Source organism: Pelecanus crispus, chromosome 6, assembly GCF_030463565.1.
Source record: "Pelecanus crispus isolate bPelCri1 chromosome 6, bPelCri1.pri, whole genome shotgun sequence".
Taxonomy (NCBI): domain Eukaryota; kingdom Metazoa; phylum Chordata; class Aves; order Pelecaniformes; family Pelecanidae; genus Pelecanus; species Pelecanus crispus.
This window is the reverse complement of record NC_134648.1, coordinates 34,578,396-34,650,484: the sequence shown is the minus strand read 5'-3', so window position 1 is coordinate 34,650,484 and position 72,089 is coordinate 34,578,396. Positions and strand designations below refer to the sequence as shown.

At 43.4% G+C, this 72,089-nt stretch overlaps 3 protein-coding genes across 3 annotated transcripts; all 3 read right to left on the bottom strand.

Moving 5' to 3' along the window:
* Positions 1-26,161: 26,161 nt before the first annotated feature.
* SYNJ2BP (synaptojanin 2 binding protein) lies at positions 26,162-33,363 on the bottom strand. Its single transcript, XM_075712501.1, has 4 exons — positions 33,297-33,363; positions 29,135-29,271; positions 27,496-27,591; positions 26,162-26,460 (listed from the first exon to the last, which is right to left on the bottom strand). Exons 1-4 carry the CDS (start codon positions 33,361-33,363, stop codon positions 26,320-26,322), a joined length of 441 nt encoding a protein of 146 aa, XP_075568616.1. The 3' UTR covers positions 26,162-26,319.
* Positions 33,364-38,654: 5,291 nt separating this feature from the next.
* On the bottom strand, positions 38,655-40,820 carry LOC104039060 (disintegrin and metalloproteinase domain-containing protein 20-like). The gene has a single exon (XM_009493627.2). The coding sequence runs from the start codon at positions 40,818-40,820 to the stop codon at positions 38,655-38,657; it is 2,166 nt and encodes a 721-aa protein (XP_009491902.2).
* Positions 40,821-46,411: 5,591 nt separating this feature from the next.
* On the bottom strand, positions 46,412-58,317 carry MED6 (mediator complex subunit 6). The gene is made up of 8 exons (XM_075712554.1): positions 58,290-58,317; positions 54,243-54,402; positions 53,118-53,209; positions 50,415-50,497; positions 49,603-49,711; positions 48,716-48,831; positions 47,915-47,942; positions 46,412-47,327 (listed from the first exon to the last, which is right to left on the bottom strand). The coding sequence occupies exons 1-8, from the start codon at positions 58,309-58,311 to the stop codon at positions 47,197-47,199; spliced, it is 741 nt and encodes a 246-aa protein (XP_075568669.1). The 5' UTR covers positions 58,312-58,317; the 3' UTR covers positions 46,412-47,196.
* Between the last annotated feature and the right edge of the window lie 13,772 nt (positions 58,318-72,089).

Sequence of the window (72,089 nt, the reverse complement as noted above, 5' to 3'; positions counted from 1 at the left end):
ATGTCGGCAGCTGAAGAGACAATCCAGAAGAAAAGGCCAAGCTCCTTCAAAAACACACTGCTGGGGCCATTGACTGCTTTTTGTATAATCACCTGTTATGTTAGTTAGATTACAGGGAACTGGAAACCTGGGCTCTCTTAGACCTGCAGATTTAAAGCTCACCCTATCAAGGAAAGCACCCAAATCTTCAGATTACAGAGCTGGTGTAGGCACCTGACATCCTTCTTGCTCACCACACAGCCAAGGATGCAAGATCCCTGGGCTCCATTCCCAAATGCGTTTAACATTGGGTGAAGACAATCCACAGAAAAGGAGATGGGAGCTCCGGCACTTGCTCCTAGACATATTCCCTAGCTACTAAGTTACACTGTTGCAGCACCCTCAAGCTGCCTATTGATTAGTGTCCAGGCATTAGATGCCCAAGTATTATGTCGTCTTTTCAGTCAGGCTGAGTATCATATTCTGCAGCTGCATCATAGCTGCAGTCCAGTCATTCTAGAAAGGTTATCAAAGCTAGTGGTGCAGGACATTCATTAAAAAGATGCATATAAACATCACAAGCTGTTCACAGAATTTAGGTATTCCTTATTCTATACCTAAGCCTCTGTGCAGTCCTTTCATAGAACCTGAACATAAAGGAAATTAAGAAATCACAAAAATATCAAAAGGTGTCTCAACACTAGTCCTAATTTTTAACTTTTCCATTGAGGTTTTTTTTATTTTATGTGCAAAGTACAGTAAAATACAACTTGCAAGCCAGTCTTACAGCTTGGTACTAACAGTGGTTAGTAACTACAAGTGCTCCACGGTCTTTACCATGATTGTATTCATTTCTTTACAAATCACTGTGGTTGGTTGGTTGGGGTTTTTTTCAGAATACAAAAACTTAATTTCCTTTTCTTAGTTTACTTGCCATAGCCTCATGTTGGATGATTAGTCAGCCGATACAATAGTATGCTGCAACTCTCAGGGGCTATTATAGCATCCAGACAACATAAGCAACCTTTTAGCTTCTAGAATAACACACCAAAACCCGTATCTGACGGCAAGTGCATCCACAAGTGCCTTCTGATAGGTTCAAGACTACTATGCTCAACTGACCAGCACCACCTATAGGTACTTCCATGCCAGCTTTAGTTGGTTCTTTTTGGGACTAGTTTTAACCCCTGCCACTCAAAAACGTCTGTTAATTTTAAAGAGTGAAATATCAATCTGTACCTGAGCAAAGATGGTAGCTCTCTAATCCCCCTGGAGTACCTCGTCCCTTGTTTGGTTAGATACAGAGAGTGGGCAGCTCATTCCCTCAAAACAACAGGAGGGTGTGGCTTCAGTGTTAGACCCTTAAGTCAGTTCATTGGATCTCTGAATTTGGACAGCATTTTACAGCTTTACAAGGCTTAGTGATGGGTTTTGTTTAACCTGATATACTCTGTAAGGCATACCCGGGGGGCTCTAACGGGCCCTTGCACATAATCGGTATGAGCAAACAGGCTGTGGCTAAATATTAGGCATGTGTACGCTACTCTAGCCAATTCTTTATCTAGTTGAGCCAAAAACCCACCTCAGTACCATCTCAAAGAAAATTGTTCATATATAAAAAGATCATCAAACCATGAAGGAATGTCTGTTGATAAAGAGGAAAATCTAGCAGGATTTGGAGATGGAACTCAATAGATGTTTTTTTCCCCTCCTTCCTACCACCCCCAAATTTGCATAAGCCTGCTGTGGTACACATAACATAATCTGGCTACCAATGTTTTCGAATACTGCTATAATGTAAGTTGAAATCCATATCAAACAAAACCAGTAATAGTGTCCCATCCCACCCACATTCATTGAGCTTAGTTCTTAAGGTCTTACTCGGCAATGACAAAGTAATTCAAAGAGCCCACTGCACAAAGGCAGCCTGTGGCAGCGCACGTTTTCCATTTTCTGCCTATTTTTGTTCACACCATGAGAGTGGCCTCAGGTTTAGTCACCATCTGCAGTCTTTCACAAAGGACCTATGTGCTAAACTCTAAAAGCAGGAAGATTCTGGTTAGTGGTGCCAAAACAAAAAGCTCTGTGTGTGTTTCTACAGAGCTACAGAAAACCAAAGCTTCAGATTAAATATATTTGTTATTTAGGAAGGCAGAAGCTATCACAGATGTCTTGGAAGTGTATTGGTCAGAAATGGATTATTTGAATTTATTTTCCCCATCACTTATTCACAGTCCTGTAACACAGAAGTCAGCTCAACATCTGAACAGCAAGCAATAAATGGGAACCTAGCCAGCCAAAGGGTGAGGAAAAAAAAAATTCTGTCTTGCAACAGTGATGGAGAAGATTCAACTGACAGGTAGGGCACAGAGGCTGGGAGAGGCACAGAGGCCTCTTGCAAAGTTGGTGCAGTTCATGGATGTAAGGACATGTTTCTTACCCTTCATTAACCTCCAGCATCCAACCTGATTTTGGGATGCTGTTCCCACCCTGTGTCCTTGCTAATGGCTCAATCTCTTCCTCCAGTTCCGGGAGCATGAAACACAGCCAAACAGCTATCCTGTGGCAGATAGTCTCCAAACCCAAGTACATCAACTTCCTCTCACCCAGTGAAGAATCAGGGAAGAAAGAACAAGACAGCAGCAGCCCTGGCTCCCCAAGGCATGCGTTGGCAGGGTAGGCAGCAGAGCCATGGTTCCCCTTTCCCAGGGCCATTTTTCCCCTCAGCAGTCTGCCCTGGGACCTGCCCATGGATGGAAGCCAATTCTACATGACTTCTTCAGGTAGCAGAGATGTTTATATCAGTGTCCCAGCAGAACTCCATTTGCTGCCTTAATTTCCCTGCATACTTTTAACTCATGAATGCTATGAAATGCCACAAAGCACTACTGGTATGTCACTAACCGCTCCAACTTCACCACAGAGATGGCAACTCCTGACAGGACTACTATCAATAGTCTCTGAATCACTTTGAGATGAATCAGACTGTTAAAATATTTAATAGTCATGCACCAGCTTGGCTGCTTCCTTACCGAGCTCAGACCTTACAAATTATAAGTAATACTTGTATTGAACAAGGAACTAACATTTTAAAGAAAAATAATCTCTATTTCTCCCCTGTTTTTTTCCCCCACTGGCTAATAGGAGACCAACGATTTTCAGAGTGCTGATGAAAATCTTTTGATGAGATTGAGTTATTGTATCTCTAAACAAAGGGGAAAAAACCATCATTACATGAATGTTTTCCAAGTTGTTTTTATCTTTCTAAATATTCACGCCATACTTCCTGCTTTCCAAAGGATGAGGAGGCTAGGTGGCACTGCAGGCTAATGGACTAGCTTATTATTATAGGAATTAATTAAGTGACTTTGGTGATCTTATCAACAAGCTCCATGGCTAATATGGATTTCTTCAACCCTCAGCCACTGAAAAATTGAAGGCAACAGGCCTAAGTATATAATTTTGCAAGATTGCTCCTGGAATGAATAGCCAATAGGAGCCCACTTTTCCTGAAGTACTGCTCATCCTTACAACTTTGCTTGAAGGAATGGAGTAAGTATATAAAAATGTCAATAGTGCTTCAGACTTGTATCAGAGTTTGCCTGATCTGCCAGTTCCTCACTGTAGGTGTCATGAACACTAAAGCACACACATTCCCACCTACAGCCATAACCTAGCCTAACAGAGACAGTGATATCTGCTTCCTTCTGGTTAAAGCCCTGACATAAAATTAAAAATAAAAGAATAAAATTTAATAAAATAATAAAATAGCATCATTCTTCCTGTGTTGCCTACTTGCCTAAGCAGTATGCCAGTATCAGAGGCCTATCTATATTCCTGTTAGGAAAAAATTATATCAGTAAAGGTGTTACACAGGTACAGTCCTGCTGGCTCACAAAAATACACGTAAGGTCCTACTTCTGTCAACAAAACAAAAACCCATAGCAGGCTTATTCCTCCCAGTGAACTCTGTGCCTTGCTCCATCAGCATCATTCCTGACACTTTCTCTCTCGGTCTCATACCCACCCATGCACACAGGCACGTGCCTCTTTGGTTCTCTGCATTTTCAAATGCTCCCAGACCACGTTTTAGCCTTGCTCAGGCCCCACCTTAGACTGTACTGCCTGTTGATCACTCCCACTGTCTCCAGTTATTTTATTCCACAAAGAAATTTCATTTATTTTTCTGTGTGTCTTGAAAAAAATACATAGTGCCTGCCTTGCCCTTACTTGCATCTTTGCACAGCAGTAATCACAGTCACCTTCTACAACAACAATTCTCATGTATAAAATAACTGCAAGGAAGGATCTCCAGCTCTGAATTAGGGTGAAGATGTTAGTTTGAAGGACAGGTGTGTCTAGAATAAAAGCTCCTGTGTGATTATTACTTAGAAAATGACTCCTTATTGAAAAGCAAAATACAACCTTGGCAGTATTCTAACAGAGGCAGGGTAAGTACAAGACACAGCACTTGGGAGGACAACAATAGATTGAGACAGCAAATCTTCCAGCTTCTCAAATTTGACACTCCTACTTGTATAGTGTAATTTTTCTTCCATGCTTTATGACTTACATTTTGATTGTCATGTGTTAAATCTAAGATTATGACATGCCTTACAATGATATGAGGATTGTACCTTTCAATCTCCAATAGATCTTGTCTAAAGAACCTGGGGACTTAAATTAGGCCATCTGCTCTTTCATCTGCTACAATACGATAACCCTGTGATCCTTAAAGCACATCACACCTGCTACCTTGATTTCACATGCACTTTTGTTGCAGTTACACCAGCACTCCAGAATATATAGCAAAACTGCAGCATTGTTGCACTTAACTGAAGAGACAAAATGGTTATCCTCACACTAAGGCTCCAAAGATACAGGTTATACCCAGACTATACTTGTGTACTTCATATGGCTGTGGATTTACTGGAGCAGAAGGGTCTTAACCCCTCCTCAGCCCTCTCCCTTTCTCCTACCAGGGGGCTGTGAATTCCCAGACCAGCAACTCCCTTCCTTTCTCACTCCTCATCTCACCCACCAGATGTGGGGAATGGCAGAAAAAGGTGACAGTGCTGTGGCAGGAGAAAAGGAGATGAGCCCTCTTCTTGGGCAGAATTTGCTGAGTAGGAGAGAGGCTGTTTGTGGCTCCCACAGGGTCTGTAACAGAGTCCTGGCGTGAGAAGTATGCAGGAAGAAATAGCCCCTACATATCACCAGGAGATACCAGGCTTAGCACTGCAGCAACACCACCTGTATTCTTTGTGACAATAAAGCCTTACAGGATACATAGACCCAAATGGTGAGTCCTATGTAATTTCCTGCTCACCTCTAAATAAGACAGAGGAAAATGGCTGGCAGGCAGTAACAGATCAACACAAACCCTTTGTTGGCTAAGATGTGCCAAGGTGACAGATGAGAACTATGCCGCCTTAGCACTACTAGCAGGGAGCCCTGGCTTGCAGACACAGCAGCCTGCTAGTGCCTGGGACACACCTCTTTAAGTGGGAAACAATGAAGACTGCAATTAATGTAGTTATACCAAGGGGAAATGTTGCTACCTGGGTGAGAAAGCAGAAACAGTTCTCCCAGTCCCAAACCTGCTGAGCTCAGCCATGCAAGGCTCTGCTGTAACACAAGGGCATGCTCCTGACATTGAAAGCACTACAGAGTGACTAAGCCAAGGGTACAGTTTAAATAGGCAGGAAAAAAAAACAAAGAAAAGAAAAATAATTTAAAATGATACAATGGGAAATTCTGCTGTGTTGAACTGGGTGGGTGGAGGGTAAGGAAGGAGAAGCAGATTATTTCAATTCATGAGGCTTCCCCATTCTGCCCCGGAATGACCATCTGTAATGCTCTGGAAGCCCCTCTGGGATTCAGGAGACGGTACCAATTTTAGCACATGAGGATGCAGAGGCTATAGGCGCAACACATCATTAGAGAATGAGGGAGAGGGGGGCAAGACAATGAACAGGCCTTGATCCAACACAGGGTTTGAAGCCAACTGAAGGGTGAAGTCACAGGTGCAGATTTTGACCATCCTTAAAGGAACCAGGATTATTAGAACTGAAAGGGAAAGTCTGATGAAACTGAAACTACTGGCATGGACATTTTTGCTCAAAGGTGTTCAGGGTTTCATTAAATATATATGCACGTGGGTGTATATTCATATGTACATATAGAGTCACATACATATAAAAAAATTCAACTTTCAGCAAGAGTTCAGTGCATTGTTCTTCTCACTTTGCTAAAATCCCCTTACCCACTCCTAGAGTCTCTCCATGGACAACAGAGAAGAAGGGAATTTGCTTCTTTTGGTAAATCTCACTGAGACTGAGTGGGAAATCAATGTTTCCTGAATTAAAACAACCTAGGCTTTTGGATGAAAAAGCCAGTTTTTACTAAAAACACATTGCAGCAGAACAACTCCTGTCATTATAAAGAAAGGAACTGCTTGCAAAATGGAATCCCAGCAGGCGCTCAACCTTTCTCCTTCCCCAGCTTAAAAGCCATCCCAGCCTCATCAAGCATCAAGGCCTCAACAAATTCATCCTTACAAATTTAAGCAGCACAATTCCACCCTTAGCCACCATGTCACATGCACACACATCCTCTCTCTCCCACTCAGAGAGCTGTCATGCTAATAAATGCAAGCGGGTTAGCTGGATTTTGTATTCCGGGCATACTCCAAAGGAGCTCTTGAGATCTTACTATGCTGATGGAATTCAGCTTGGCCTCATTTGCAGCTGTTACTGAGATCCCAAACGGAATCAGATACAGATCAGGTGTTTTCCATTACATTGAACTGCATTGCTTTTGAAATCTCTCTGCTAATCACATCTCTCCTACATGGTATGAGAGGAGAGATTCAGATGCCAGATTCTGAAAAATGTTGGTTTAAAGGAAATTTCTTAAAATCTGCTTAGTGGCATCCCTTGTCCCTGCCACTCAGTTAAACTCATCCAACCTGGAATCGTATCCTGACCCCAGCAGTTAAGGAACAGTCAACAATATCCTTTGCACCAGTTCAGCTATGTTTCTGCCAAGATACACCTGTAACAACTCAGAACAATTCAGAACACCTGAATTTTGCATCTATGAAACTCACTGCTAGCACTAAGGTGACTTTCACAGATAAGGTCTTTTTAGATATGCATAAGGTGCGTAAGCACAGGAATAATCCTACCTTCCATTCCAACAAGGTTTTAATCAGGGCTACATACCCATCTCCCTTGTATCCACCCCATTACTCATCACTGGCCAAAGATGAGCTTACCTCCCCTGGGACTACAATGAGAGAGGGGATCAATCATTCCTATAGGAACTAAAGAATCCACAACAGAATATAATCTGAAGAGTTCCCTATGAACTGCCCTGTGTTGTCTCATCACAGCTGTAGGAATCTGTGAGGGAGGCAGCATCCAGAAAGAAGAAAGTAGGATAGTTCGAAAACACCATCCAGCAGGGTGCCTGAGGTCACAGAGATTGGCTCAGCACTGCAGCTTTGTTGTGGTACACAGCAGCAGTGCAGTGGCAGTCAATGGCTGTAGGTAAAACAGATAGGCAGGAGGCGAGGCTTTTGAAGGAAAGAGACAGAATATGGAGCTACAGGAATGAAGGTGCAGCCACCAGAGGCATGTTTCACGCGTGCATGAAGATCAGCGCTATGCACTGTGCTGTGCACAGTGGCACCTCTGTCCACTCTGGACTACTAGGGACACATCTTTGTACAGATGCTTGCCACATCTTTAAGCTCCAATTTTCCTTGATGTTCTGCTGGAAGAGTTACAGAGCCAAAATACTTTGGTAATCTAATCTTTAGATATACTCAACAAGGGTCATACCCTGTCCAATGTCTACCTTGCTGAGGCCAAGCTACAAAGAAACCAGTACCTTCACTCTCATTCATACCAATCCCATCCTCTGTTGTGTCTGGCCCAAAGCATACTTTGTTCTTTCATACATAGTCAGTGAGACACCAGCGATACACAGGTCTTAGATGGTTCATGTACCTGGGGTCTCCCAATCTTACTGAGCTACACTGGTTTCTCAGGTGAAGGGAGAAAATGCATAGGCTCAGCAGGAAAAATTCTGTGCTGCGTTTCTGGTGGATACAGCATATTCTCTGGAAGGTGCTCCACTAGCAGTGCTGCAAGCATGATGCCATTTTCCATCTTCTTCCCACCTCCCATTTGATCAGCCCGCAGTCACACAGACCCTGCCTGACAAGAACAGCACTCACTTTTGAGCAAAGTTTGCTGACTGCAGCCGTCCCTGCCCAAAAGTGGGGGGGCATGCTTCTCTCTGCTCCTCTCCTAAGTCAGCACCAGGGCTGTTGGATTTATCCCCGCACTAAGCTCTGTATTGATAACAGTGAGAGGCTAAAAGGAGCTGTGAAAACTCTCTAGGGAATCATTTCAGAGCCAGGTCCTCTAGGAAAGCTTTCACCTCTCTCAGAGAAGCCCTGGAAGGTCAGGAGATGAAAGCTTTGCATCAGATATCCTCTGCTCAGCCTGAACGTCTGAAACTTCCATTTGCTGGAAAAAGAACAGGCCAGAGCTCTGAGCAGGAGAAACCCGCTCCCACTCAGGTAGGAAGTCAAAGTCAGCAAAAGCAGAGGACACAGCCACAAATGTTTTGCCTTCTGGCAACTCAGTTCTAACCCAGCTCACGTTGTGCCTCCGAACTGCCCAGGTGACAGATGTGTTCTGCTTATTGCTTACTAGAAGAGCGCCAAAGAGAAAAGATTCACTGATCTCTCTCCCTTCTGCACTACCAAAGAAAATGCTCTTTACCTAAATGAGGAGGAGGTATTCAACCACACAAGACAGCTACAGGATGGGTGTTCAAGGAACTGATACACTCAATTGAGCAGTGTAGAGTGTGTATGTATAAAATAGAAGCCTATTTCCTGAATAAGCCATACCTGCCAAGCAAAATATCTTGTTCTAACACATGGTGTCTTTGACATTTACCTTCAGTCGTGAGGAGACTTACAATTCACAAGCGCCATAACCATGTATGATTCATCAGCTGTCTCCACAGGACTGAAAAATAAATCAGATTGAAACCATCATCTATTTTATAGATGCTTATTAACACATTTAATGTGTCAAATTTGTTTTGCTTTGCGTAGTTGAAGGATTTTTTTTAGGATTTTTGTTTATTTTATATACAGCTTGAAAGCACTTTGCCATAAAATGAATTACACCTTAAAGTCCTTTCCTGCTCAGAATTCATGTTGTCACTTTGCTTTTTAAAAACAATGTCCTTCTGCCAGTACATTGAAACTATGGTCAGAAACCCCACTGAATTCAGAAGCAAAAGCAGACCCAAAAGACACAGGGAGCAGATCAGATTTTAGTGCTAAGAAACAGCAGCAATATCATGGGTCTGGCGATCATGGCATGGGGGAAAGAGGAAGCGTCCTACCACACTCAGAGGGCAACACAAGGTGTAGGGAAAGAAGGAAGAGCCCATGTGCCAGTCTAATGTGGGTGATGAGGCGCAGTCCAATTCTGCAAGGTGGTGAGGGCCTCTCGGACAGCGATGAGAACAATTTGTGGTGCTGTCCCGGTTTCAGCTGGAATAGAGTTAATTTTCTTCCTAGTAGCAGCCATAGTGCTGCGTTTTGGACTTAGGATGAGAATAATGTTAATAACAGACTTATGTTTTAGTTGTTGCTAAGTACTGCTTATGCTAGTCAAGGACTTTTCAGCTTCCCATGCTCTGCCAGGTGCACAAGAAACTGGGAGGGGGCACAGCCAGAATAGTTGATCCAAACTGACCAAAGGGCTATTCCATACCATATGACGTCATGCTCAGTATATAAACTGGGGGGGGGTTGGCTGGGGAGCAGCGGTCGCTGCTCGGGAACTGTCTGGGTATTGTTTGGCAGGTGGTGAGCAATTGCATTGTGCATCACTTGCTTTGTATATCATTATTATTATTATCATTATTATACTGTTACTATTAGCATTACTATTTTACTTTATTTCAATCATGAAGCTGTTCTTATCTCAACCCAGGAGTGTTTCTCACTCTTACTCCTCCGATTCTCTCCCCCATCCCACCAGGGCAGGGGGAGTGAGCGAGCGGCTGCGTGGTGCTTAGTTGCTGGCTGGGGCCAAGTCTCTGGTCACTGAAGTCTAAATGCCCCTGTAATATAACGGTCTTAAAAAGGAATTGCAAATGATTCCCCCCAGAAAAGAAGAAAGAATGCCCCTGTTCTCCCTGCTACTGGGCTGATGCTCACTTAGCCCAGCTGAACTCACCATGCTGTTTACAGCCCGTAGCACAGGCTGGATGTGGCCATGATTCTGGGGGGCAGGACAGAATAGGCCCGGGGCAGCAGCCCCTCTGTCATGCAACACAGACTGCATCACCGTGCAAACGCTGCTACATAGAGGTGATCCCCGTCAGTGCCTCTACTGATCTCCAAACTGCAAACATGCTTCCTGTGAGGCTTTGACTCACAAGCTGTAAGTGAGCAGCACTACTACACTTTTTAGATGAGCTTGTAAAGACTGTAATTCCTTTCCATGTCCTGAAAACCTGGAGCAGAGTGACAGGTTGCTCTGAGCACTGCAGAAAGTCCATTCAGCAGAATTTCCCTGGCACAAGGGTTCAGACAGCCCCAGTCTCCGCTTCCTCTGCCCTTCCAACCCCAGAGTGCTGTAAAGGTTCCAATTCCTTCTGCTCTGCTTCTACATGGCTGGGTACCAAAACCCAGGGGCGCTAGGTGTCATCTGCAGGATTAGGCATTGCATGGCCACTCCATCACAGGGGATGAATAAGAGATCCCAGGAGCAGAAGCTAACAGGGGCCAAAGTAGAGCCCTTAGCATCTCAGTGCAGCCAGCAGCAGCTGCAGTATTCTGGGATGCCCCAGCACTAAAAGTAGTTGTGACTGTAGAAGAGCTGTTTTGTTGACACATGCCACCATATAACTTGACACATGCTGAGCTGGCCTTACCCACTACTGCTTACAACAGTCATGTTTATTAGCTGCAGCCTGGGAGGTATTTTAGGATTAAATCCACAGTCTGTCACCAAACACAGACATGGACACACACTCTCATACCTTGCACATCTAAACATTGACTTTTGAATAGTACTCAGACAAATGGATTTTGTAGGTAGTCCATACGTAGTACAGGCATGCAGAAGTCCACGTATTTAAGCCGTACCTTTGCAGGGGGATGCTTATAAACATAAAGCTGAGTGCACAAAAACGGAGATGAAGTAGTTGTCAGCCAGAAGTGACAGCCTTCAAATACTATCACTCCTGGTTTAACTTTCATTAAGAATGACAGGATAAAATGGCTCTCATACAGCTGTGGTGCTATGAAAAGGAACCACTTCTAGTGCAGGTATTTCCTAATAGACAGCAATATTCTAAAGAGGAACTCAGATTATCAAACTCATGTAGCTCTATTCCACTTAATTAAAACATTACTAGTAATTAGGGAACCCCACTGGCTTCCCGCCTCCCTCCCTCCTGATCCTCCCCATCCTTGAAATTCAAATTTGAACTGCCCTGAAGCGTGGAGGGTGTTTCAACTCTGGATTCATTTCAAACCAGTAGGCAGATAAAGCCAAGCAATTGAAACTCCAGTCAAAACTGAGATCTGAAATTTGGAGTATTCACCTCCATTCACAGGTAATTAAGGACATATTCAGCCTTTCAATGACATCAAGAACGAATCTGTCCCATTAGACCTGATAAATCTGCACAATTTAAATCTGGGGCCAAATAAAGGTAACAGTTACCAAACCTTTTCACCTTATTGGCATATTGATTGTAAAATACCTTTTTTTATCCTATAACTAGGAACAGTCTGAGCTAAGGAAACTCAGCAGACAAAAAAAGATTGAAGCGAAAAACAGTCTGCAGAGAGAAGGTCCAAAAGACACCAACAGCAGGAGGGTATCTAACTCCGTAATTGTCAAACCTATTCCCCCCCCCCCTCTCATTTGTGGAAAACTTGCTAGGCTAAAAACGGGCATTGCATTAAAGCCAGATAAGAGAGGCAACCACAATGTCCCTCTTTTTTTCTTCTTGAAGCAGTTCTTTCAGCCCTAGTTTTGCAACCCAGACCATCTTTTACCATTTTGTTCTGGAAAATCAATCAATCAATCAGGAAAGCCATTTTAAAACCTTAGACCACATTTTCTGCATTTGTACGCATCACGTCATTCAGCTCTGGTAGAAGGTTTAGCATGAGCAATATCTCACCTCATTAAATCCAGCTACCCTACAAGCTCAAAATGCACTCTGTGCCACTGTTAGCAATGCTACTGCGATTGTACCACTCTGCTGTTGAATTCAGGAGACTCCAGCCTGTGCTTCTGCCCATTAGGAAGACTGCCAGCTGCATATTTGCCTCCAACTTTCCTGTTGCCGTAACTGTTGATGTTTGAAAGAGGGAAAGATAAAGGCAAGGAAAGGAGGGCATTTTGTGAATAAAAGAACCTTATCTGCCAGTATTCTTAAGTGATCTCCAGTTCAGAACAAGATATAAGAGTGGAACAACCTGGAAATGGAAAGGAGCTGTTGGAACACCACTAATTACCTGGTTCGCCACAGAAATAAGATAACTACCTCTAGGGGATGCATGTATTACTCCCCCAACACTACAGGGTCACTATAGCTTTATTAAATTGCCCCAGAAGACAAAGCACTACCTGTTGGGAGCTCTTCCATGTGCTTCACTGCAGTATTATTAGATCACTCCTTCCTGAATCTTTCTGAGTGCTGCCATCTCTAAAGGGTTGGCTTTGACTGCTGTACAATTTCAGAGCTTGTCGGAGTCACAAAAACCCAGTCAGTGACTTTTCAATGAGCTGACCAGCAACAGCTGCCCAGAAGAGTCCCTTAAAAAGAAACACAGTGTCTTCCAGAGAGAGTCTTTTGGGTTGGCACTCTTCTGACGGGCAAAACATCAGCAAAACCACTAGTGAGTTAGTGCAGCTTTCCTTTGGCATCTCAACCAAAAATCATACTATCTCTTAAGATCAGCTTCTGTTCCGGAGGACAGGAGCATAGAAAACACTGTATGGTGTTCCAAAAAGCCACAGGAAGGAATCTGGAGAACTGTAAGCAGAAAGAGTCTTACTTTTCCTCCTGGGAAATTTGAGTGGTGAGAGAAGAGGAAAAACTGAAGTTCATGGAAGAGTGAAGCAACTAAGAGTCTCTCCCCAGAGCTCACCTCTCTCTTTGGAACCACGTTTGCATTCAATGACACATTGCCAGACACATCAGCACCCTGAAGAATATCCCCATGTGTGGAAGTTCAGCTGACTTGAAACTTGATAATAAAGGTAAGAACCTATCATAACCAACATCATACATACTGAAACTAGTAGAAAAACTAGGACCTATTATTTAAGATGCTACCTGAAAGAGTTTAGCAGTCTCCACTCCAAACATGAGCATACATCACTGCCCAAAACAAAGGCATTTCTGGGGCTGCCCAGGGACTCTAGAAAAGGGTTGAAGGTGTACATTGCTTTTCTTAGAGGGCTGCACATACACAGTTCCAGGAGAGTGAGAGAGCAGTCCAGAGAAACACCACAGGAACCAGCACAGCATAGGAGAAGAAAGCAAAAAACCTGACAGAACAAGCAGAAACATGGCTTGGAGAACAATTCAGCAAAGGGGAGTTTGGGGGTAAGATCTGGGTATCTCCTTGAAAGAGATAAGGAGAGAGCACAGACACTACCTGCTGTAGTAGATGAGAAAAGGACCTTGAATATTTTTGTAAATTAGAAGGTAACATCAAAGATTCCTAATTCTACCATCAATGTCTTTAGTATAAACAACCCAAAGGGATTTGGACTGTGAGCAGCAAAGGATGAGGCCTAGATGTTGAACTTCCAAGTGACTAGATACACAACAAAAACATGCAGCCTTATTAAGACCAGCAGCTCTTCCAGAGAACTGGAAAACAAGTTTGTTTTACCTAATTTTAAAAGGCTCAGATAATAACCTGGGCAAGTTAGACCTTGCTCTCCTTCTTAATAAATCAGCTGAATAGCTCCTACAAAGCACAATCCTAAAGACACCCTGCAGGATTACAGTGCAAAGAAAAAGCATCCTCTATTGTAATTCTTTGATTGTATCAATAAAAAAGTTAGCAGGAGATAACTAGTGACCAACTATTTTTGGAAGGCATCTAGCACAGCTCCTCATGGTGCAGTAATGAATAATTATTGTTTGAGCTGCAAGAAGTACAATTTGACCATTCTGATCTATGATTGAGGGCAGAAAAATGGAAATAAATGAACAGTTTTCCTCAATGACAGAAGGTCAACATCAGGATCCATCAACTTTCAACATTTAGATGTATTTTGTTTAAAATACGTGCTAGCGAACTGGAAGAGAAGACAAGCAATATGGTAAGAGTATTTCAAGTGATGCCATTACATACAAAAGTAAATTTTATACAGGGAGGTGATACCTTTTATTTGACTAACGGATCCAGCTGGTAGAAAACAGCCAGCATCTAGGCATGCTAACTCTCCTCCAACCTGCTTGTCTGTTTTCAATTCTATTAGCTGATCAAATAAAAGGATAACATCTCCCCACGAAACTTGCCATACTTGTACCTGTAGATAAAGATGTTTATAACAGTACCAGCAACAGTATTTAGGAGGAAGATTTTCAGAGGGATCTTGATGCTTCAAAACATAAGGTAATGACTAATTACAGATGTTTATAAAAAAGACCATCTCTTCAATGCCTCCTGTGGGGTCCATTCCATCTTCATCTGAAACAGCCAATACAGGTCCCAGACACAGACTGGAACTAGAATCAGGCCCGAACTGGAAGGATCTCTGAATTGTTCCAGAGCAGCGTTTCTTCCATCCCTATTACTTTCATGATATGCACTCTACTTAGATCCTCACTGACTCTTCTAACAGAGGCTTTTTTAATGTCACCTTATAAAAAGATCATTTTACCCACGTGCCTCCACTACTTCATTTCTTTTGCCAGTAACAGAAGTAGTACTCAGGGCTCAAAACAGGCATCCACCCCTTAGTAGAAAAGCACATTATATGCTGACATACTTCACCTGCAAGATGAATTCCCACAGCTCAGAAATTCAGTTCATTTATTTATTAAGCAACCAGTTAACTTTAAATTCAGCACTGGTAAAAGCACAGCAAGAAGTGATAATCAGGACTTAAAAGTATACTCAGCTCACACTGAATACAAGCTTAAAATATAAAAATCACTTAGCAGGTTTTCTAGTCAATGGCTTTATTTTCCCTTCTGCTAACCATCTAGTCTAGTTGAAAGTACCACTTAGCAAGTTCAACCACTAGCTCTCCCTGTTGCGAAATTGTTGTTCAAATATCCAAGAGGTTTAATCAAGCTTTCTCATTAACTTCCAGAAAGCACAAAGCAGCTTTGTATTGTTAATAACAAGGGTTGTAACCAAGAACTATTTGGGAAGCCAAATATACTTCTTCCTGCAAGGTAGGATTTTGTAGAAATTTTGTAGAAATTGTAGAAATAGAAATTTCCTACCAATTTCCCTGGTAGGAAAGCTAGTAGCCAAATTTTGTTTCCATTCCAGACAAAAATTTACTCCTCTATGGCCAGAAAAGCAGCTTCATGAAAGAGGTACTAAGATAGAGTTTGTCTTGTCTTCTAGGCAAGAATTTGGCTTCAGAAGACATCAAAAGCTGTAGATCTTCATGGTGTGTTTTTATAGCTTGTGTTACTAATGGGCAAAACAGCACCTAAACATACTTCATGTTGATGACTCTTCCATGAATTCAGTATTCTAGGCATACTATTGTAGCAGGATTTGTGGTCAGATGCATATGCTATGGGACATAGCCAAATCTCTTTGCACTTGAGAGCAGATCTTCATTGCTGCAGGGCAGTTATGCCTTTCCCTGAGCTCCTATAAGCATGTAATGCACCTTTTGCAACAGCTGACCAGAATTATCTGTCTGAAGGTCCCTTCCATTCAGAGACAGGGCAGGACTTTAACAGAAGCTCTGCAAATCAAAAAAATAGCAGGGATTTGGATAAAGGGCAGAGACCTAGAATATAGTCGGTGTCTATGAACTATTGCTTAGAGAGCTGTGGCACTATCCACTTAGATAAGCTTTTCAAAGTCTCCACTCTGAACCAACACTTGGTCCAGCTATATCTATTTGAATTTGTATAATGTTTGGACCCAGTTCCCAAGTTTGGAGTTGCCCCTCCTATGGAAAAGTTCATTATTATCAGCCAAAAAGAAGCACAATCAATGCAGCTTCTTCTAAAAGAGGGGAATTGCAGTTTAAACAGTGAAAGAAGTGAAAGGCAAGAAGAACACCCCCTCACTTCAACACAGATAACTCCACTGATGGGCAGATTTTCCTCCTGGTGTGTTTAACTAGCCACTTCTGATGTGCCACTTATTCTGGTTTGCAAAGCTGAAGATGTGCTGGGTAAAATATTAAAGCTCTCCATTCTTCTGCCCTCTTCCTGCTCTTTTGAGGTTATTTCAATAATCGACACGTATCCTCTTAGCCAAGGGAAAACAATACAGCCAGTCACCAGTTCTGGCATAGATCATCTTGGTGGAGATCCTGTTCATGTGTGCAAGCAGCTGTGAAAAAGTGGCTATGAGTGTCAGCTCTTGAACAGTCTGTGTTGTTAAAGCCTAGGGATAAATACACAGGCCCCCAAATGATAAGCTTAAACCATACTAACAACTGTTTGAGAAAGAGTTCCTTCATCAATTACAGCTATCAGCACATCCAAGTCTGACTCATCTCTTTCACCATCTGTGACAACATGTCATTTGCATTAATCCCTCATTTTCCTTGCTCCACATTCTTCCTAGCATTCATGCTTCCCAACTTGCAGGAACATTTGTCTGACCCTTCCCCTTAAAACAACAACCATCAACACATGTATTTAGATGAGCCACTGATCTTAACCAAGAACACTGCACTGATTTGATATTGTCATCTTGGGAACCAATGAACTGAGAATTGCTAATGAATCACTAATGCTCAGTGATTATATCTTCAACAGGCAGTGATTGTATAGATGGGTCATTTCTGTGTGTACACAGTATTACTTCTTTTTTTAAAATCCCTACTCTACTACACACTTAAAAATATGTTCAGATAGAGAAAGTGTATCAAGTGCTCTCCTGAAAAGTATGGGGGCTAAACCACACAAATATTATGCATCAGAAAGAATTTACCAGGGCAACTGTTAAATGACAGAAATATGCCATTACTGCTGGTTTCACAAAACAAGCATCCTACTTTCAACACTTCAGATTTAATCCATACTGGAGATGTACAGAGTACCTTTAAAAGGCAAGTCAAGCAATTTGAATTCATTTCTGAATCAGATTCTCAAGACAACAGCTTTGGGGCATGCTAGGATTTCCCTCCTGCTAACCCATTCCTGTCCCACAGGTGATAATTACCTCTCTGCCTTTCAGTAAGGACAAACAGAGTTCTCTTCTCCACAGGGAAAAAAAACACTTTTCTCTCTCAGGTTGCCTATCTGATTAACATAATAAAGTTAAATTCAGAGAAAATGCATCAGCCTGTATTTAGGCTGCAGTTTGTGGTTTCCACCTCAGGCCTGAAAAAGTTCTAATGTCCCTCCAGTGCATGGAGGAGCTGGTAACAGGCAGAAAACTTTCAGAATTACGTGGAAAAAGGTCACATATGTTTTGCTGACGGTGCAGCAAAAAAGCAATGTATTTCAGACATTGAAAAAATCACTAGAAGGCTACAGCAAAGCAAAGTTTTAGAGAACAGTTTCCAGTTTGGTGGTCCTAAGATAGATCAGCATTTGACAAGCAAGAGAGACAACTCTGTCGCTCTCCTTCTCCTCCAACCTGCCCCCACTGCCAGGAGAAGCGTGGCGGGAACACCGGCCTAACATTGCTTTTCTTTTGCAAGACATTCATCCTCTGTATCCCCTGTTGTTAAGCTCTGAATCAGAAATGGTTGCCCGTATTAAAGGGCAGCCTACAAGCTCACCTCTAAAATGTTAAATATCATGACTGTCAGAACCTATTTCAGTCAGTTGAAGCCATTGAGAGCAAATCCCTTTAACCACTTTAAAATCAAGGGCATGTTGGCTTTATGCAAAAAAAAAAAAAGCCTGCATTTTGGGAAAGTAGGGCCTGCTTCTCAAAGAATCAGCACGGACACTCACAAAGACATTGACCGAGGCACATACAAACAGTGCCACAGGGTGGCCCAAACCTCGTCCTTTAGCAACAATTGCTGAGTCCTCGAGGTTATCCAAACCCTTCTCCCTCTCCAGCCAATCTTTTATAATCAGTGCCTTTCACATCCAGCCCACATCTCCATACTGCAGTGTTCACCTTGAACGACACCATACACATTCTGATGCCAGCATTTAAAACAGCACTTAGAGACGGCAGTAGCAGAGTACAGTGGTTTCCCAGAAGCAGCATTTTGACTATGCTTTTTTTTTTAACCACAGCCACAGAAGTCCATGTGCTGGACTGTGTTTGGTTTTATTATCCAGCTTCATACCACAGCTTCAGAACTGCGTGTTCTCATTCAGCTGATTAGTGCTCTCACATCCTCCATTCAGGATTTTTACAAGTATTTACACACTACAAACAAATTCAGTAGCCAAAATGGGACATACCAGCAGTTCAAGAAGAGATTAATTAAAGCTTGCCAAGCAGGGAGAACTTGAATATAGGATGGGAAGGCTTCTTCTTCCTCACCCCAGCATGTCTAAATGTTCACACAAGAACATCTGACGTCCCGTTTCAACCTCTGAGTGGAATGCAGTGGAGCCCAGAAACCACCGTGCTGTATAATTCCGGTACAAACACTCCCTTTTAATTACCATTAGAAGAAAGTTAACAGTTTGATCAGATTCCTTCACAATATGTATGCAACACTTCCTCAGTGGTTTATAGTTAAAGCTCATACCACTGCTAGGGAAAAAATTCAAGCAGTTTAAGAAAAAGGACTTAAGACTGAAATTTCTTTGCACAACTGTGATCTTCAGGTGCCGGGCTGGCAGACAAACTGGCTTTTTGCAGCACTCTTGCTGCAATTCAGCCACGTGACATGTGATAGCTCAGCTGGGACTCAGAAGCCCCACAGTGCTGCAGGGACTTGGATGAAGGGGCTGAGGAGCTTGGTTTCTGCAGGGAAGCTCCCAGCATAGAGGAGGACTATGCCAGGCAGACCGGGTGTCTGCTATGTGTCCCACCGATACACACCCTGCTTCTGCAAGACCTCTGCGCCTTTTCTGGTCTTACTTCCTACCCGATTTCTGCTCCCTTCTCACGCGACCCCGGCATGGCAAAGCCAAGAATATGTGAACACTTCCCTTGTATAAGAGCACTTTACAGCCAAAGGTGTTATCTTCACCATTAGAGTGTGTGACCAGCATGCTTTTTTGTGCATCAGCTGACAATAGTCGGTGGAGGAGCATAAGCAGAGCTGCATAAAGTCTTCTCTAAATTCACTAGAAACCCTTCTGAGGAGTATTATTTACTCAATGAAAGAAGAAAAAAATCCACATAATCATGGATTACTACTCACCTTTTAAAATAAAATTTCTGAACTATATTCTCAAACTTTGTACTATACTTGCTATATTTAGAAAGAAGTGAAAGAAGCCTTAAATATTACAATTATTTTATCCCCTTTCCTTCCATGTTTTATTGTTTCAGTGATTTAGAAGTTTACTAAAACATCCTGAGGAGCAATGAATGCAAAAGACCATCTGGGGTAACTGTGAACCTACTATTCCATGTGTTGCATTTGGACTCCCATACAGCCTATGTACTTAAGTGAGATAGGAAATATTTCACCAGTTAAGCAAGTAATTTCTTTCATACAGTCTCCAGTTCCACCTGAGAATCCCCATGCTAACAGCTTTTTATACCAGACTGCTAGTATCTCAATCATTCTAGATTTAGAAAACACCTTTAAGAACCCAGGCATTTTCCTGCACTAATGAATGTTAAACAACCACAGAACCATCTAACTTAGACTATTTCCCATTTAACAGCTTGATGTCCTTCAATTAATGCCAGCAATCTACCTTGAAAACTATCTATGAACTCTGAATTTTAAGTGGTTCAGGGAAATAGAGCTTCTAATTTATTTGCATGAATGTTATTAGCATTCAGAATAGCTCTAATGGTTCATCAAGTGCTTATTACTATTACTAGTTAGACTAAAGCAGTTGAAGCAGGTGGCTCTGTCAAAGATGAAAAACCAGCATGGCTTATACCCTACACAGCTACTTCTCTGTTCCCAGAAAACACTGTGTTTAAATCAGCCAGCCCCAACTCTGTTCCCCGACGTCCCCTCCTCTCCCCCCGGCTCAAGCAGTCCTACCGAACCAGGTTCAACCATCATTTCTTTTAAATCTCATTTCCTTTTTTTTTTAGGAGCACACTTCCCTCATGCACTCACTATGAATAAGAACAAACAGGTTTTCTTCAGCCCTTCTTTTCTCATCCACAATAAGTCTCTCCCAAAAACTTTTCCCAGAGATGTTGTTAGCCACGGATATATAGACAACCATGCTCTCAAGCACAAGTACAGCTGTCTTTCCAAAACTCTGCTTGCCTTTGCAAAACTTTTTGTCTCTTCTTTCTCTGGAAATGTTCTGTCCCAGCAGAATGACATGCTTAGCATAAACTGTACTTCTGCTGCACTTTCCCAAGTAGTGGATACATAGTCATCTGGCTGGTGAGCCCCAAGATCTGCCTATCCTGCCCATCCAACCCACAGCAAGAGATGGGGTACAGGTCTAATGTGGACTGCCAGGCTCTAACAACTGGAAACATCTTTTCTCCCAGCACCACACAGATCAGGAACTTGGAAAGGTGAGACAGCCACATCGTAAGGGCAAAAAGGGCAGGCCTGGAGCTGGGAGTTGTCATGACATCAACACGGGTCTTCAGAGGTATTCCCAAAACTGGAATCCAGCCCTTATTGCTGTAAAGGCTGGACCATCCTGTTTTTAAAATACTCAGCAAGAGCTTCTAGTGTTCACATAATCACAGAGTGAAGCTCTTAGGTCTTCTTTGGGAGCAGTTCAGAGCTGGTCAGAGCTCCTCACTGCTCTGTACAGTTGTACAGCCTCCACTGCCTCAGAGAACACGCTCGTGCTTGGTGTTCTGGTGATCTGTCCTCCAACACCTGACAAACGAGCCAGAACGAGGGCAGTCGCAGAACTAAGTGCCAACATTCATTTCCAAGGGGAAGAGAAAAGGAGTAACACCAAGTCCAATAGCTAGTTCAGAGCAACTAAGGGGACACAGCTGAATTAACAAATATCAGTATCTGCTGACATAGAGCAAAAGCAGCAATTTTTCTATGACAATTGCTTTTGTGTCATGGCAAAACATGCAAGCCAGGCACAAATGCTAGGCTGCTGAGAGGTGGTGAAGAAGGATAAGAGGGAACAGAACTTTACCAAAAGGAAACATGTCTGGAAGACTTGGACAGAAACACAAGCATGAAAGCTTGGTGAATGATCTCCAGTCATTCACATGACACTTTGAATAATTACCCTGCATACTTAGCACAGTTACTCTTCTTTACTAAGAGTGCCAGCCTAGGAAAGTTGGTTTTGGCAGCCAGGCAGGAGATATACAGCTCGCTCTACAGTGAAGTTTGCCTGCGGTCAGCTACAGCTGCAGCAGCAAGGACAAAAGCTTTCAAATTTGACAACGAAAGCCATTTTGAGTCTGCACAACATTGCTCTTCATTTAAACCAGGGTACATTCTCATCGTATGTGGATCCTTCTTTGAGGAAGCTTTGAAAGGCCCGGAGTCCCCGTCAGCTGCATGTGGGGAGAGACAAAGCAGAGGTCCAGAGAGGACACGTACCAAGCATGGCAGCAGGGATGTAGCATGAGTCTGCCTAAAGCTAGTCAGGAGGACAAGGGTATAGTTAAGGCCCTCCTTCAGGCTCCTCCACATAACCCTTCCCTGGGCCCCCAGCCTGTGGGACACTGTCCCATTAGTAAGTTACCCGCTCTTTCCTTCAACCTGAGTAGAGGAAAATGACTTCCAGAGGTAAAATCCACTTCAATAAATTAGGAAAGAGTAGGGGAGGGAGACTGGCTCATAAAGCTCACCTGACCTGATTATTACCCTTGCATCAGCTTCTGCCAGCAAGAGGACAGATGAAGTTTACTAAGCATTCAGATGTAACCTACTTAGTACTATGTAACATGCTGATACATATATTTTTAACAAATCAATGCTAAACACCATCAAAATGCATCCATTAAACAGACAAAGAATCCAATAATCAGGAGATACCAACAGTTACTGAAAAATCATAACCATGGGGAGAAGTTGCCTCTGTACCAAACTCCATCCAGTGTTTTCACCAATGATCTGGCAGAAGACAAAACCAGTACTGCTAAAGATAGTGGACCGGTAAATAATACAGCAGACAAGGCAGAAAGAGAGGAATCTGAGCCTGTCAGTGTGCAGAGCCAATTCAAATAGGAGATGCAGTCATTCAACAAAAGGCAAAGTCAGACACCTTCACCCATACCATGCAGGTCACATCTGGGTATGGACAAGGATTTAGAAGTCAGAATATACAGGCACTTAACACTTGTTTCTAGTGTCTCACTGACCAAAAGGGATTGCTCTTTTGATCTACAAACTGGAATTAAGAGAACTACCTCTCACGTGGCAACGGTGTTTATTCTGTGGTTTACAGATTCCTTAGGGCACTCTGAGAATGCAAACAAAGAGGGGGAAAACTGTATACCACTTCTAGGAGATTCATAAAAGTTATTGAAGAAAAGCCAGCTCTTAGGTGTTGGCTGAAATTTGCTTTGCAGGTATCTACACTTTCACAAAAAAAAAAAAAATTAAGGGTTTGCAGATAAAAATTCTATGGAAAACCTCTAGTGTATGGCATTGGTATGCTCAATAGTGAGACTGTGCACGTGGTTGTGGTGTTTGCATTTTACAAAGCAATACAGAAACACTGGAAAGGGTGCAGGAAGCCACAGAAACTACCCCAAGAGAGAAGTATCTTACACTAAGAATCTTAAAGGGCTCAGTTGGCTTCATTTCTTAAAAAAAATGTGACAGGTAAGGCAATTACAACACACAAATCCCCTCACAGGAAGAGACTATCAGTTATTAGAGGCCTCTTTAATCTAGCACAGAACAACCTAACAAACCAGTTGTTGGAACCTAAAGGCAAACTGAAAGCAAGGCATCTTTCCCTCCCACACCCTACTTTCTAGTTTGTTTTAATTAAAAAGTGCCAGAAGTAGTGCATCTTCCTATCTTCAGATCAAGTCTGGCTGCTTTTTCTCACTGTTATGCCTAAGTCAAATACGTATTATTAGCAGATACAATTCAGGAGACTCAGTGAGACACAAATGCCTAGAATATACTGGAAATCAAGCTAGATGGATTTGTCTTTAAACTATGGATATGAAAATCCAGGCTTCAGCAGGTCAGTAAGTTCACAATAAGGTTGAGGGAACAGTTGAGAATGGGAGAGAAACACAGGGATTTAAGAGTTTTGACTGCCGTCAGTATTAATGGCAAATGAGTTCTTAAAAAACCCCAAAGTTATAAATTACAGTTAGGATGCTTTTTATGTTTGTCTTCAAGATCTCAACTTATCTTTTTTTCAAAAGTTTTTTAAGGTGTTAACAAAAGATAAAACTCTCTCTGATCACTTGCATTTACAGGTTGTCCTCATTAGATGTTTTTTTAATTCACTTCTGCAATGACAGAAAACATACATATAGTGTTCTGTCTAAAGATGAAACTCAAGGCTACAGAAACCACATGGTGGAAAACACTTTGGAAAACACACAAAGTTTAGGTGAGACAGTCCAGCTGCTGAGAGAAAGTAATATAAGCCTGAGGTGTATTTTCCACAAGGATTTTGCCAATAAATGGGACAAGAGGTGGCTGGGGATTGGAAAAGGGATTGTTTGGTACTCTTCAGACACCAGTTTGAAAGCAGCAGACACAGAAAAGTGTTCCTGAGGATTAGACTGGATAGTTTAAATTCTGAGTGAAAACTACTATTCAGACTTCTGGAAAAGCCACTGAGTTAATGCTGTGGTATTAAAATTATTCAGTAATTGTGAAAAGAAATCCAAAGGAACAGTATGCACCAGAAGGGCCTTTTCTTGCTCAGTGAGCCACATCAATTATCTGGGCATCGGATATAACCCTTCCCCCACAATAAACTGCCTAAAACACACATGGCAATCACATCTGAACAGTATCAAAATCCCAAAGCCAAAAGGTAAAAAAAATACAAAAACACCCAAAGGCTTTGCTTTCTCTGCTTACTTCAATGGGAAACGACTAAAACTAACCACTCCCTTCTGCAAATCCTCATCATCCTAACCTGTTCCACATACTCCCTCTCACAGAAACTCAACTCAGCCAAGGGCTAACAAGAGGTTTGTCCTAGACAGACCCTTTTCTTACTGTCTGCATCTGTATTCTGATGGCTGGGATACAGCAGCATCAAGTTCTAACTGTACATCTTAATACACACATGTGCTCCACATGGATGCCACAGTCAAATATTCAGAGCAGGTTACAGCCAAGCAAGCCAGTTCATGCTGCATCTGCACAGATCCATCCAAACAGCAGCCCTGATGCTATCCGGCATAACTGGTTTGCAGGCCAAGGCAAGTCACTACACGCATCGGCCCGGGCCATCAAACACCAATATGTGTTCATCAAACCTCAAGTCTGTTCCCAAAGTCCCTTAAGAACATTTGAGCAAAATTCCTCCTGTTTCCTCTTCCCCTTACACTAGAGCAGTCTGTAGGCCAAAGCAAGTTTTCATGTGGTCTAAGTGCTCTGAAACTCTGTGGTGATTTAGGGATGTCATGTACAATAGCATACCATTTCTATCTCCAGTAGACAGCAGGAATACATCCCTGAGTAAACACGCAAAAATTCCAAATACATCAGCAATGTCCTCCTAGAATAATAAAGAATAGAGATAAGTAAAGCACCGAGACACCAATTTTTCTTTGTTTGAATATATATATTGCATATGTGATTTTTTTTTTTGGCATCACACAGACCAGACCACGCATTTTGTTTTTCTTTTACAAAAACAACAAAACATATTGATTTCTTGGAGACAAGAAAAAAAAAACACTCAAATCACAGTGAGGAGGATGAGACCCTGCAGGTAAATTCTGCAACACGCTTTCCAGAGCAAGGGTCTCTCCCTTTGGTTTTACTCGCTAAGCCTTAGCCTGGCTTGCAGCTGCCAGTCTACCTCCTGAACATCACATCAGTATTCACGAACAAGCAACAGCCAGGACGATCTCAGCCTGCTCTCGGCTTCCCCCTTTCAATCATCGTAAGATTTTCTGACTCCAGAAAGCAGATTAGCTGCTACAGAAAACTTTATCTAAAGTATTCCCCATGCAAAAAATAACCACCAAAACAGACTTTTAACCTGAGAGATGCAGACTTCAACCCACTCGAGAGATGGTATTGCTTCATTACTAATTTAAAGACTCTTCTGCAGCTTCAGAATGCCCAAATCTCTTGTCACTGCTTATCCTTGTGATTCAGTTGTCTGCCTGTCTCTCTCTGCTATGCTAGCATTTTGTGAAAAGCTTTCTCTTACAACTCTGACCCAAGAATGAGCAGTCATTCTGACAATCCAAGTCTTTTTCTAGCAGCAGGCTATCTTCTATCTTTCCTGAACTGGTAGAATACCTCACCAATACTGCATATTACTGTTAAATCAGCAGCTACACTGATGATTTTACCTGTAAAACCACAGATTAGATTTTATATATTTTTCTTAAGGCATTTATTTAGCAACAACCAACAAAAATTCAATGGAAAAAATAATATACCCTCCACATTGCTTCTCTTTATTCATGGTTCAGTCAGGGATCATTACTTTCAAGAAAAATTCAGTGGAAACAAGGCAAAGCCTCTAGTAAATGGGTTTTTTTATTTAAAACCACCCCAATCCCCACCCCCTTTAACCAAAAGTCACATCTTGAAACATGGAATAGATGAGTGTGTTTGAAAGTTCATGGTGCAAAATAGAGGGGGATGGAAAAACCTCCTCAGATTAGTCAAAAACAGAGCTATCCCACTCTATTTGTGAACACAGTCATCTCCCTTCCTCTTTTCCTCTCTGCTTCCATCCACCCTGTAACAAAATCAATATATAAAGAACAGCAGCTTTATGATAGGCAATGATCCTTTTTGACATCAGTCTGTGATAAGATCGTTGATTCTCTATCTTTGAATTACATCATAGCTGTGTAACATATGCAGTGACATCCAAAACGTGAACTCTTCACATCCGCTGTCGATACCTCAGCAAGATCCAGACCGCTGCCGCGGCAAGCGCCAGGCCTGGCACAAGAATGGCTGCTAGAGGAAGCCCACCTGATTCTCCATCACCTCGATGACCCACAGGGCCATTTTGTGGCTGCAACTACAAGGAAGAAAAAAAAGCATTTGTGTCAGAGGCTACCACAGGAGAGCCCCCAGTTCTGTGTCAGGACCAGGTGGTTCTGCAAGGAAGTGCAAGATGGTTTCCCCCAGTACCTGTACGCTCTACACATGGGAGGATTAGAACAGCTTTGGATGGACTGAGCTTTACTGCAGGATACCCAGCCACCACCAGGCACTCTCATGTTTCTCTGCCACTTTGTAAACTAGGACTGTCACAGCTGGAGCAGGGTATGTCTCCTACAGCAGAATCAGTGACACACACATACGCAGTCATCCCTTGATGCACTTGCCACCACATGATCTCCTGGTGTCTTTACCAGGAAAAGGGCATCATTAATTCTCTCTGTTTTTCTTACCTGCCCTGTACACTGGTCCAGAAGATTTACTCCTTTTATTAAGGGAGTAGAAATGGGGTCTCAACCCACCTCTCCCCATCAGCTTCAGGGTGATCAGTATTTCCTTTGTCAACTTCAGTGCTAGCCAGGGTTGTTCAAATTACAGCAGTGGATTAAGGAATCCTCTCTTTCTGTATCCAAAATGGTGCCAGTATATTTAAACTATAGCAGCCCACATTTGTTCCTTTGTGGTGGGCTGCACACACATCTCAACAATAACATGAGTGATGACCTCTGAAATAACAGGGTAGTTTTGTCTCCAGTAAGATTTTGGCCTCTGAAACAAAACTGGAGAACTTGAGATTCTCTCTTCACAGACACACCTTTGCCTCCGAGAAAGGAGATCTGTGAGAAAACACACCATACTCCAGCAAACAAAAGAGTTGGGGACTTCTTCAAACTCACCTCTTCACTGATACAGTTACAAACAAGTAATGCACAGATGATTACAGCCGTGGTCAACTAGAGAAGGCCATAGTTCAAACAAAATCTTTATATGCGTAATTCACACTGAGCACCTGGATATGGTATTTTTCTGCCTCATGAAATAGAGAGCTATCAGTCACAGAAACCAGGCTAAACTGAGCCAGAAATAACCCTAAGAAACTAGTAAAACATACTCTGCGCTGAATTTTCAGAGACACGTCATAGCCTGCATTCCTGAACAGTTCCACAGCATCCTTGTGCCGCAAATCCTTCAAGTCTCTGCCATTGACCTGGTAAAACAGGAAAAGGAGAACAAGTTGCTGAAGGGCAAAAAGCAAATTTTTAATGATGCAGGCTAACATCGGAAGGATAGGAGATAAAAATCTTCCTCTTTCACAAGATTCTGCATTTGGGGCATGATACTATAATCAGCAAGATTCATATGCATCCATTCATATTATAGATGTATTTTTATACGTTGAGGGACAACATGAGAAACTCCAAGCCAAAACAGAGGTACTGAAAAAAAACTACCTAGAAGCAAAAACAGAATATAAGATGACGGTTGGGTCAACAGCAGTTTCTTATGCTGTTGCTTTACTGGAAAGAAATCAAAGGTGTAATTCTGACAGCTAATGAAAATATAAGAGCAGCTCCAGCAAAATTATTATTATGAGTCTCTTTCCCACATTGTTCCCTCTACTAGTCTACCTTTGAAACCCTTCTGTTTGAAAGAGTGTTGTAAACATACATTTAAAAGCACATTGATGTAACAAAACAAAACAAAAAAAGGGACTTATATACATATTGGCATACACTTAAAAGTGTTCGGATTTTTCTTAATTTAAAATAGTATCTCATGGCAGAAGTTTTTATAACCTACTTGATTTCATTCAGTAACTGATGATATTCATCCCAATTCTTCTTTTTCATCCCCATTACCCCTAATTGTATCTCCTGAGATCACATCCAGTGCCTCCCTTCTCTTGATATTTAAACTCCCCAAACATAAATATGTAAATATTAAACTGTCAAGAAAAGATAGGATAATATTCTCCATTTAACTTATTATAATTTTCTGGATCAATAACAGGCTCCAACTAGTGCAAGGCACACTATAGAGACTAAAAAGATTACACATGGAACATAATAAGCAAGTATAAAATAAAATTAAGGAGTATTAAAAGATCATGTATCCCACTAGGAGAGGCTACTTCTTCACTCATCACTTTGTAAAGCATATTGTCTCGTATGATTGCCAACTGTCTGAAGAACCAGAGGAACTGAACCTCAGTCACTTTAAAACATTTTTCTAAAAGGAGAAGCAGCCTGTATTATTCCTGATCAGTTACAATAAATAGTTTTATGGCCTAGAAGTTTTATAGCCTAAAAATCCCCTGAGCAAGGATTACAAGGATCAGTAATCACTGACTACCAGCCAAAAAACGGAAACTTAGAGGTGGGAGACTGATTCCTTTATTTACATGTGTGAAAATGATGATCCATTGTGGGCAAGAGAAGGTCTCATGAATTCTAAAACCTTAGTAAGCAAGTCACAGAGGAAATACAAACGCAGCACCAAGGACTGCTTCTGAGACAAGTCAAGAAGGCAGAAGAGATGGGCCCATGCGTAGAGGCACTCATCTCCGTGCTGCTCAAAGCTGTCCCCAGACCCCCAAGATAGCTCCTTTCCATGGGGTTTCCTCAGCATCATCCACCTGCATTCATCACATCCTTCCTCTCTGTGCACTGCGATGGCAAACCTGCATCTCTTATCACACCACTGATCACAGCACTTCAAGAACATACAGGGTGACAGAAGAAAGGGCTTACCGCTAAAATTTTATCTCCTTCTTGTAATCGGCCATCAAGGTAAGCTGCCCCATCCTTTTTGATCCGGCTGACATAGATGCTGCTGTCATTGGAAATGTACTGCTGATCTGTCCCACCAACAATGTTGAAGCCCAGCCCTAAGGCAAGCCAAAGAGAAAGCTGATGAGAAAAAGCTCAAAGCTTCAGACATTATTGCTGTTGTCAGGGTCTGTACCCTCCCACGTTGTCCTGTTTTCTCCACAATACTGAAACTCATAGCACACATATCTGCATCACCCTTTGCCACCATCACTGTCTAGAAAAGTTACTCTCACGAAACTCATCTTGAAAGCAGAAGAGAGGCCCTGAGTACCCGAGGGCCCAGATGCTTCATTCCATAAAGCATCCATGAGCCATTTTCAGGTGGGTGTTGGGGAATACTGAGGGACATGCCATCGTTTGAGATGCCGATTAAGCCCTCAGCAGGAACACACCTCTTCAGCACAGCATGAAAGGAAAGGAAAGCATTCTGCATTTCACAGGAGGCTATAGTAAATCATTACCTTTGAGCAACAAGAAATCATGCCTAACAAGTGTTTCATGAGCTGGGAAATAGAGTTAGGAAAGGCAAGGAGCATTAGACCCTGTCTACAGATCAGGAAACAGCCAAGAGTTGCTGCACTACCAGCTCGAGGGCACCTAGAGCTCAGAAGGCTCTCCTTCCACATCTAAGTAATAAACTGGCATCCTTCACCTCCAAGAATAAGATCAGCTTAGATGCAGCTACTTCAAATTGTAGGTAATCACTTTGTTCTGTTTCAGGAATTCTAAACACAACAGGAAATAAAGACAAAGTTCTCTGATTTAAAGCACAACAAAAAGGAATACACGTACATTAACCAGAGCTGATGTCCACTTCACATTTTTGTTATGTTTCATATTGGTTTTTTAAAGTAAGACTTGATTACAGATCTCTAATCTAGCAGCTGATTCCAGCTAAAGTGCAGTTAAAGATTAAGACTTCTTGTTTCATCAAAATCCAGAAGAACAAATTGAATTCAAAATCTGGAAAACCACACATTACAAGAGCACATCCCCACTGCACATGCAGCTAAATTTCTCTATAAATAATAATACGTGACAAGGGATGGGACAGATTCCCTAAGAAGAGGCTTGCAATGAAAAAAAGAAAGAAAAGTCAAGGAAAAAGAAAACAAAAAACCCAAATACACAATCAAAGTAAATGGAGAAAAAAAAACACAACTTTTTTTTCTGACATAAACCAGTCATCCAAAACCTACTGTCAAGAACAGCTGAAGGCAAATTCTCCCCATGTTCAGCCAGGCTGATTGATTTATTTTCTCTTTCTTTCCTACTTTCTCTCAAAATTGGGATTAGAAACTTTGAGAAGGAAAGTTGCAAGTGAAAGTAAAACCACCTTGTGCTTGCTGAGAAGTACCATTTCAAATCAGTCATAGGAGATCAAAGGATGTACAAGATGAGTCATGCTACTTTTAAGTGTGCATCTACAGCTGGGAAGTAAAGAAATATTAACAGCAATCTTGCCACACCTTTTTCTTTTTCCCCTCCCCTTCCTGGCAGCTTCAGACAAATGAGGAATAAAATGGAAGCAGCAGCAGATTGAGGAAACACTGACATTTCAGCTAGACTAATAACTATTACAAGAAGGGACAATTGTGCACAATAACACATCCTTCGATGGGAATTTAAAAAAAAAAAAATTCACAAACCTAAAAATTATTTGCCATGAAGCCAATAACCTGGGAACAGGGGGAAATCAATACTACAAAAAGTATAAGGTTTAATCAACATTTATTAAAAAGCCAGAAAGAAGGAATCAGAGTTTCAGAGTACATTGATTCTTTCTCACATATATAAAAATCCCCAAGTATATATATATATATGAAAAAAGTATACATTTTGCAAGTTTTCACCCACAATTGGAAAAATAATCAAAAGTCACAGCTTTCATCAGCAGAGGCAACATGAGACAGGAGCAGATCTTCGTGACAAAAAGAGGCAGCAGTTCATGCTAGACCAAGTTAAGTATTCACAGGGCTTTTTCACCATGTCTTTCCTTTCCAGCACTTAAACTTCCACTCTGGCTAAAAATATCTTCCCTATCATTCCTTCAGCCCTCTGCTATTCTCCCCCTTCCAGCTCATGTGGCCATAGAAAGAGACACAGCACAATTGCGAGAAAAGGAGCAAGGGGAAGAAGAGAGCACATGGCACTAAGTCCCTTTCTGGTCCCACAAGGGACCAGAAGTGGAATGGCAGAGCTTTAAAAGGAGGCTCTGGGCTAAACTGCTGACCCTCCCTATGCCTCATTTAACCCCCTGAAACATAAAAAGTCCCTCAAAAAGATTAAAAAAAAATCATGATTAGCAGAATTAGGAGAAGAGATTGAATAATATTGCAAATTGAACCAATTAAGTTATTTAGCTTTCCATAAAACCAGATTTTTCTGCCTAATTTCAACGTAGTACTTCAGAGGGAAAACTCAAAAAGAAGAGAGACATACACCACTGTTTTGCCATTGCAAATATGCTCACCTCCTCAGCAAACTTGTGCCAGGGATGTTTAGCATCAGACCTATTTTTAAAAATTGCAGTCAAAACTCCAATTAGAGATGTTTTGGGATTACACTGTGCTTTACAGAAAACAGCGTTTTGTTCCTTCCACAGAAATTGATAATAATTCACACGGTAAATGCATCAAGGTCATAAGGGGCTGCAGGCCTTTCAAATCAAGTGACATAGTTAGAAACTAAAAATGCACAGCCCATCTTAATGACGGGACAAACACTGCTTGTAGTAATCAGATTCAAACTACCATGGCCACATTCAAGACCTCTCACCTGTGCCCTTCAACATTCCCTTCCACCTCCCTCAAAATTTTAGGTTCCCAAACGCATGGAAACAGCTCTCCCATCAGAACCGGCTTCATTTAGCAAATAATTTTCACTGACAAGCATGGCTTCATTAGCCTAAAGTCATGGCTGCGCAGGCAGGGCTATGCAGCTTTCAGACCAGTGGCCGCTCTGGCGAGCAGGCGAGGCAGAGGGCTGCCCACTGGGCTCAACCTTTGGGTTGTGATCGCTGGCACAAAGGCCAGGACCAGCCCCAGCCGTGCACAGGAACAACCTCCACCCCGGAGAAAGGAAAATGGCACATGCGCCTACGATGCGGGTGCTGCGGGTCCCTGGGGGGCCCGGGGAGCCAAGGCCGGCCAGCAGCCGCACCCAGCAGTTGTGTGGAACAGGGCTGCCACGTTTTCCTTCATGCTCATTTTAATTAAAGAGAAGGACTCGCGCACCAAAGTACAGCCCCAGCTCCCAAAACCTCCCCAGAGCCTGCGGTTCTTTGGAGCCAGGGTTTTGCTCCGGAGCTGTACGTTTGGTGCTAACTTGCTGCACTTCCGAAAAGGTGATTTGAATAGCATCATAAATCCTCTAAAATACGAGGGCGGACAGGCATCTGCAGGCTTCCATAAGAGCACATGCTGCTGTGACGGGAAAAGCAAAGCCAAAAATATGCCCCACAGAGTGCTGCGTTCCCTTTCCCTTCCAGTGAGCACTCCTCTCGCTCGCCACCCCGAAGCCCTCTCTAAAGCACCCCCGAACAATTAAGACGAAGCTGACGGTACAGGACACAGCCACTTTGACTACTGCTTTTCAAAAAGCCCCCTGATTTGGGGTACCCAGCGCGACTGAGTGCTGAGCACCTGCCACCCCACTTGAAAGCAACAGGAGCGGCACTGGAGATGGCAACTCCCGGGAACACCAGATCTGAGCTGTTTCACCCCAGACGCGGGCCCCTGGCCGCTGCTCCGGCAGAAGAGAAAGCCTGGCCCAGCCTCTAGCCCTCCCTCACGCAGGTCACGGGCTTTCCCCGCAGCAGGGTATCCGCCGCGGGCGACTTCCACGGGCGCGCCGCGGCAGGAGAGGCCGCTGGGCCCGGGAAGCTCGGGGCTGCCGCACCAGCCCCCGGGAGCGGGCACCGTCCTCAGCGCCGGGGCCCTCCCGCCGCCGCCGCCCGCTAAGGCCCCCCCCGGCCACCCCCCGTCGCCACCCCCGCGCTCCCGCTCCGGCCTCCCCGCCCGGGGCTGCGCAGGCCTCGGCCCGGGAGGCGCCGAGGGCCCGGCGTCCGCCCCCGCCTCACCTGAGGGTCTGCGGGTGAGGCTGATGACCTGCTCGGAGAAGCCGCCGCCCGCCGCGCTGCCGTTCATGCTGCAGCCTGAAGGTGAAGTCGGCTCCCGGGGCAGCCCCTTTCGCTTCCTCGGCCGCCGCCGGCGAGCCGCGCCGCGGAGCGCTGGGAGTTGTAGTCCGCGCCCGCCCGGGGACGGGGCCCCGCTGCCAGCCGGCGCCCAGCACCGGCCTCTGCCCGCGGGGCCCGGCCCTCGCAGCCGGCCGGGGGGCCACGGCGGCCGTGCCACCAGAAGCGGTGCCGGTGCGCGCCTGGAGAGCGCTACGTCCTTCGGGCTGAGGGCCCGGCGGCCTGCGGAACGGGGCTGCTCCCTCCGGGCACCCAAAGCCCGCTGTGAGGCGATGGGCTCTCACCGCACAGGCGGAAGAGGACGGGGCCCGGGGAACCCCCCGCCGGGGCTGCCGAGCAGCACGGTGCCCGCCGGCCCGCAGCCGCCTGCCGCTGCCTCGCCGCGGTTTGCTTCCCCACAGCGGAGGTGGGTTTCTCGCTAAGGTTAAGGAGAGGGTGATGTTTTTCTAGGGTGGGCACAGCGGATAAATGGAGATGCATGACCTGCTCCCAGCCCTTTTAACTGGAGCCGAGGGGCCACACAGCAAACTACGGACAAGCCGATCAGGCAGCGATGGTGTCGTGGTTTAGCCCCAGCCAGCGACTGAGCACCACGCAGCCGCTCGCTCGCTCCCCCTGCCCCGATGGGATGGGGGAGAGAATCGGAGGAGTAAGAGTGAGAAACACCCCTGGGTTGAGATAAGAACACTTTAATAATTGAAATAAAATAGTAATGCTAATAGTAACAGTATAATAATGATATACAAAGCAAGTGATGCACAATGCAATTGCTCACCACCCGCCGACCGATACCCAGCCAGCTCCCGAGCAGCGATCGCTGCTCCCCGGCCAACCCCCCCCCAGTTTCTATACTGAGCATGATGTCATATGGTATGGAATTGCCCTTTGGTCAGTTTGGATCAACTATCCTGGCTGTGCCCCCTCCCAGTTTCTTGTGCACCTGGCAGAGCATGGGAAGCTGGAAAGTCCTTGACTAGCATAAGCAGTACTTAGCAACAACTAAAAACATCAGTGTGTTATCAACATTCTTCTCCCACTAAATCCAAAACACAGCACTGTGCCTGCTACTAGGAAGAAAATTAACTCTATCCCAGCCGAAACCAGGACAGATGGGCAGAAGCAAAAGGCCAGTGCGGCTACGGAGCGCAGAGGGCATCCGCGCCAACTCCTAGTCGTCCTGCACCGTGATATAGTGGTAGCATTGGTGTGTCGTAACTCTGTTATTGCACAACTGCAAACTACAAACAGCACATGGAACTGCTCTGCTGACCAACACCGCTGGGGACAATGAATACTTAACTGTGTCCTGCAGAAGGTGTTAAATTTCCTCAAAAATCTACACAACAAATAATGACATAGCAATAAAAGGCAAAGTAGTCCAATTTTCCATCTAACAGAGGAACCATGTGAACTTGGGACTCCTGTTCCTCAGGGAGTTCTTGAACCAACAGGTTATCGGGAAAAAGACAGCAAGGCAAAATGTACCCCTATTTATTTCTGTATTAATCTTTATCCTTATCTATTTCAGCACATGCTAAAAAGTGTGGCAATACAGATAATGACAACAGGGAACTATGAATGAGGCCTGGTGCAATTTAATCACCTAAGTGCCTGGCACTACGGGGACACCTATGTCTACACACTGCAGAAACTTTTTGGAAGAAAATGAGGACCAGGTGCTCTGGTCTTCAGTGTTACACTACTGATTTGTTTGTTCTGTATTGCAGTATGGTTGACAAATATTTTTGACTGTATTCATTCCAAGATTATCTACACTTTTGGATTCCTGAATTTAATAGGGAGAGCCAGCCTGGGTGCTAGATCTCTGGGTTAGAGGAAGCATTTGCCACATGCCTTGATGCTACAACATCAATGCTTATTAGCACTCAGCTGCATGTTAGAACACCTGCCTCAGAGGTGGCAGACAAGCATTCAAGCCCCCATTACACCTGCAATGATGAGCAAAACCATGGCTTGTCTAGGAGGACTTCTTAAACCATTTAAGCCCAGCATGCAGTTCCACACCTGTTTCAGTCCAGTTTCCAGAGTTATGTTGTTCTAGATAGCTATACTTATTTTTTGCCAACGGTTAAGAACACTGGAAAGCAAAACTTGTACAATGGCCATCAACTATTTTTCCTCCAAACTTAGGTTCTACTAATACCATACTTGGCACACTCCTTGAAGATACATACTGTTCCTTAGAAGCAGTTTTAATGTATTTTAGAAATGACAGTCTTGGCTTAGAACAAAAACAATTTCATCTTGATCTGAGATAACTGCAATATTAAGAGGTTTTTTTTAGAAGTCTTGCTTAGCCAGGAAGAGATTTCAAACAAGAACATGAGTAAGTTGTTTTTACTTACTCCTAGGCAGCTCCAGGTTTCACCCACCACTACTGACCCACCACATGTTAACAGCTACCTAAGACTTAATACCTTGGTGCTCTGGCACAAACCATTTCATGGGTCTTCAGAGTCAGACACTGCCCTCCAGCGCCATTTCACATACTAGACTGACCAGCATCTCTTGGGAGATGGTGCAGCAGCATTTGCTGGCTGCCCCTTCCATGTTCAAGTGACTTCTACATTAGCCAAGTTCTCGCATCCATTTAAAACATTTTAAAAGGCAATTAAAACTAGGAGGGGAAAAAAAGGGGGGAAAGCCGGAAAGATTAGGACTGAACTTAGACTTGCACCTTCACACCACAGCAGAGTAGTGGGACATTTCTAACAAACCACCAGAAGTATCAAGTTCTTCATTGCTATGGTGAAATCAGAAACAACAGTATTTTCAAGGAGAAAACCTTAGTGAGGGAGCTCACACATTTTATAAAACATAGACTAGGTTTGTTGGAATCCATGCTTGTCTTGTTCATGCGGCCTAAGAAATGGAAGAAAAGTGTACAGAAATACTCCTGTCCAAAACTTACTGAAAGCCTCCTCCCAATTAACAGTCACGGTTTTTTAGATCAATCTTTAAGCACAGAGAAAAATGGAAAATACAGCATTTTATTGTTTTGTCTCTTCCAAAACTGCATTTCCAAGTAAGCTTTGTAGCCTAAATTGTGCTTTCATTTATATCTGTCTCTTCAGTATGCAAGTCTGTAAATAACAACTCTCCAACTCTCTAAATGTTTCTCTTGTCTCAGCATAGGTCTATACTCAGCAATTTATGGTATACTATCAAATCAACAACAGCAGGCCATCAAGGTAGCAGCCTGAGACTTCTGCCACTGATGTTTATGTATTTAAAAACCAAAATAAAAAAAGTGTGCCAGTACTCACCAGTTGTGCAGAGCTAGCTGGAAGGTGCTGGGTGTAGTCCTTGTGTTACGTTTTATCTCCATCTTTCACCTAATCCACATCCCCCTTGTTTGTCACATATCCCTTGCTTCTCACACCTGAATTGTTATTTCTCTGAGAGGACACCCCCCCCCCCCCAACCCAAACAAACCTCTTTCCCACCCTGCCCCCCCAAAAAAGGGTCTCTGGTTATAAGGAATAAATTTGGGGTGTTAGTCAAGGGACAGTTTATCTTGTCTTTTGACATAAATGCAGGATTAAGTTTTCTTCATCTAATGAAACTCATCCATATTCTATGAAGATAACAAGTGTAGACCACTGAACAAACGATGTGTTACCTCATTTCCCCATCCAAATATAGGTAACAATTTAAGGACCCATTTGCTTTAGACAAAAAGCCATGAAGAACTGTAAATCACATCCTTTGTGATGTGAAGAACTGTGAAGTATCACATCCAATCATAATGTAACCTGTCCTTTTTGAATGCAGAACACAATCATTTAAAACATGGGTACAGGAAAATGTGTATTCTAAAAACATAAATGTCAAACTTGGGAAGCAGCAGGAGTTTACCGTCATCATTTGTAGAGTCACCAACATCTTTCTTCCCAAACGTTGCAAGTGTTGGGGTACTTAGCCTGCCTTTATAGAATGTCTGCTTAAAAACATGGTCTTTGCTTTCCAAATACAAGTAATTCTTTTGGTAGCAGACAAATGCATTACAGCCCTTAATCCAGAAACACCAGTCCTTTAAAATAAAGGTTTTCACTGTAAATCTGGACTACAGACTCCTCTTTATGCTGATCTAGTCACTGCTGTAATAAAAATAAAATGGTATCTCCACATTCCTTGTGCTTTTCCCATAAGTTAGACACATTTTATCTCCTGTTAAAAAATGAAAAATACAATGCTTCTGCATAGCATTCCATAGAGCTGCAAGGACACATTCAGTAATAGCTTACAAAGCAATCGCACAGTAAACCAAGAAAACTTGCCCCTCCCTGAGATAGTTAGATAAAACTTCTATCAAATATTGCAGGAATTCTGCTTGGGAGAGACTTGCAGAGTAGTTCCAAGTATTTCAGAAATCCAGTTAACTTGTGCAGCCTCACAGACAGCTCCTCTTAACAACAATAAAATACATAGCACTTCTGAGAAGAACCCAGCAGTCAAGGCATTGGAAAGTTTCCAGAAAAGACAGTTTGTTCTTGTGAAATGTCAGGTTTAGTGTCACTATGCTCTTGATGTATATCTGATGGTTCAGAAATATAATGCTTACTGGCGTGGTCTGGATAATACTTCTCTACCGTCTCACAAGATGAAGACCCTGTTCCCTGTGATCCACCTCCCTCCTGAAGGGCTTATGCCACAGACACCTGCAATCTCACTGCAATACCTGTTTCTTGCCTGTTCGCATGTCACAGATGTGAATTACATGGAGACTGCAAAAGCAATTTTTTCTCTTTGGTTATTAATAAATGACAGAAGCAAGATGTTCAGAAACCTCTCTCCCCCTGCACTGGAGAAAACATTAGATGAAGCAGTAAATTGGAGCAAATAATTTACTTACACCTGTTTTAAGAAGTTTACATTTGTAGACTGTTGATATGAAGCATAAAACCTATACCTACAGTTTGCCTAACTACTATAGTTTAAATGCTCAAGGTGCAAAGAAAAAAAAGGAACAGCATGCCTTACTGCCTGCATTTATTAACTTAAAATAAAGATAACATTTACTCTGCGTTTAATGATATCTCATTAGATTAGAACTATTCAGAATGTGTTGAATTATTTTGATGAGTTATCAGCTGGCTCTGCTCAATGGAGATTTCCCCGGGAGCATCCATAGCTACAGCAAGTGCTTTGTGGTGGATTTTGACTCACTAGCAGGTCTTCTCCTTTAGGAACTGCTGGCGTTTCCAGCATTTGAAACAACTGCTATTTTCTTCTGTGGAATTGGGCCTTTTTCCTCCTAAGCCATCCCACTATTTCCTGTTTATAACGTATGGTAGGGGTTACTCCAAGGATACAGAGAAAAAGAAGACTAAGTAGCGTTACTCCTATTTTTGCTCTCTGAAAAATCTGCCTGGCTGGAGGGGGTCCACTGTCAACGCTACCTCCAAATCCTTCCCATTCACAATACGGAGGAGCCCAGCCATACCTGCAGTGACAGTTCTTGCGGTTGTTACACACTCCTCTGTCATGACACTTTGTCACGTTGCAGTCATAGTTCAGCAGTGATATGCCGGTACACGTCCTGTTGATACAAAGCAGATCTCTACCACATGGTGTGCCATCTTCCACAGCCCCCACATCAGCTATTGGCATCCCTACGTGATAGTCGAGACCCCAACACTTTTTATCTCCAACAGGGGTTTGGACTAGTGTTACGTGGTTCTGCAAGAAAGGCAATTTGTCTATGTTTTCACACTGGATCCTACCACATAAGATATTCTCAATACTGCATTTTGTAAAATGGATATTGTTACGAATACCACAATTCCCAAAACGGTCACCTCGAGTATTCACTGCTTTGAAGCAATCTAAAGGAGCGGCCCTGGCTTGTTTGCCAAAGAGTTGCTGGCACTGTTTACTGTGGGAAGAACATTTTCCTCGATAGCAATAGGCACCACCTTTGCAAGGGGTTCCATCTTGTACGTACACGTCTGGCGGGCACCAAGGGGAAGTCCCATTGCAATACTCTGGCAGGTCACAGGCACCAGTACTTGCTCTACAGAGTGTTCCTGCTGGAAGGACCTGACAGCTCTTGCAACATTTTCCAGAAGCACAGACTGAACCTGCAGTAAGCGTACAGTTCGGGTGACAACAAGGATCCTTTCTGCAGTTTGATTTTGAACCACAGTCGCATTGCTCTCTGCTTTCCACTATCTTATTCCCACAGTATTCACGCTTCACAGGGTAGAAAGTGCCGGGTGCTGGTGGTTGATGAATGCAGCTGGCACCATGCCCAAGCAGGTCGAAGTAGTCTTTGTAACTGCAGTCACTGAACGCATTGGTGTCAACATCGCTTTCATACATAATGCATTTCTTTCGTCTGCATTTACAGCCCCATTCATCATGGCGCATACCAAGAGTATGGCCCAGCTCGTGGACAAATGTGGTAATAAATGAGGACAACTTCCTATGAGTGAGAGAAGCAACTGCTGATGACCACTGGTTATCACACATGGACCCTAGAAATGCCAATCCCAGGCTCCTTCCAAAGCTCTGAAATGCAAATAAGTGAGCGGTATCGTGGGGGATCCGTGGAGACAGGTCTGACTTCCGCCATTTGTTAAAGTCGTGAAGCGCCTTGCTGCCAGAGTTAGTGATGTTTATAAGGTTGCTTTTGGTCCAAATCTCCAATCCCACAAGAAAGAGCCGAATAGAAAGCTGTTCGTACAGAGAGTCCCCGATGTTGATGATTTCTATGACTTGCCTCAAGACTTCGGATTCATTCCTGCCCGACTTCACAAACTGCACGTTGTCCACGACCACTACTATCTTCACGTACCTGATGTGCGTCCACCAGTCCTTCAGCATCTCCTCCTCCTCCACCTCTGCCTTGGGGGCCTTGAACCAGGGCAGCAAAGCCTTTTGGTGCTGCAGCTCCTCTGGGGTCAGCCCGCAGGTGGGGCCCGCGGGGTTGTTGGCCTCCTCCATGCGGTAGAGGATGTGCTGGAAGGCCGGATCGTCGGGGACGGGCTCAATCTCGTAGGTGCTATCCTCCACCCAGAGCACGCCATGGAGGCCCCTGCCGCAGGTGCTGAGGGCCACCAGGGAGCCGGGGCTCCCGTACACCTCGCCCTGGTAGAAGCAGTTGTCCCGCACAAAAGGGTGCTCCTCCCAGCGGGCCCCGTCCTTGCCGTAGGTGACCAAGGTGAAGGGGTGGGAGACCAGGCCCCGCCTGCGCCGCAGCCGCAGCACCCGCGGCCGCCCCTCCACCTCCAGCCAGAAGGAGACGGCCAGGGGGTTGGTGCCCCCCCGGGGGCTCAACTGCCGCGGCACCGTCACCCACGAGGCAGCGACGCGCAGCTCCCCGGACAGGTCCCCCAAGGCGGTGGGGCACCCCAGCAGCACCAGCAACCCCAGCAGCACCCCCATGGCCGCTGCCGCCCCACGCCCCGCTTTGTGAGGCGATGGATGGGGCCCGCCCGGGGGGAACCACCCCGAGGCCTCCCACTGCCCCCCCGGCGGGGAGGGCCGCAGCTGGGGAGGAGCGGCGGCGGCGCGGCCCCCTTCGCCTTCCCCCTGCGGAAATGGCTGCCCGCTGCCTGGGGGTGCATCTCGGAGGGCTGTGAGGGCACCTTGAGACATCCACTCCCTGCTCTTACGGAGCACGTACGGAGGCTCTTGTGGGGAGGAACAAATAAATTTGCCTACCACAAGCACATGCACAGCATTTTATAATCTTCACTTTCAAACTAATGGGTGTTTCTCCTTCTGAGTAGACATAGCGAGGAAGGGCACCAGCTCAGCTTCACACTCCTTGTCACGGATGTTTGTGCTGAGCAAAGGGATCATTTTGTTAAATCACAAGGGGGAAAATCTGGTTTAATAGCTCAAAGGCTGGCTTTTGCTTGGTTCACTTTTTTTATTAAAGGATAATTTGTGAATGGAGATCAGGAACAGACTATTTCAGCTCAAAAGAATATTTGGAAAAGCTTAGGGTCTGAAATGAAAAAGTACAGAAGTACTAGTCTCCTAGCTGCTTACTAGGACATAGCACTCCTTGGTGCCCCTCCTTAGCACATGCCTTACTGTAACTACTACAGCTATACACACACACCCCCACACCAAGAAAAAAGGTAGAATCAGGGAGAAATTCACTTCCACTACGTTCAATAAAACAGAGGCAAACTAATAGCACCAAGTATTACAGCATAAAGCCTATCTGCGCCACAGCTGCTACATACTTACAGCAATGTGCCTTAATTACACACATCACTGATGCAACAGCCGTTTTCCCACATTATGGCCTTTCTAAAGGTTTGTGCTTGCAGAGCCCAGGGAAAAGAAAGCTTACAGGTACATCTACCACTTGGCTGCCATCCCCATCTTAGGGAACAGCTCCATCGAGACACAGCTATAAAACAGTGATCTGGATTGTGCCAAGACGGGATAGATATCCTGTGCAGCACAGCTATGCACACTGGGTTTTTGGCACATAGTGCTGGGATTTGACATAGCCACAGCTGTTACCTTTTGGGAACTCTTCACAACTTTCTTTTCAGCACTGAAAGCATGGCTGGGATGAAGTCCAACCTGCTATCGCCCTTATCTTCCTCAGCTGCAGGAGGTGCACCCTCCCACCACCCCATCTCCCTCTCAGGGATCCTGCTTTCTGGCACCAGCTTCTGGGTGCAGACCGTCACCCTGGCACAGGCAGCAGCACCTCACATTTCAAACTGCCCGAGACAGGCACTGCCCCTCAGGAGGCTGAGCGGTGAGAGGAGCAGCTGGCAGAGCGCTCAGAGCCTCCCCCTGCTGCCTCATGCCCCAGGGTCCCGAGTGGGCTGGTACCTGGAGCTGGGCACATGGCAGGCCTCACCAACAGCAGTGGAGGTTACCAACAGTTGTCCAAAGGGGCTTCAGATCCTGTGCACTGACACCTTGCTCATTCATTGCCAGTGTGGCCAGCACTAGTAGTGTACACCCGGTAATACAGGACCTCAGATTAAAAGAATGAAAACAGCAGGACTCCTGCTTCTATTAGGACCTTTCTAGATATCGATCTGGAAAGAGCTTTCTAGATATCCATAATTGTATGGTTTCAGCTGGGATAGAGTTAATTTTTTTTCCTAGTAACAGGCATAGTGCTGTGGTTTGGATTTAGTTTGAGAATAATGCTGATAACACTCTGATGTTTTAGTTGTTGCTAAGTAGTGCTTATACCAGTCAAGGACTTTTCAGCTTCCCATGCTCTGCCAGGGGCACAAGAAACTGGGAGGGGGCACAGCCAGGATAGTTGATCCAAACTGACCAAAGGGCTATTCCATACCATATGACATCATGCTCAGTATATAAACTGGGGGGGATTGGCCAGGGAGCAGCGATTGCTGCTCGGGAACTGTCTGGGTATTGTTTGGCGGGTGGTGAGCAATTGCATTGTGCATCACTTGCTTTGTATATCATTATTATCATTACCATTTTACTTTACTTCAATTATTAAACTGTTCTTATCTCAACCCAGGAGTTTTTCTCACTCTTACTCCTCCGATTCTCTTCCCCATCCCATCGGGGTAGGGGGAGTGAGCGAGCAGCTGCATGGTGCTTAGTTGCTGGCTGGGGCTAAACCACAACAAGGTGCAAGCTCCTGTGGAACTGAATCCTACCAGCAAGAGTTTACTTTTCTCACTTACCTTCTGTTGAGTCTTTAGGAACAGGTCACAAACCCCCAGCAGCTTTGTGGACCACAGGTTGAAATCCACTTTCCTAGCAGAAAGAAATTAAGCCTTCTGATTGTTGAGAGATCAATAATACATCATAACTCATCCCACTGCAAAAATTTCTACCCACCACCCACCCATCTCGTGATCCACATTAGGCTACAGAAGGACACTTGTCACATAAGTGACCATTTGTTTGTTCTGTGCATGATTACAGGACCAAAGCAACACTTTATCAAAAATTACCCTTCCTCTCCAAGAAAAAAGAAAAACTGTCTTGAAGCTTGAATGCCTAGTTATCATAATTTGCTTTGCCACTGAAAAAAACCATCAAAAAAATGTAAAAAGTCTATCACATCAGCTTTTGTTCAGAAGCCATCTGTTGCTTCAGTGAAGCCACAATCTATTTGTATAACATACCTTCATCACTTTTCTCACAGGGAACCTCCATGTCTCAAAATAAAGCTAATCTCTCCCCTTTCCCTTGTCCCTCTTATTACCTAACCCTTCTAACCTTGCTCCAAGTACAGCTTGCTTTGGCAAACAACATGTACTGACTGTGCAAATGGCATCTAACTTTGCTAGGAAAAGGTTACCAAAACACAAAGTACGGGGGCAGAGTGGCAAAGATGAATGGATGAGAATAACGCATAGCCTGGTCAGACCTTACTTAGTGAGGACTTGAAGACAGTATTTCTGCTGCATCTGAGACACCATTAGCTTTACACATTGAATTGAGGTAGCTAGACTGCCCTTCTTTCTACAGTCTGGCTAGATTTTTGCACATGTGTATATCTACACATATGTACATACATGTATGCATATCTGTTCATGTGTATATGCACGTTTATACATACTTTCAGGCTCTCAGAAGGATGCTTCTATTAGACTTCTACGTCATTTTTAGCTCCTGCTACCCCGTGATTTAGACCAAGAAAAGCCCTTTTGAAGTCTGAATTGTTATTATTGAAGAGCAAAAGTAGAGATAGCCCTCCTGTACAACCAAATCTCTCCTTTACGCAAAAGAAAGTGGCACACAGGGCAAGTTTCGGAGCTACTTGCTTATTTCCTTTTCATCTATAAGCTTTACAAATACTGAAGGTCCTTTAAAGGACTTTGGACTTTGGCACTCAGGCTCCAAACCAAGAGACAGTGTATAAATAACAGAGAGAAAAGACTTAAGATTCTCATACACTGAAAAACATTACTGACTAGGAGATAGCTGCTTAATAGCTTTCTGACAGTAAATTACTTGGAGTTTAACAGTAATATCTGACATAATGTCACTTGAGTAAGTTAGTATCAAAGCTCACTTAACTGATAAAATTATTTTAGGATATCTTGTCAGCAAGTAACAGGATTAGAAGATATTTCAGTCCCTCATTCCCTCACATGGCAAACCTTTCAGCATTGAAGGACAGCTACTAAGAAATCGACACACTCATTAGTAATATCCCTTACTGATTTCTAATATAATTCTCTCAGGAAAAGATCTTATCCCCCTGGAAAAGGCTTATCACATTTGAATGCATTGTTTCATGCATGGAAGCCATTTTCTATCCTCTCAATAGCTTAGATGCTGGCACTTTAACTCAGATGGGATCAGAGCAGAAGTCCAGCCTTTTTAATGCCCTCTGATGCCAGCCAACACGAGGCATTTCTGCAGAAAGGCTGTTAAGAGATGCAGACGTGAGGACAGTCTGCCCCTTACGAGTTCCACCCTCATCTCTGAATCAGCTCAGATTCTGAGCATGGAATATAATGGTTCCGTCTAAATGTAACTCCAGTTCAGGTTCATTAACTAGTCCCTTTATTCTTGTACTACAAGGCAGAACAAGGTTCTCTACTTTCCTACTTGCTTCACAGTACTCGGTTTTATAAAGACTCAACATTAGCTCCTTAGGAAAGAAAAGACAAAAGTCTTGGTCCTCCCAGTGGCTTCACAGAAGAAACTTTCTCCTACTCATTTTATTGCCCTTCTTCAAACCCCTCAACTTTAGGAGAATTCTTTTTCAGACATCAAACTGTACAACACACTTTATTTCAGGTGAAGTCCAGCAACTGATAGAATACTTCGCTCATACTATGTGCTCTAGCATTCATTTTTGACCACAGCTGTATGTGCCTTCAGCAATGAGCAAGATATCTTTCTTCTGCTAGCAATGTTAAATCTTTCCTTGGTGTACAAGTAGTTAATTTTTCTGCCTCAAAAAAGAAAAAAAAGCACCCTAGATCTTCATGACAGTGCAGTCTAGTAATCTTTCTTACTTAAGTTTTTCCAAACGACATACTGGTTCTTAGTAATATGAGTAACTACAGAGAAATTCAGCCCCTTTAATGGCCACTTCCAAGGACTTTATTCTGAACATCACAAATCCAGCAAGGACTCCTGAGGTTCCTCACCACTCATGCCTCATTTCTGGAGATCCCACTTTCCATCATGGGGGTAGATGAGATGATGATTTTGGTGCTTCTTTAGCTCCTTGCTTTCGGAGGAATTTCTTTAATACAAGAAAGAATCAATACCCTTTTGTTCTAAGTGTATTCACACTACCTTGTAATTATTCAGTGCTGAATAATTAGCACTCTCTTGTTTTGAGCATCCCAAAATAACTGCTTTCTATGTCTTCACTTTTTAAGAGTTTACACTAGCTTATTATCTACTGCTATCAACATTTGGAGAAATAGCTGTTCAAACTTGACCCACATGGTATGAAATAAAGCTAATACACACTTAAGTACAGCGATACATGAATTTTGGGTCTGTATCTGCACCAACAGCAGACAGCCATTGGCTTATCTACATGTTTAATGTTACATCTTTGGATTACAGGACAGAAATTACATGGGTCTTTCTATCATTCAACAGCTACCCTGAGCTGTTTATTAGTTACCGAAACAGGAAAAAAAAAAAGTCTTTAACCTCAAAACAAATTTGACACAGCTATCTAAGTATAACTTAAGTCTTCCTTCCTATCTACATTTTGTTTGCTATGTACAGACCTTTTTCTTGCTTACTACAGTTTACTACAGGAAAGCAGGTAACAGTTGTGAAAAGAAAGCAAGCTATTTCAAGGATTGCTCCATTACTTCAAAGAAAAACCAAAACAGTAGGCATTTCTTTGCAATGGATGACTTTTAATTTTTCTGCCAAAAAAAATGGTTTGTGTAAGTGACATGCTTAAATAGCAAAGCATATAGCTGTCAATGATGTTTCTCCTCCACTGCCCTGCCTCCTCAGGTCTAAAAAGCAGATAACTAATCAAGGTGATCAGATGCAGCAAGAAAGTGCTAGAAGCACAGAGGAAGAGATGTAATTAATGTATTTGAGTTACAGTGAAAAAAGGAGAAATATAAACAGCTTCACTGAGTGTGCAACAGCAAGACATTTTAGCCTGTTTTAGGTCATCATAAATCTCCCTCACAGAACACTAGCTTTTATAATAAAAGACCAGCTTAGCCATTAAGTAAAATGAGTGCCTAAGAACATTTAGAGACTGAGAGCAGTTCGACATCTAATTACATGGATTTCAGCCTCCAGTTATCAAATCTTAAAGCACAGCAATTCATGGCAGGCAGCCTAAATCCTTTAGTTGAACTTTTCTTCCTCAAAATAGCACACAATATATTCCAATATCCAAGCAAAAAAATGCTGCCAGCACATATGGCATATTTGCTAATAACAAAGTAAGCATTTAAGAAAGGCATTCCAGCAGCCAAGAGTTTTATTTGCCAAGAATTCAGATTTTTTTTTTTTTAATAGAAAAATGTTTCTTTTTACATAGGAAACCAAGACACAAGGGATGCATGAGTTCATATAGATTTCAGGAGGCTGCAAAATATGTCCATGTAAAAACCATTCTCAGAAGCCAACATTCAAAATAAGATGAAGAGCGAAAACACCTTCTTTGAGGCAGCTCACATCCTGACATTAACATTTGCATGACAGGTTTCTACAGAAAAAGCTGTTACAGGTACTTCAGTCCCTGAATCGTCAGTCTCAGTTGAAGAGCTTAAATATTAAGAAATGGGAGCAAGAATGTCCTGTTTTCCAAGTACTGACTAATCCAGATGTGTAACAACTTCTCCCTTCACTGGAGTCTCATCCGTTTTTCAGGTGGTCCTTTAGCACCAGCACTCTGCTGAGCATTCTTTACAGTCTCTTTTTCCTCTGGCTTGACAGCTTCAGGGGCTGGTTCTGGTTCCTTCTTGATTTGATCCACTTAAGAAATCACAGCAAAAGAAAGTTAAACCTCCAATTTTTATTCTTAAAATAAGAATACTTAGAATACTTAGAAAATATTGTTGATGTCAAAGGGGCAAAATTAATTTCAAAGGTATAAGAATAACCAAGGACTAAATTCATACCTATATGGGTAAAAAAAGTGGAATAGATTGAAGAGATACAGAGTTCATGATTTTGCTGTTTTGAGGTTGCTTATGATCAACTCAAAGCCTTCACATGCTTTCTTCAGCTTGTAGCACCATGCAAAATTACTAAGATGCTGGACTGACCAAACTGTTCCCTCATTCACCCTTTTACCCTCCTCCTGCTTTCAAAGACCATTTCCTGCATTTGGACCTTCAGGCAATACAGTTTTGCAGACAGACAGGTCAGGAGCAGAGTACACTTTTTTTCAGTTTCACTCTGGCTGTCACAGAGAACTCTTACCTAGTACTTTGCACAATTAGGCAATGACAGAATTCCTAACTACCTTAGTAGCAGCAGCAAGGAGCTTATACGGCAACTGGAAGACACTGCTATATAGAGCCTACTTTTAAAGTCTTGTGAAAATATTAGAGTTTTACCTGGGATAGGCTTTTCTCCAGGCTTTTGCTGTGGGGGAGAAAAAAAAAAAAAAAAAAACACAACACATCAATGGAACCAAAGTCATAATTCTTAACCCTTCCTACTACTCACTTAGGAATATAAACCAAGCAATACACCCTTATACGTAAGGGTTGAGTGTAGAAAGGATCACTAAATACACTTTAAACAAAATCCAATTAACATTTTTAAAAGATCAAGTTTTTCCTCTGACAACTGAAAAGCACTAAAACAAAAGATACGCAGTTAGCAAGTCTTTCCCACATCTGAGAAGTAAACAGTTTCATGAGATGCTGTAAACATAATTTCCTTTGCTCCCAAGCAGAAGACCTGGTGGAACAAATGGCTACTAGAGACGATTAGAGGTAGTCACAACAACTTCACAGAATGCCAAGAATTTCCACACTAATTAATAAGCCTCCAGAACAATGGAGTGACTAAAACAAAATAGCTGTGGTGGCTTGATTGCACTTACAAAGCAGGAAACTGGAAGCAGCAGCAAAATCTGATAGCTGACAAGAACAGACCCTCTGTGATTAGATAAGGAATCTGTATAATAAATTTTGCCCTCATAGTTTTGCCAAGGTCTTAATGACTCCTGCAATTACAAAGGGGAATCCTACACTCCAATCAGAGCTTTCCATTTCAAATTTATTATCTAATACATGGTACCATTGCAGAAAGCACACAAAATTCCCATTCAGTTTCAGCTGTTCAAGTACTTATAACTGCCTTAAGTTCTAAGTAAGTTACAGTAATACTACAGCTTGTAAGTGTCATACCTGAACAAATCTGGGTGGAAACTTTTGTCGTAGGTCTAGAAGCAAAGCATCTACCCGTTGCCTTTGGAAAATAGAACTTGGTTCCTCCTTCTTCTTGGCTTTTGGTTTAGCTTTCTCTGCAAGTCATAGCAATGTAAGAGAAAGCTGTATTAAAAGTTCCGTTCTTTTAGCAGCTCTCTGCTGCTCTCCTGTGTAGCTCTTTGTCCTCTCCTCTGAACTTCACCTATGTTTTCCCTTTGACATCAGGCTTTTTTTGTGGAAGACAGATTAAGGACAATTCTTACTTCCTGACAAACTGGTTTGGCTTCTGAAAATGTACTGGTCTCCAGTGGTTTGAAGAGTTGCTCCCTGTGTTGACATACGGCTCACTATTTTCATTTCCCACCCATGCCTTGATGTTCATCCCCACCAGCACAAAAGAGTAAGATTCCTTCCACTTGATAGGGAACACTAACTTACCCTTCAGACAAAGTCACTTAACCTCACCTCTACACCGTCACTGTGCACTGCCTGAAGCTTTTCCCTATGTTACCTTCCCTCTGCCGAAGTGGTGGAATCACCATCCCTGGAGATGTTTAAAAAATGGGTAGACGTGGCACTTTGGGACATGGTTTAGTAGGCATGGTGGTGCTGGGTTGATGGTTGGACTGATGATCTTAGAGATCCTTTCCAACCTTAATGATTCCTAGTTTTTACTCTCATTAAAAAATAATCCAGCCACCAAGCCAGGAAACATGAAATTATTACTCTACCCTTAATTGGTTTAGTGGTGGACTTGGTAGGGTTAGGTTAATGGTTGGACTGGATGATCTTAAAGGTCTTTTCCAACCTAAAAAATTCTATGATTCTATTCTATGAAAGTATGCAGGAACAACTAGGAATCATACCTCGTTCTTCTTGATCTTTGAAATGCCACCAGTAGCCCTTGGACGGGTGATAGCGACAGTAGGACATAGCTTCTTCAAAAGCAGACTGAATTCCATGCACTGCAGTGAGCTTTCAGAACAAGAACATAAGGCAGTGTTCAGAATTTAAGGAGAAAATAAAGTATAATTTTTTGAAAGCAGAGATTTAAAAACTAGTATTCTATATTCATTTTTGTTCTGAGAAGGGAACTTGGGATATCTAGCTTTGGACCAAGAACGTAATCTCTTTAACAGCCTCTTACAAGACCTTTTCTTAAGTGTTTTTCTTAACTGACAGAGGAAAACTTGCAAAAGTAGTAGTTTACTAGAACAGAAGAAATCAAAACAAGCCCGAGTATCCTATTTAAAAAGAAATATCACACTAACTTAAAAACATAAGCTTCATTTAAAGAGAAATATTACATTACATTAACATTCCAAAGCAAGCTTCACTGAACAGGTATTTAATTACTATTTCATATGTATTTGTCATTTAACTTTTCTTTTGATTATTCAAACGTCATGTTGTTCTGCCAATTGTGTAGCTTCAGTTATTCTGATCCTTCGTCCTTGAACAATGTATCCTTCTTTTTGGACCATATTGCACTTTCCCAAGATCTTTCATTTCCATGTGGGATAGACACCATATTAACCAGTGGGGTTTGTTTTAAGTTACTGTATACTACACAAGATCTTTCCTCAAAACAGTGAAGGAGGGATTGAAACAGCCCAAGGAACAACCAAAAGTAAAAGCAGATACAAACTGGTATACATCAAATGCACAGAACACTTACAACTCTGGAGTTAATGACAGACCCTAAGTCAGGTGCCTGGTAAATCACTCCAGCAATAATATAGTAGTCAGCCAATGGAATAACTGTGGAGGCGAAAAAAAAAAAAAAGTAGGATCAGTTTAAAGCTCTGGCTGAAGACTGTGTATTTGTTGCTGAATTTCAGTAGTAACATCAGAAATTGTAATATTCATCTCATCACCAAATTTTCCCCTTTTAACTTTTTCCTTCAAGGTGCTTTATTTGCACCCTAGCCACAGACTGATAAGGGGAAAAAAACCCAAGGTCTGCTTTACAGATAGAAAGGCATCAACTTGAAGTCCTGTCCTACTGCAGACAAACAATCAACTTTACAAGAGTTGGGATTTTCAGAGGTACACAAGAGGAGTCAAGTGAACTGCACTGGAAGTAGTTCCACTTGCCTTTGCTACCAGCAGAAACCCACAACAACATAAGATCTTGTTCTTCTGGTCTCAGCTTTCTTCAACTTGTACAGTCCTCTTAGCTAGATTTCCCAGTCCCAATGGCAGCTAAGGACACACAGAGTATGCCTTTTGAAATTAGTAACATTCCGCCAAAAAAAGACAACCTTCCAAAGACATTTGCTAAATCCAATTTGGAACCTTTACTGACCCATTGAAAATTCTTGTTCCTTAGAGCTGCAGCACAGAGGAACATCACAATTGCCTCCACAATACTCTGTCAAACATTCTTCAGTCAAGAAACTATAGCAATGCTACCAGCTTCATGTTCCTAAGGATCTTACCTGCGCACACATTTGTTCCAGTTCCTCCATCTGTATTAACACATTCTGTCTCAACGCATTCTGTCTCAACCTTTCTACTGACAGGACCCAATTCATCCAGTACTTGCATTTTATGAAGCCTGGACACCTGCCTAAATTAACAGACCAAGACAGCTGGGTGCATATTACAGCCAGTACCCACTTCTCAGAAGAAAGAGGATTCCCAGTATTTCCTTAGAAGTGGAACAAGACTCAGAACAGCAGCTTTACTGTCTCACAGCTCTGTACCAGAGCAACCTACTTTCCTAGACAGGTAACTCTCCCTAATCATTGGATCTAAAGATTTTTTCCAAACCCACTTCAAATAGGCAAGAACTTGGCTTAAAAAACTTAATATAAATATACTTTTGGAAAAAAAACAACAAAAAACCAAAAAAACACACAGAAGTATAAGACAGGCCTGTACCAGTTCTACCCAAGTACTCAACACTTCCTGTAAACTCATTAAATTTTAGTTTTCCATCCCCATTCTCGTGTCTCAAATACACTAATATTTGTACCATGATAAAATGAAACACATGAGTAACATTTGGGCTAGGGAACTATGCGACTCAAGCAAGGTATCTAGCACAAACTGTACAGTCACAATGTGAAAAATATTACCAAACAAGTCCCCATTAAATTCCACCAAACATATTTGCATTACAGCAAAAGTCTGAACACACATACTGTGGAAGCCCCAACTCTACTCTTGATTTAAGAAGTGTCAAAACAGGAAATTAAGCGCTGCATGGTATTTCCATACTCACCTTTTGAAAGCTAGATTCAAAACCTTTAATAAAGAAACAACTCGAAAAATCTATTAGAAGGAGGAATCATATATGTTCTTTTTCAGTATGAAACTGCAATATAAAGAGGCCATTACCTGATATAAGCAAATAAGAAGCATTGCTAGACAAGGCAAAGTCCTGCACAAGACCAAAATGCATATGCAGAGCCTAGGTCACTAAAAAAAAAGTTACAAAATAACTAGCATTAACCTTGCCTTTCTTTTCTGTAAAGCTTACTCCGAAATAACCAGATTATTTTACATAAGCATGCAGTAAACACAGAAGATAGTCCAATAACTATTGAAATGTGGTTACTTTTTTAATTAATATCACACACAAACAAATTTAAGGTTAAAAAGGAATAATGAAGCCAGCTGCATGCAAATGGAAAAAAAAAAGCTAAGATATTTCATTTAAAACTTAGGTCATCAGTGAGACTGTAAGAAGGAATAGTGCTGTTGTCACAAGATTCCCTCATGATTCCAAAGTACTCAGTTCTCGGGGCAATAACCAAACCAACAAGCATTTGCAGTATCTCATGGTCATTTTCCACATGGGTCGTTGTCTTCTACTTACAAGATCCTACTCAGCAGTATAACCAACCCACAGTTGAAGGTGGAAATAGTGCAGAATAAGAAAGTGATGCAACACAACAGAAGCATGAACGATCCCTTTCCGTAACTAATGGAAATCATTCATGGCTTGGCAAAAGAAATAAATAAATCACATACTAGCCACTTCAGATAATTAGTTCAAATTAAACTAAGCTCATCAGCCCGAAGCAAGGATATCATTAGCCTTATATTCAAACCATTAAAATGAAAAGTCTTGCCTAGCCTAACAGATATATACGACATGGCATGAATGCTGTCATCAATTTCCCAGGGCAGTACTTTCTCATTGCACTCCTCGCATTTCACCACAAGATGGCAATCCCTGCTATTAGCACACTAGAGGTCACTCTGCTAGACCAAGTATCTCCTCACCACCACAAAGCCTCACACCCTTTTACTTAGACGTAAGATAAAGACAGAAAAGGGGAACCAGAAGTGCTTAAACACAAATTAGGAACAGACAAAAGCGACTAACCGATCGGCCTTCTCAACAGTGACAAGAACTGAGTGACCTTACCTTGTGTTGGAGATTGCCTTTGCTGCTTCCGGATAATGAAGAGAATGGGCTCTTGAGCATGAAGGAGGATGTACTCTACTCCAACCATCTGGCTGAAAAAGCAGCAACCAGAATAAATATCTTCCTCAAGGTAAAATCTGTAGGATGTGAAGACCTACCAAATGGCCTAGCAGCAAAGGGATGAAGTTCTGATGCTTTGGAAGCGCTTCTATATTAATGCGCAGTAAATAAAGGCACAGGATTTCCTGAGCTAGCTATTAAAACCTAGCTGCATATACAAAGGGGGTTACAACAACCTGACACATCATCTAAGCAGAACATGTTAGCCAAAAAGTAAATAGCAAAACAGATAACACAATCTATCATCATAGAGATGTCATTTAAACACAGAAACAAAGGACCAGTGTATGATGTGACCTTCTGTGTGTCTGACATGAAAGCCCCTCCACAACCACATCTGAGCATCAGTAACTTTACCAATGAACTTTTAGCTCCGCTTGCACACTCCCTATCATATTGTGGCGTCTCTAAATAGTTCTCAAATACCTCACTTGTGCTTAGTGTAGCAGATGGGAAACTGGAAAGAAAGTTCACTTGCGTATGCTGCAATCTCATTACACAACCATCTGTGATCAGTTTATTTACAACACTCACTACTTTTATTATCCATACTAAAAAGCCAGCTCTTTGGAGGAATTATGTACTAATTTTGGCACACAGCCAGCAGGATATGGAACTACAAACTACTTATGAATTCTAAGCGTCCCCTAACATAAACCCTATTCACCACAGAAAAATATTTAACTACATTACCATTACTCGGGTTCTGTCGAGCTGGGAAGATGCGAGAAGACAGCTTTTCTAATTCAGAGAAATATCTAAGACGTGATTTACTGGAATCTCAGGATATACATAGAATCCTTCATGTTTAACACCTCCTTGAAATGGCATAAGAGGAAGTAGAAGAGATCCAAATACAAAAAAAGCTGGGCTCCCTGGCAAGTGGTGGGACTAAAAAGCACAGAACAGAAGGAGGTTTCCAGCATGCTTCCATTCAACCATTACAGCCTCTGGATAGAGGGACAAAGGATGTGTCACAGGAAGCAGTTCCAAATTACTACTTACTTCAAATGGTCCAAGGTCATCCGCTGCATTTTGACAACTTCATTGTTACATGTTCGGTCATAGAATGGGTTACTTCGCTCCGAGAAATAGTCCAACACACTGCTATTGTTTAATATTGGAATCCAGGAGCTGTCAACCCAGGAAATTCCCAAGAGATTATCTGAGAAGAGAAATCTACACTGAGTACCAAAGCAGTCAGAAACACTACAAATACCTCCAAGAGTAAATTGCCACCAGTTAATGATTATAGCAGGGTAAGGAGGTGGAACACAGCCTCACACAAACCAGTCCTAATTAAAAATGTGTTTCACAGAGTTCAAGTAACAACTGATATCCTTTAACCTTCTGCAGTTCTGTTGTAGGTACGCAACAGAAATCTAGTATTTTTTTTATTATTGCACTTTTTTTTTCTTGACCACTAGCTGCTGGTATACCTTTATGTTTCAAGGGTGTGAGCAAGGTGTGTGTGCATGTGTGTGCACTGTGTTGATGGGAGTTAATTAGCTCTGATACTGTATATATTATACTACACCTACTCAGTAGTATAATATACAGTTTATTTTATGAACCACAGCATTAGCCAAGTAGAAAGACAACCCAAAGCATGGCTCCTTTTGAAAGCTAGGTCTCCGGTAAGTAAGTTGAATTTACTAAACTAAGTAAGGATTAGTGACGGGGGTGGGGGAGGAATGATACACCCCACACTAAATGTGAGCCTGGTCATGTTTAATACAGTTTATTTCTTACAAAAATAGTTTCCAAGCTGTAAACTATGATACTGAGAATAGGTAAAACACTGCAGAAATTTATTAATTAAACCAAGAGCTTTCTTCTGCTAAAGCCAATGATTAAACTACTGAGCGAAACAAAATACTTGCACGTTAACATTTCTAAGACGTTCTGTTGTTAAAATACATATCTGTATGATATCATAGAAACTGATACTGTTGTGTTTCAAAGATTATTATTTTTGATGCGGGTGAAATCTATAATAAACAAAACCCCTCAAAACGGCAGACACAAAAATGCTATCTCTGGGCAGATGTTTCCCAGTAGTGTTGAACTACTCCAGGTATAGTGATTCTATACCTGACTCCACAATTAATCTGCTGATAAGTCAAGTCGATATTACAGAAATCTAACTAGGGTATTAACAATTACATAAAATAGCAAACTTTTTAAATGAAATATACTCTATAACCTGCAAATCATTGTATGCCAGAAATTCCTACAGATCTGTGGACATTTGAATTAAAATCCCTGGATTTTATTATCACACTGCAGCAAAATGATGTTCTTCAAGCAGACCAAGGAAACCAGTGTCAACAATTAGTTCCACAGTCAAAAAATCTGCTAACATTGAAGATCCATGAGGCACCTTGAAAAGCACCCTGAAATTCATCCATTTTAAATTGCAGCAGCAGCAAATAGAATTCCCAAGACATGAGAAAGCAGGAAACAAAGGCATGCATTGTTTAGAATTAAAAAATGTAAGTGATCAGAAGTCACTGAGGACTGAATGAAGAACTAAAATGCCCTTCTCACAGGAACCATTCCCTTACGTTCACACATTATATACATAACGAGAACTCCCACTTATCATTCTACTGCGAATATTTCACTTCTGCAACAACTCTGCATGCTTAAGGATGACTGGATCAGTTCCAAAAATGTAAGCTTCTCTGAGGAACAGTTAATAAAGTAACACTAGCTGCCCAGCAAAACAAGAAAAATGCAGTATAAATAGTCATGCGTAAATCATTTTGCCTCGTTAATCTCAGAATTGCCAGCCTAACTCTTTCAGGGAATGGGGGAAAAGAACCCAGAAGTCTAGAGGCATTCATGTTAATTTGCATACACTATTCTCTCGCCTCACTGTAAAAAAAGGAAATCTCAGAAACACAGCACTAAGATCCATTATCAAGTACTTAAGTTGTGGTAGCAGTGCTTATCCTAAATGCCTTTCAAAACCAAAAGACAAGCTTTCCTTCCCAACAAAACCAAAATCTTAAGTGCTTGTATTCTTGCCATAGTAAATTCTCATATTACATTTCAAATACAAACTTTTCTTGCTTGTGTAATTAACAATGACCGTGTTTCTCAAGAGGAATGTCAGGCAAGCTTCATATATATATATATATATAGCTATAATGCTGCATATAGACTGATAAATGTATCATAAAAAGGAATATAAAGTCGGGCTCTAAGGCTCAGTTATCCACTGGTACTTAGTGCCAATATTGATAATTGCCTTTATAACTAGTAAGATTGTTCTCTTAAACTATTCTTGGAAAAAAAGGGGAGGAAGAACAAAACCAACCATGGACCTGACATGCCTGTAATTCCCACTAAGAAGGGAGCACCTCTGTTTATTTTGGGTATGAGACAGAAAGGATGGTGTTCCTGCTTCCCTGTTCCTTCCAAAAACAGGACATCTTGTTCAAAGCACTTTTTGTGGAATTTGCATCACAGGTGCAAAAGTAAAGTGCTTGTGACAATACTACCAATCTGCCACAAATGTCAGGACAATCTGGGAGACAATCCAGCAAACCATGGCAAAATAAGAGGAGAGCAATTCACACAGCGTGCTGTACCTGGCCTTGCCAGCTAGATAGCCCAAGGCTAGGCTTTGACAAACTGAGAGAAACAGTAAAATAGTCTGATAGCTTAAAAATAGAAATATACTTCAAACTCAATATATTGAGCCATATTAGATACAAGACTTTGAGGGAGCTTAAATATCTGGATTAAGACAGAAGGTTCTCATACCAGCTAATAACTTAATGCAGCACTCCTGCCATTAATTGTCCATATAGCTCCTTACTGCAATCTGAAACAAGGCAGTCAGAAAAGCAAACACGACTGCAGAAATCATTAAGTAAGAATTTGAAGGGAAAAAAAAGGAGAAAACATCTCATTATCAAAATTAACCCCCTCACAGGCTTTCCCTAAGTATCTGCTCTTAGTCATTCCCTGAGACTCCATCCACCACATAGACTTCTGGTGTGACTCCATTCAGACACTCTTACAGAGAAAAATAATTTCCTTTCTCATGTCCTCTCAACTCCCTCTTCCTCTCTCAAAAGTTCAAACTCTTCACAGTAATTTAACCTGTATTTTGTTTACAATGTAAACCTTCTTTAATACTTCATTCAAATGTCACCCCTTCTTCTTCAAAACATTCTCTTTCTATTCGTACCCCTCAACTCTCACACAAACCTTTCTTGCTCTCAGTTACCTCTGCGTTCTTTCTGGCTTCTCTAACACCTTCCTGGTGGATGCCTCATTGCATCCACCCAGAGCACTGCTAAGATTACCAGCCTAACTCACCGCTTTGGTCTCAGGCAAGTCCCACATGTGCCAGTGTTTCCCACTCTCCTCCATACTTCAGAGCTAAAACTCTTTTTCAGCTGTTCCCTTCCGTTACCGTCTCCCCCCAGCACCTCCTTATTCCACCCGAAAAGGCAGAGGTGTAGCAGAAGGGAGGCTTGTTTTTCCCAGGTGGCCTTGAACACACCCCCCTCGCCCGCCTCACGTCCAAGGACTCTGCTTTTTGGTCAGTTTTTCCTCCCAGTTCCCTCTCGTGACACAGATGCATTAGCAACGCCACTACACTCTCCTGCGCAGAGTTTTCAAAGACGTAAAAACAAACTGGGTAGCTCCACCGCCCCTACAGAGCACTAACAGGGGAAGCAGCTCCGTTATCCTCGCACCTCTGGCCGCAACTCATCGTCCAGCACCCCGGACGCTCCTCGGAGCCAATGCTATACCCGCAGGAACCTCCGGCCAGCCGGGACGGTGGCCATCGCACCACCCTCCTCCTTCGGCCGCAGCTGCCCGGGGCAGCCCGGTCCGCCGCGCTCCGCCCCGCGGATGGAGCTCCCCGCTCCGCGCCCGCCGGCGGAGCTCAGCCCAGAGCGGCGGGCAGGGCCCGCAGCTCCACACGGAGGCGGCCCGGCCCGGCCCAGCCCAGGGCCCGGAGCCGCGGGAAGCGCGCCAGGGCCGCCAGCGGGGAGCCCCGAACGCCCGCACACGCCCCGGCCCTACCTCGGATATCCACAGCCGCCATGGCCGCGCCGCGCACTTCCGCCCGGCGCCCTGACGGGGGGCAGGCGGCGAGGAGAGGAAGCGGGACAGAGCGGCGCCGGCAGCAGAGACGGGCGGCGAGAGCGGCGCCGCGCCCGGCGGGGCGGGGCGGGGGCGGGCAGGGGGCGGGGCCTCCTCCAGGGGGCGGGGCCAGGCGGGGTGTAGGCGGTGCTCGGCCAGACCTGCCGCGGCGTGCGGTGGGGTGGGGTGGGGACGGGGATGGGAGAGGAGGATGGGAGAGGAGGATGGGAGAGGAGGATGGGAGAGGAGGATGGGGATGGGGTGGGGGTGGGAGAGGAGGGTGGGGATGGGGGATGGGGATGGGGGATGAGGATGGGGGATGGGGATGGGGGATGAGGATGGGGATGGGGGTGGGGGATGGGGGTGGGGATGAGGATGGGGATGGGGATGGGGGTGGAGGTGGGGATGGGGGTGGGGATGGGGGTGGATGTGGGGATGGGGGTGGGAGAGGAGGATGAGGGAGGGGGTGGGGGTGGGGATGAGGGTGGGGATGGGAGAGGAGGATGGGGATGGGGGTGGGGGTGGGAGAGGAGGGTGGGGGTGGGGGATGAGGATGGGGGATGAGGATGGGGATGGGGGATGAGGATGGGGATGGGGGATGGGGATGAGGATGGGGGTGGGGATGGGGATGGGGGTGGAGGTGGGGATGGGGGTGGGGGTGGGAGAGGAGGATGAGGATGGGGATGGGGGTGGGGATGGGGGTGGAGGTGGGGATGGGAGAGGAGGATGGGGATGGGGATGAGGATGAGGGAGGGGGTGGGGGTGGGGGTGGGGATGGGAGAGGAGGATGAGGATGGGGATGGGAGAGGAGGATGGGGATGGGGACGAGGATGAAGATGAGGATGGGGATGGGAGAAGGAGAGGAGATCGTCCCTCATCCCAGCACGCAGCCGCTGGCCGGGGAAACACAAGTGTGAAGGGAAGTGTTGTGCTGCCCCAGCCTCCCACCGCAACTGCCAGGTGACCTGTTCTTCACCCACGAGTGACGCAAGCAGAATAATGACGAAAACTAAATGTATTGTTAATGCTAATTCCAAGCTGTTTGTTCAAAAGCAGAGATACAGGTGTTTTACAATCTTTTTCACCTCATCTTGGCCCTCTGGTCACTTTCAAAGTGAAAGAGATGTGGGTGCAGGGTGCTCCGAGCATCACACCCATCCTGGTCAAGTTGCCCGGGGTAGCCCTGATTTAGATTACATGCGGGAATAATACAGGAATAGATTTAGACTAGACATAAGAAAGAAATTTTTTACAATGAGGGTGGTGAAGCACTGGAACAGGTTGCCCAGAGAGGTGGTGGAGGCCCCATCCCTGGCAACATTCAAGGTCAGGTTGGATGGGGCTCTGAGCAACCTGATCGAGTTAAAGCTGTCCCTGCTCACTGCAGGGGGGTTGGGCTGCATGACCTCTAAAGGTCCCTTCCAACCCAAAGCATTCTATGATTCTATGATTCTACACCATCAGAACACCGCACGGTTTCTGTCCTGAGGTTTGGTCCTTGGCATTTTGACTCTTAAGTGATATCACCGGTTATTTATAGGGGGAAGAACACCATTCAGTGGGTGCAAGAATATACATACACTGAAGATTAACAAGCTTTTTATCTAGACTGACAACCACAATCAACCAATCTGCTGTACAGAGCACCCAATACCCCCGCGTCCTGCTAGCATAGCTCCATGCGCCCGTCTCGCCCAAGCCTTTGCGGAGGGCTGCCAAGATCAGGTGCTCCCTCGGTGGGAGCACAGGGTCTGTGAAGTGAGCCTGGAGGTTATCACCTCACTGATGGCACGTCGGAGCAGCAACTGGTGATGGAATTTCTTCCTGCCTGTTAGAGAGACGTGTATAGGGTGTATAAAGTACAGGAAAGGGATATTATTATGATTGTACGAGAGCAATCAAAAAGTTAGGACAAACCAGAGCTGACGCTGCTTGTTTGCTCTTTATTCAGTCCCCTTGTACCGACGCATTACAAGACGGACTTTAATTGCATAACCACATACTCTTCTTTTTTTCCCCCCGCCGCAGGATTCCTGTCTCGTTCAATATGTTAGAATCACTATATGACTTGCAGATATACTGGGTCTGTTTCCTGTGAAGGAGAGCTGCCTGCAGAACACTTGCTTTACATGTTTCAGACGTTGAAAGATGTCAAGGTATCAAGTGAAGGTTACAGAAAGTGACAAGATCAACTGGTTAAGGCAGAAGAATGCTGCTTTGGAGAACTGGACTCTATTCTTGCCAATGATATAGGCATACATCATATTAATAAAGTTTTTTCAACTTAACGTTTCACGGTTGTCCAGTAATTTCAGTCCCTTATTTGTTGGAGACTGACACCAGGGATCTGATCTATAGATGTGCTGAGCCCTCACTGCAAATGAAGTTATGGTGGTCATGCTTTGTGTGTTTTATAATTCTCTGCACTCCGAGAAGTCAAGTTCTCTGAAATCCCTCTCAGATTAAGCACCCAAAATAAGACTTTTATAATCTCTGTGCCTCAAGACTGCGTCTCTAAAAGGGGAGTGATAACAGGTCCCTGTCCTCTGAGTTCAGAGTGGTTTGTGAAAATAAATTTAATAATGTCTGCAAAAATAGAATGATGGTGGTTAGTGTCATGAGGAAATTAATAATCCCTGCTTCAAACCAGGATTTGCTTTATGTGGAGGAAAACAAAGTACTGAACAGGTCGGCACTGCCCACCCTTAATGTTGACTACAGAAGGAAGCCATGAAAACATGGCACTTGATAGTATTTAATGGCACAACTACATTAAAAATCAAAGCTAACCTTAATTTTTCAATTTGCTCATTTCTGAGTGCTTGTCTTTGCTACTGAGATAATATTCTGTATAACATACATTTCTACCAGGTAATTCATAGGTGTGCACACTGCAGATCCCCATTCATTAGTTAACTGCTACTTGTTAGCAGTTTCTACCTTTGCCAAACACACCTCTCTAGCGTTATCCACTGCAGAGTGTTTCCAAATAAAACTATGATAGGTTGCCATTCTAAACCCAATATTTAAATATCCCTGTCACGAACAATCCTCCCAGAGAGCAGAAATGCCAACAGACATAACAGCCACCCTTCTGGAGCATCTCTGACGCCCTGTCTCATTCTATTTTTGTGCAAACCATCTCTCTTCAGTAGCAAATAGGAACTCAACCTCCATTTTAATTATTCATGTTGCCCATCTTTCCTGCTGACTCTGCACCTCTCCTCAGCAAGTATGTCTTTGGATGAGTGAGGGCCTGAAAAAGCAAAGACTCATGGATAGGAAATAATGGGGCTTGATGGCTTCAATTACATGGTGAGACTAGCCAAAGCACAGCTGGAAAGAATTGTTCATCTGGTAACATTTTCACCTTCTACTGCAGCATAAAAGTCTAGGGCTTTTTCACTCGGCTTCCTCTAAAGGGGGAGTCCTAATGAGTACTGTGGTTCTGTCCTTGTTAGGAGGAGGTGTGGATTACAGATGGAGAGCTAATGAAAGCTATCAGGTAAAATGAGGAATTTATGCACACTGCTTTTAATGTCAAAGAAAGGCACCTTAAGCAATGAATATTCAGACATATTAATTCCATTTGTGTGTTTCAAAAATGTATAAAATACTCGGATAAAAACTGGCACCTTTTCATGCCCTGCTGTTTGGATACCATTTAGTGTCACCCTCCCCCCAGTGGCATTATTTTTATGTATTTCTCTGATCAGAGCTAATAAGGAATCTCATCCTACTATGCTCCCCTCTGCTAGGCACTGCACATACATATACCGAAAGAGACTGCCCTGTTATCTCTAGTGGATGCAGGATTGGTAGCGCTGAGCACTCCAGTCACGTTATGGGTACAGTGGGGACACTACCAAGGACTCCCTTTATAGTCTCAAATAAACACAGCTAAATTGAGAGGACTACATCTACAAATAGAAAGAAGCCGTCTCTTTGCACATCTCTAGCAGTCCACAGAGACAGAACAAATAAACTAGCTATACACCATCAGGTGAAAAGTATTGTGTATTATCCTTATCATTATACTCTGGGCATTTTCCAAAACATACTAGAGGCTGCTGAACAAGGAGAACATCACAGCACTTTGGATTCTGCCAACCTGCATTTGAACTTGCAGATTAACAGTAAAAAGCTCCAAGTCCCATTCTGTGTTCTGGGCAAATCTAGTTCTGCAGTGAAGCACAAGGGTGATTTAAATTCCTATGCTAATGCAAAATTGCTGGGCTTTAATTACTTATGAAATGAACAATTTGTTACTGGTTTTATAGTAAATAGGATTGGGAAAATATTCTTTTAAATGCTTATCTTCTGGTTTGGGGGAAAGACATCAAAAAATGAACAAACCAGTGATATAAAATTATCAGCAATGCAAGGAAAATGCTGAAATCACAAAATTTTAAAGGGGGTAAAGGGAAGATTTGAGTGGGCTACTATGAGTTCATCCCTCTTATTTTGTTTTAACATTTTTGCTGGTGAAGTTTTCTTCTTTCCACCCTGAAAACAATGACAACATTACCAGTATCTTCAGATGACACTACACATGCAGTCATTTAAAGGATAGCTTCCAGTAGGCCTCAAAAGCCATCATTGAATCGTGCTTTAGAAACCCATAGCACAGCCAAATTGCAAAATTCTGGTGTTTAAATCCTTAATCAGGCACTTTCGCTGACTTCAAAGTCTGTTAATTTCTCCTTTCGTTCAGTGCATCTGCCTGTACTTTTCCTTTTCCTGAGATGCTGTTTTCTGCACAGTTTTTATAAATACTGCTAATCACATGCATTGACTGTAGAAAAAAATAGCCAGGCTTATGTGCTCTTTTTTCTCCTGGAAAAATGCCATGGGGAAGATCTAACTAAAGTGGCTGCAATGATGGCTGCAGCTGGTGCCCTCTTCAAAACTGGGTCCCCCCCTCATTGCTCTCAGCTCTGGGCTGCAAAGAGCAAAGAAGCTGGGGGACAGAGAGAAGAGTGATGCTGTTGGCATCCTCAGAGCCTTTTAATACATCTGATAGTACTTTATTAGAGTCACCTGTTCAAAGGGATGGGGGAAAAAAGATAAAACCTTGCTAACAGTCTAAAAGCTTCCTGAAAACAATTAATCTCCCAATAAACCCCAAAAGGCTATCTGACAAGAAGTTAATGAAGACGAAATGTCAGGATGCCACATGGCTGCTAACAACTGCAGGCAGGAGGGGAAGCGATCTCCCAAGCAAAGAAGCACCAGCTATGTCATCTCGCACACGATCACGTATTAAAACCACACTGAAGCTCCAGATGCTGGCTTTTGTGTTTCTGCAGGCATCTCTGATCTTAGCATCTCTGCTGCTGCATTGGCAGTATCAACGCAAAAGCCCGCGACAGAGAAGGATGCAACCAGTCCAATCTGCAGGTGTTGGATCACCCAGAGGGGACTGGTGGGAGAAGCAGAAGCTGCCCCATGTCCCGAGAGCCGCACGGGTCAGATGCAGACCCATGTGCAGGAAGAGGCAGATCGAGCTGTCAGCTAACCCCAGAGCACGGCCTCCATCCTGCACGGCTCTGTTTGTCTGCATTTGTTTGCTGGACTGGGAGTCAACGGGTGTTTTAGTTCCACCCAGTTTCCAAAAGGAAGATCAGGGCCCTGGAGCAGAGCCCTGGTCCCGCTCGTTGCCAACGAGCAGGCAGTGAGTGACCGCTCACAGCCAAGGCTTGCCTGGGAGAGGAAAGGGAAGAAAAGCAAACAGTCACCTCCCCGTGCATCCTCCGTATTGCACATGCCTAATAATCCCAGTCTCCAGACCGCACTACAGACTTAGCGTTTTTACCTCTCGATAAGCTTTGAATGCCATCATTATACCGTGTGTTATAAACCCTAATACGGCCAAATTGCAAAGTCCTTGATTTTTATGCCCTTAGTCAGGCACTTGGCTGATCCGAAAGAAGGTTTTCATAAAATAAGAGTCTCTCTAGTCTGATGAATGAAATCAGGATTTGCTTTCCTGGTTTACTGTATTTTCTATTAAAAAACAGGGCTTTGGTTCGGCAGTGAGCCCTGTGCTACCCAGTGGGAGGATGCAAAATGTGGACAGGCTGACCAGATCAGGAAGTGAAAAAGAAACACTTCATTTCCTTTTTTCAAGATTGGAGAGAACTGCAAAATCCAACAGGCAGCATCGGTGGCAGAACATGAATGAAACCTCTAAAAATCTACCTGCTTGAACAACCCCAGGCCTTATAATGCTTAAAATAAAGGGGGTTTATTTCATTTCAGTAAAGAATTTTCATCTTTGCTCTGTCCATTTAGTCACATACCTTTTTTTCCTGCACCTTCTGTCTACCTGAAACAGATTTCCTCATCTACTATGAAATCTTAATGTTCTCACTCCATCACTGTCTCAGGCACCTAATTGGCCAGGCAGGTCCTTGATTGGATCCCTTCTTCCTCGCTCTCCTTTCACATTATTTTTTCATACTGGTTGTTGCCTGGTAACCCTAACACCTCTGCTTCCTTCCCAGGAATTTTACGTGTTCCCCCTCAACAGGTAGTGATAAAAGAACATTATTTCCATCCTGACTGCTATGTCCCTTCTTCATCTGTGCCTCCACACTACACAATGTTGACAGCAGACAAGTCACCCAGGCATTGACCCCAGGCTAGCTACCTCCACATAGCCAGAGCTGCTCACCCCTGGGCCCAGACAGAGAGAGAATTAATGCTAACAACTGAGCTAACCTAGGGTGAGGAACCTGGGGCATTTGCTGGGCCTGTGAAAAATGAGCTATAGCAAAGTGTTCCTTCTCTGCCAGGTAATATTGCATTATCGAAGGTTATTTGCAAGGTAATTGGACACTGTTTTGGGCAGAGGAAAGTTCCAGTTTGGTATGGGTAGCATAAGTTTATGGGGGCCTTTCAGCTCAACAGCTACATGGGGCTTTTGCCTGCTTAGTCTGCACAAGGTATTTTCAGAGCGGGGAGTAACTCGGTCACTGCAAGTGTGGCTGGGAAGCTATGGGTTCCTCTTCCTTTCCATTCAGAAGCTGCCGCAGAAAGCATCACTATAGGCTTCACCTTGTTGGCCTATAGCCTCTAAGCGACAAGGTCCTCTACATGGTAGGAAACTACTAGTGAATCAGTGCTCAGCATGGGCTCTGGGAACTAATACAGGTGCATAAGTCTGCTCAAATAGTTCTGGACTGCAATTTGCAGAGGAATCCCATTCTCAGGAGCATCCACTCCTTCTGCTGCAGGAGTAGCAAAATCCCTGTCACAGGCTGCATTAAAAAATGACAGGTTTTCCTCCCCAAATACAGATTACCTCATCTTTGGCTTCAGTATGGTCCCAAAGAAGCAAGGTTGATCCGGGCATCAGAGAAATATCAGCCCATCATGCTGGTGCTGCACTCTCCATCATCAGAGACTGAGATTAGTCTTGCTTTGCCACTTCACAGAGACTTAAAGAGGCTGTACTTGTGACCCTGCCCTCACGATGTACAAAGCTGGAAACAACCTAGCTTCCAGTACAACTTGCACATGAGAGAAATCTCCATCTGGGAATATTCTCTTGACCAGCTCAGCCAAGAGTGGGCCAAGTTGTATTTTGCATCAGGCTTTGATAGGAAAGAGTAGGTTAAGTTAATTAAGCTCATATCACAGAGATTCAGCATGTGCTTCCAACAAGTGACAAACCTGCACTGATACCAGAGCTTCATCTGTATAATTGAAAGTGCCACAGCACCTCTCTGCTTTGCAGATCATACTGAAGTCAGTAGGTATGTGGCAACTAACAAAAGATGCTGGGATAGCTGCACATCCAGCAAAGAACTAGTCATGTTTTTCTGTCGGTGCCATGGAAAGTGGAGCAAGGACACTTACAGATTAACAAGCAAAAGACCTTATGTGATCATTCCCCCCACTCCCCTCTCCCCAGTGTTTTAAATATCCCCTTTGTTGAACAGGAAAAAATCAGAACAGCCAGGCAGGAGATACACGAATATAGCTGATCTACTGGAGAGAAGCCAGAACAGCAAAGCCAGGCATGTGTTTCTATAGTACTTAGCACAGTGGGGCTCCACTGGGACTCAGAAGCTATCATGATCCGGTGATAAATAATGATAATAGTAACATCAGGAGATGAATACAGACAAGCTAGATGTCCTACAAATCTGTCAAAAATTAACATTTACCATCAGCAATACACCACATGACTGACCTTCATAGCTTGATTCAGTGCCATGAAGTGCAGACTGTTGTCTGAGGGAACAGAAAGTAAGGCAGGGCAATGAGCACCCTCCATCAATAGGACTGTTTCTCCAGGACAGGCTTCCCCAGTATGGGACAAATCAGCAGCAAAATGCTTCACTCACTTATTGAGCACTGCATCTGTGAAGAATTGCATCTGTAAGAAATTGCCCTTCTGCCCAGCAGAAAATGCCCTTACATAATCAGCCTGCACTCTGTACTGACAAAGAACATCATGAGCCTTACCAAGCTATATGGTCATGTTCACCCAGCCCCAAAATATATCACTAACCCCTGCTTAGTCTCTGCCACTTTACTAAATCTCTCAATCATGTTATTTTTTTTTTTTTTATTCCACATTATAACAAGATTTGGATTTAAGGAAGGTTGAGGTAAATCAGTTTCCTTGCCTTTGTAAATTCACTATCAGAGCTGTGGTGAAAGCAATATCCTTCAGACTTAAGCTCCCGGTTGACTGGAGTATCTTTTCCATCCATATTATCCATCTGTGCGACTCAGGATGGTTGTTCCTTCCTAAAAGGGAAAGGTGAGTGGAGAGAAACATTTTATGGCTCCAGACTTACTAGCTGTCCTGGTTTCAGCTGGGATAGAGTTAATTTTCTTCCTAGTAGCTGACATAGTGCTGTGGTTTGGATTTAGTATGAGAAGAATGCTGATAACACACTGATGTTTTAGTTGCTGCTAAGTATTTCTTATGCTAGTCAAGGACTTTCTCAGCTTCCCATGCTCTGCCAGGTGCACAAGAAATTGGGAGCGGGTACCGCCAGGACAGCTGACCCAAACTGACCAAAGGGCTATTCCATACCATATGACGTCATGCTCAGTATATAAACTGGGGGGAGTTGGCCGGGGGGCAGCAATCACTGCTCGGGGACTGGCTGGGCATCAGTCAGCAGGTGGTGAGCAATTGCATTGTGCATCATCATCATCATCATCATCATCATCATTATTATTATTATTACTTTCTTTTCCTCTGCTGTCCTATTAAACTGCCTTTATCTCAACCCATGGGTTTTGGTTTTTTTTTCCCCAATTCTCACCCCCATCCCACTGGGGAAGGGGAGGAAGCAGCTGAGTGGTGCTGAGTTGCCAAGTGGGGTTAAACCACGACACTAGCCTTTGAGACAAAACCTTGTACTCCATTCTGGGAAGAATAACTGGTAATTTCAAACTGTATCTCAGGTGATTATCAAGGATACAGGAGATGTAGCTTGAATTTTTGTATTGCTCATGGGTTTTCTACTTTTTCATCCACAGTGGCTTTTATGGCAGATCAAATGTCTCCTCTGTCTTTGAACATTTACAATAGTGGACATGGAAAGCTGTATTCATCACACATTTCTGTCTCTGTATGAGTCTCATTTGTTAAAATTTATATGTCTACCTGTGTTTTATAGTCATTATTTATCAGATTTATCAGTACATTTAAAAATCTTTTTCAGTCTGTCTACAGGAAAAATACAGAATATATTAAATGTTGTAAATTCATGGTTTTCACCCCAAAGATCTCAGGCCCTTCAGGTCAGGAGACATTGACTTTCCCATTTGTGAATACTATGTTTCTGAAGCCTGACTACCTTTCACTGCTGATGGAGTCGAAGTGACTATATGCGGCGTTTGTTTTCCAGATACTAACCTTATCATATCCCATACCAATTTTCAGTGCAACAGCTTGTCCCAGTGACATCCAGAATCTAGTTTTTTTTAGGAGCTGTGTTTCTCATTTCTGTAACCCTGAGACTTCAGTCAGTTGAGTGGGTAAACACTGGATTTATGAGTGCACGGGTATGTCAGAATATCACCTCTCAAACAGAAGAAAAAAATCATCAATGAAGCTACAAAGATGTTGCTGCTTATCCAGTCTGTCTACACAGATCAACCTTTTCATAAAATATTTGCTGTGATACAAAATTGACTTACTTGCTTTCAATCTATAGAAGACTGTGTGTTACATGATGATCTGATTTGTAATGTGAGCATGACACTAAATGATTCTATCAACTCCTAGATCCTTAATGCAGCTCAAATATCTAATTTCAGCATCCATCCTAATTTTAAAGCACTCTTAATGCATATGGTAAATATTTAGAAGCAAGTTTCTAAATATTTTGTCCATGCCTGTCATCTCTTCATTCCCTCATTCACCAGGAAAATGCTAAAAACACATCTCACATTTATAAGGTGGCTTCATATGTACACTGATACTGGCCCTAATCCCCAGCCCCATGTAAGAGATGCAGCTGAGAAGCCTCATCCCAGCAGGCGGTCCTGCGGGACATGTCAGAGGGGCTGGGTCATTGGGAGAAGTGGGAGAGACTCAGGGGAGAGAGGTGGGAAGGTAGTTTGGCTGAGATGCGCAAACGCGTTCCTAAGAGGTTGGACTTTAACCTCGGGCCCCTGTCACCTGTCCCGGATCGCACTCCCAAAGGTTAATGCCCTGGCATGCCGCAGGGGTCAGTCTCTGAAACTGGCAACTTCAAGAGCTCTGTGCTGCTCATGAGCATGTGTTCACCCATTTTGTGTTATCAGCTGATGGGTTTGTGGCAGTGTCTCCTGTTCTCCTGGGTACCTATCTACAGAGGGCATCACCTAAGAATAATTTGAGTAAACTGTGTGGCTTACATGGAGCCTTTCACGTATAGAAATGTAAGATAGATAGATAGATAGATAGATAAAAAAGTTACTGTAGGAAGAACCCTTAAACACAAATAAAAAAGAATAAGCAATAAAGTAAACCAAATACTAAATGGGTTAGCAAGTAAACAACACGAGGACAATTGCGACATACTCCCAGCAGACTGGCCCAACTCCCACCACCCCCAAAGCCTCCCAGTACAGAATGAGTGATCTTGCTAATAAGGTCAAGCAAGCTTATTCTTCTAACTGCTCTGCATTTTTCAGTACTGGTATTTCTAAGCTTAGCACTGTGATGAGAACAGTCAAATAACTGTGTGGCTCCGAAAAGGAAGGCAACAGCCCAGTGAGAGATTTTTCTAGGCTGATCCTCATGAGCAAACCACCCTTAATTGAAAACCAATGGACTAAGAACTAAATGAAATCTGGACACTGAAGTCAGTGGGTAGTTGATGGGAGATGCAATCAGAGAAGCAAACAGAGGCATGGTCAACGAGTAATTTCATAAAGCTATACTAAACCAGATATTTTAATTTCAGAGGAGAAGTGTCCATTTTCTTTCTGTTCAGTCAGTATAGATCTGGTTAATATAAATTATGACAATAATGAGGGCAAGAAAAGCCTGGTTTCAGATGAATTCCTCACACACTGCACCTGACCTTGGCATGAGAAAATCCTAGAGAGCTGCAAAGTCTGTTATCCAATGTAGATTTGGCAGGTTTGCAGACAGGCTCTCAGAAAATCTGTCCCATATGCCCACGTACTTTGCTGGTACATGCACAGACCTCTGAATTTATGCAACAGGGATTTTGCAAGTCCATCTTTTGTAGAAGGGGTGTCTTACTGACTTTAGCTGGATGAGATCAAGCCCCTACAAGTTTTTGTCCCTTTTTAGAAAATGAGATTTCTCCTTACCCACCTTTCTCCACTGTGCCCATCTCAGTATGTTTGGTTATTCATTTGGGAATAGTATCTCCTTTTTTTTTTTGTAGAGGTCCACGCCTTTGGACTCTTGACTATAATCCACCTCTGGCACAACCTGAAAAACAATCAATGCATGCCACTTCACAGATTTGTCTGAAGAAAACAGTGAGTCAGGGCTCAGACAAATTCTGCTTGCTATTCCTGTCACAGGGATTACTAAAAAAAGGTTGGCCATTTTTTAAATTAATTTAGGATTAAATTGGCTTCTCTGGAGAACAGTCATCTGGATACCAAATGCTACCTGTAGGGTGATGACAGATAAAAGGGTTTTGCACATTTTGCCTGTTTATGCCTCAACATGGATTTTTCACTGCCACTGACATTTAGCTTTGCTTCCTCACTCCTGTGCTGCTGTGGCCTCTGCTTTTCCCTGTCCTAGAAATCCTGATTCATACAGGTGTTCCAGCCACCAGCTCATCTTTCAAGAACTTGCACCAGCTCTATCTCCCAACATCGATTGCTTCCTCACAGAAGTGCAAAGGTACTGTTCTCATTGTAGTATTTTCCATTTTCTGCCTCATCAATGATATTCTTTTAGTTCACCTTTTCCTCTTTTCACTCTGTCTTTGTTCTTTCACATTCTCACTACCTCTATCTCAAAGCTCCTGTTCAGCTCCTTCTCTGGAGCGTCCATCTGATGCTCTCTAGACCACTTATTCTCCATTTTTCAAATACCTGCTAGAAATATATTTTCTCCTTTCCCTAGCTAGTATTTAACTCCTATCTGCCTTGAAACCATGCAGTATTTTACAGAAACATTGGATTGGAATAAAAAATTACTTCCGGCCTCCACATCCAACACTAATCAGGACTATATCTCTGGTTTTAGTAATGTGGTGGGTTGACCCTGGCTGGACACCAGGTGCCCACCAAAGCCGCTCTATCAATCCCCCTCCTCTGCTGGACAGGGCAGAGAAAATATAACTGAAAGCTCATGGGTCGAGATTAGGACAGGGAGAGATCATTCACCAATTACCATCACAGGCAAAACAGACTTGACTTGGGGAAATTATCTTAATTTATTACCAATCAAAACAGAGTAGGATAATAAGAAATAAAACCAAATTGTAAGAACACCTTCCCCCCACCCCTCCCTTCTTCCCAGGCTCAACTTCACTTCCAATTTCTGTACTGGGGAATGGGGGTTGCGGTCAGTTCATCACAGGTTGTCTCTGCCACTCTTTCCTCCTCAGGGGAGGACTCCTCACACCCTTCCCCTGCTCCAGCGTGGGGTCCCTCCCACAGGAGACAGTCCTCCACGAACTTCTCCAACGTGGGCCCTTCCCATGGGAGACAGTTCATCACGAACTGCTCCAGCGTGGGTCCCTTCCATGGGTTGCAGTCCTTCAGGAACAGACTGCTCCAGCGTGGGTCCCCCACGGGGTCACAAGTCCTGCCAGCAAACCTGCTCCAGCGTGGACTCCTCTTTCTCCACAGGTCCACAGGTCCTGCCAGGAGCCTGCTCCAGCGTGGGCTTCCCACGGGGTCACAGCCTCCTTCGGGCACATTCACCTGCTCCACCATGGGGTCCTCCCTGGGCTGCAGGTGGATATCTGCTCCCCTGTTAGCCCCCATGGGCTGCAGGGGCACAGCTGCCTCACCATGGTCTTCACCACAGGCTGCAGGGGAATCCCTGCTCCAGCACCTGGAGCACCTCCTCCCCCTCCTTCTTCACCGACCTTGGTGTCTGCAGGATTGTTCCTCTCACATGTTCTCACTCCTCTCTTTGGCTGCAGTTGCACAGGTCCCACCCTCCCCCTGCCCCCCAAAAATATGTTATCCCAGAGGCACTACCACCATCACTGATGGGCTCGGCCTTGGCCAGTGGTGGGTCTATCTTGGAGCTGGCTGGCACTGGCTGTATTGGACATG

Coding starts and splice junctions, on each gene's coding strand:
- SYNJ2BP (XM_075712501.1), bottom strand. CDS start 33,363: ATGAACGGCAGCGCGGCGGGCGGCGGCTTCTCCGAGCAGGTCATCAGC. Junction 29,272..33,296: donor CCTCACCCGCAGACCCTCAG/GTGAGGCGGGGG, acceptor GGCTTGCCTTAG/GGCTGGGCTTCAACATTGTT. Junction 27,592..29,134: donor AAGGAGATAAAATTTTAGCG/GTAAGCCCTTTC, acceptor CTGTTTTACCAG/GTCAATGGCAGAGACTTGAA.
- LOC104039060 (XM_009493627.2), bottom strand. CDS start 40,820: ATGGGGGTGCTGCTGGGGTTGCTGGTGCTGCTGGGGTGCCCCACCGCC.
- MED6 (XM_075712554.1), bottom strand. CDS start 58,311: ATGGCGGCTGTGGATATCCGAG. Junction 48,832..49,602: donor CAAAGATCAAGAAGAACGAG/GTATGATTCCTA, acceptor TATGACTTGCAG/AGAAAGCTAAACCAAAAGCC. Junction 47,943..48,715: donor TTCCACCCAGATTTGTTCAG/GTATGACACTTA, acceptor TCTCCCCCACAG/CAAAAGCCTGGAGAAAAGCC.